Source organism: Mus musculus, chromosome 5 (assembly GCF_000001635.26).
Source record: "Mus musculus strain C57BL/6J chromosome 5, GRCm38.p6 C57BL/6J".
In the NCBI taxonomy this organism is placed as follows: domain Eukaryota; kingdom Metazoa; phylum Chordata; class Mammalia; order Rodentia; family Muridae; genus Mus; species Mus musculus.
Window position 1 is genome coordinate 104191323 of NC_000071.6, and position 72089 is coordinate 104263411.

The window sequence follows — 72089 nt, forward strand, 5'->3', positions numbered from 1 at the left end:
GATTGCCCTGAATTTCATCCAGAATTTTCAGCCCTGCCTTAACCACTTGATAACATGTGAAAAGGAACAAAAAGGCTCCTAACACTGGAGAAAGTTCAAGGCCAAACATACCTTGTAAAGCTATTTCCCACTTTACTTCTGATAGACTGTCTTGAATTTCGTTAGAAAGTTCAAGGCCAGACGTACCTTGTAAAGCTATTTCCCACTTTACTTCTGATAGACTGTCTTGAATTTCGTTAGAAAGTTCAAGGCCAGACGTACCTTGTAAAGCTGTTTCCCACTTTACTTCTGATAGACTGTCTTGAATTTCTTTAGAAAGTTCAAGACCAGACTTACCTTGTAAAGCTGTACTTACGGGTACCCCTGTTCCCCAGCTGAAGAGTTCTGAATCCACGCAGTTGAATCCTTCTCAATAGTCTGTTTTACGGGAACACTTCATTACCACCGTTCCCCAGCTGAAGAGTTCTGAATCCACGCCGGATCCTTCTCAACAGTCTGTTTTACGGGAACACTTCATTACCACCGTTCCCCAGCTGAAGAGTTCTGAATCCACACTGGATCCTTCTCAACAGTCTGTTTTATGGGAACCTTTATGACCGTGACCCGCAGTTCTGGTTCTGGAATGAGGGATCTTCCTTGCGCCGGTGGTGGTAACTCCCGTCCCGGGTTTTCTCGTCCCGGGTTTTCTCGTCCCAGGTCTTCTCGTCCCGGGTCTTGGCACCAACTCTTACACTTACACGCATTCTCGCGACCGGCCAGGAAAGACGCAACAAACCGGAATCTTCTGCGGCAAAAGCTTTATTGCTTACATCTTCAGGAGCAAGAGAGAGAATGACGAAACCCCGTCCCTTTTAAGGAGAATTATCCTCCGCCTAGGATGTGTCACTCCCTGATTGGCTGCAGCCCATCGGCCGAGTTGTCGTCACAGGGAAGGCAGAGCACATGGAGTGGAGAACTACCCTTGGCACATGCGCAGATTATTTGTTTACCACTTAGAACACAGGATGTCAGCGCCATCTTGTAACGGCGAATGTGAGGGCGGCTCCCCACAGTAAAGTAATAATCAACATGATCTGAGACAAACCTATTTGTTCCTTTAAAATTTGCAAGGAACGCGTGACCTTTTCACAAAGAGCCCACAAGGGGTGGGACTGTCCTGGTGACAGACACACAATGAGGGAAGGAAAAGAAGGTGGGGGTGAGGAATAAAATACAGAGACCACAAACATTCAGGGAAAAGGAAATTAAAGTAAGTTATTGGGAAGAGGACTAGGAACTATATAAAATGGGTACATAATTAGGTTACAATTTAAATCTATGTATATAATTTTACATTCTAAGGGAATAAAACTAGTAGATATGCAGAGATTTTATTGTCAAGAAAAAATTTATTTTTTTGGCTTTGAGGAGAATGTGTGAGAGCTTTAAAAAGATAATGTGTGTCTGTGTGTGTGTGTGTGTGTGTGTGTGTGTGTGTGTGTGTGTGTTGTGGTGTGTGTGCCTGTTGTGGTATGTATATATGTATGTATGTATGCATGTATGTATGTATGTATGTATTTAAGAAAGGCAGCTCCAATTTAATTCACACAGACTCTCACACACACAGATCAAGCTAAGGCCTAAGGACACAGTAATATCCATGCAAGTTAATGTGCGTGTGAATGAAGTGGGCACTGTCTGTGTAATAATTACTGTTGTCAGAGAAGCCCTTGATGGCTATGCTTCTCCTCATCGAGTTCAGCTACCTCAAAGTGGCAAGCTACTCACCTGACGTAACAGCCAGGTGAACTAGAAACCCATTTATCTTCCAGGTTCTTATATTCCTCTGGCATGTTGATGGTGCAGCTGATGAATATTTTTTCCATCAACATAAACTAGGCTTATGGGAATATAAATATGTGCCTAATCTGTGTTTTTTCAAATAAATATAATTTGTTCTTTTCACACGCTACAAGGAAAAGTATGAATAATTGAGAAAACACACTCCACCAGATTTGTGTGCAGACAAGCACCTGAGATCCAGTGGGCTCCGAGGTGCTGCGATCAGCTTGTCCCTCTGTCTGTCTGCACTTCTCTGTTATTGCTAGCATACACATTCAAGCTTAGACAGACCTCCACGTGGTTGATCTCATTCTTAAAACCCACTTCTCAGCTCAGGGAAGGTCAGGAGCCTAAAGCAGGAACGTGAACAGCTCTGTCGTAATTTGGTCTAAGCATCATTTAAGGTTGGCAAAGGAAACACATGGCTGGAATGGAAGCAACATCATTTATTTTTATTCTAGTAGCAATTTTCTCGAGATCAGAACATTCTGAGGTCTCCATATTGGAAAAGAATCAATTTTTTTTTCTGCTAGATTTAAGCTCAACTTTTTCAAATAACCAATTTACGGCATTGTAAATTCGAGAATAGACTCTAGGTAGCTGTAATTTTCAGATGTTTAAAAAGAAAATTGGAAAAGTTCTTATATAGCTCCCAAGGGTCAAAGCCACCACCACTGCAACAGCAAAGATCAATTTAAGTGCAGGATGAGAAAAGGAAGGGTTTCAAACTCTGAGATGTATGCTGCTCCCAAACTACTGTGGGCATGCGTTATGGGGCAGCTCAGCAGGCAGGGTCTACAGTTGGGAATGGTTGTTGGTGGCTTTCTCCTGAACAGCCTACTTCCCACCTCCTGACTGAGGACACCAGCCAGCCAGTGCAGAGGACCTTTCCAATCTGATTTCTCAGCGACATAGTACTTTCATAAAGACAGAAGACCCCTTACCTCTAATTTGGTTCAGTTTATACAGGAATGGCAGGTGCCTCAGCTGTCTATGTATCTGAAAACCTTTGAGCGAATTAGCTGGTTACACATCTTCACGCTAAGGTGACCAATAGCTCTCTGTTTTATTTTTCTAAGGGCACTGCAGATTCAAAGGTTCGGTTACGTGCTAGCCTTCAGTGTGTTGTAGTTTTATTGTTTCCTTTGTCGCTGGTGAAGGCCATTGAAGCTGCCTCCCGCAACAATCGCCAGATTATGAACTTTCTTCTTCATCAAATCTGAATTCCCCTGTTCTTCAATCTTAAGATCACGAGTCTCAAAAAACACATTGGTCAAAAGAAGAGGAGCAACTCAAAATAACGAAATCTCTTTATCCCACACTATATACACAACAGTTTTGAGGTAACAATAATATCATGATCACTGGTATAATTAAGAACAGTCTAAATTACTTTTGTGTAAATATTCTTCATTTCCACTTTCTATGCTGTAAAGCAGGAAAAGTTTACATTAGTCTAGTCATTTTACTTACTGAATTTTATTCCTCTAGGGGTGCAACCCCTGAACAACCCCCTGTCTTTACATTTTCAGAGAGCTCTAAGCTGCTGCTGCTGCTGCTGCTAGGCCTTGAATCTGTAACTGATTCTTTTGGCCAGTCAGAGTTTGTCAGTTATCTGTTTGCCCTGCATCAATTACACTGCTTGAACTTGCTCAGGGAGAGATATTCCAAGAAGATTCCTGGAGTAATGGCCTCCTCTAGCTCTGTGCTTATCTGTGCTTAATGTTCTCCAGGGCATAAGGAAGACTTCCAAATAGTGGCCAGATAAAGTTAAATTTCAGATTTCCTAAGAAGACTCAGACTTAATTTTCTCAGGAAAAAAACATAAAATGAATCATAATATAGGAAGTCCCCAAGACTGCAACACACAGAGACCAAAACCCAAAAGTCAGAGAGAGAAAGAGTGACTATAGCCATCGCCAGCTTTGCTGGAACTGTGTCCGGCAGCTGTGCTGGCCTTGTGCCTCTCACTGTTTCCAGTGGGTATGGCTGTGCCAGAGTAAAAGCCAAATTATACTGGTCTATGAAAAGCACATACTAGTCAAATCATCACTAATGACATTCTTTTCCATTTGTGCATCAAGGCCTTGCTTGGCTGTCACTAGAGAAGCTTCCTCCGGCAGCAGATGGGAACCAATACAGAGACTCACAGCCAGACAATGTGCAGACTGACAGACTTGTAACACCCACTCTTACATGGGATGTCTCCATCAAATCTCCACCCTCAGAGCTCAGGAAACCCAGAGAAGGAGACAGAAAGAGTGTGAGAGCCACAGGAGATAAGAACACCAGGTAAGCAGGGCCCTCTACTTCAACAGGATCAAAGCTCATATGAAATTACAGAGGCCAAAGCAGTATGAACAGAGTCTGCACCAGATGGGGCCTTAAAGATCAAAGAAGTGGACACAAGTCCCATTCCTAACCCAGAGGCATCTACAATTGATAACCTCTGCCAATGAAAGATTAATTTTTTCCCAAGGGAGTCTCACCTTAAGTCCACCCTTAAGGGTAGGATATATGATCAGCAGCAGATAGCCAACAGAAAATAAACTCGAGAGAATCTTTGGAGGTTCCTTGTCTATTCATGTCATGTTTGTTTGTTTTATTGCATATATATAGATATAGATAGATATAAATATAGATATACACACATATATATACATATATACATATATAATGTTATATGTATTATATACAATATAAACACAATATATAACATGCAATATCTAACATGTGGTATGTAATATGTAAAACATACATATGTATATATAATATACATACATTTTACACATATAAAATATATAAATATATATGTATTACATATATATATATGTATATGTGTGTGTTTTCTTACCCTACCAGTTTTTTGGGTATGTATATATCATGACTTCCAGTTTAGTGTTTTTATGGCATTCTTGAGTGTGCAAATGAGTGGGTCTTGCATCTATATCCGTTTCTTGTGTTTTTCCCCTGGGCTTTTCTTCTCCTATTTGCTTTTTTTGTCCTATTCCAATGTGTTACTTTTAGCTTAATTTAATTTTCTTATTATGCACTAGAAGCATGTTTGATTTCTAATGAGAGACAGAAAGGGGGTGGATCTGGATGGGAGAGGAGGTGTGGAGTAACTTGGGGTAGTAGAGGGAGGGAAATGGTAACAGAGTACAGTACATAGGGAAAAATCTATTTTCAATAAAAGGAAAAAAAAAGAAGAAGAAAGAAAAAAAATCTCACAAAGCTTGGGATGCAAGCCCAGCCATCTTAGTATCAGGGATGCCGAGGCAGGATACATTTTCCAAGTTCAAGCGAGCCTGGGCTACAGAGTGAGACTATGTATCAGAAAACAAAAGTAACAAGGGGGAAAAAAAAGAGTGTTGTTGTACAGCCCTATGGGGAAGTAAAGGCAGGGGGGCCAGGAAGAGTTATCTCAAGGTAGCTCTGTAAGTATTCAGTGAAGTCTAGCCTCGGGTGGGTACAGGTGACCTCATTGGGAAATAAAAGAACCTGGTCAGTAAGCTGGGAAGGCAATGGGCAGAAGTGGTATAGCAGACAACAATAGGCTCTGGGTGTTTCTGAATCCATAGCCAGGGCCTCCTGTAGAGCCAGCAAGGCCACACCGCACAGGCCCTCTGTCTGCCCTGATCCCTCAGTCAGCTTGAGGGAGTGGTTCCAGAGTTTTCCTTTCCTATCAGAATCCAGTGACTTTATTAGCGTATGTCCTGGTGGACTGTGGAGATAGCTCTGTATTTCTTGTGTAAGTATGAGGACAAGCTTCGTACAGGCATAATCTGTGCAAATAAGGCAGCCATGGAGGCTAATGCTTTTAAACTCTGTGCTAGGGAAGGGGAAGGCAGGCCAGTCCGTCTAGCTTGCTTGGTGGCCCACAGTTAGTGAAAGGTATATGTGTGTGTGTGTGTGTGTGTGTGTGTGTGTACAAGTATGTGCACCCCAGCACTCACATACAGGCCAGAGGCAACTTTGTGAAGTCACTTTCCTCTTTCCACCTTTGTGTGGGTTCCAGGGTTGGGACTCAGTTTAACAGGCTTGTGTGACCGGGTTCTGAAGTGTAAACTTATGGTTTCTTTGCAAAGTTGATTGTGTAGGATGGTTTTTCACTAAGGCAGACACATGAAGGAGTGTTTAGCTGAAGCAGACACAGGTGAAAGGATGTTCTGCTAAAGCAATCACGTGAAAGGATTCTTCCCTAAATGCCAGGATGTTCATTCACCTTGCATTGTGCTACTGAGCTACGTTTGTCATGACTCTATGAAGAGAAACACACCAAAAACTTTCTGGCGGTGTTCTGGTGGCTGCTTGCCACGGACTTAGGCTGATTGGCAGAGTGATGTCAGCTGATACAGACTCACATGGAATTTTGCTAAGACAGACTCACGTGGTGAGGCAAGACCCATTGAACATCAAGTGATGTTTGGAGGGAGTAGTAATAGAGCCCGATGGACAGCCATGGCAGGCTTGCGTAGCTAGCTTTGCGACAGTTTGTGTTGGTCTCGTGTCTTTGCTGAGAGAGGCACAGCCAAGAAGTTCACTTGGCATCCTTGCAGGTCCTTGGTCCCTCCTGCTGACTCATGCCGATTCAGGGGAGACCTGGCTTTCTCTGCTAGGTCTTGCCACTACTGCCGATTTGTGTCTGCTATCCCGATACGACGGAACTGGCCTGCTGGTATATCCTTGAAGGGTTTGCAAATGGACTGAGCTGCTGCCGCTGCTGACTCCTGTGAACTGAACTGCAGATTTCCTGACAACGCAGGTGGGATTTGCTCCAAAGAACAATTTCTAAGCGGGTCCACTTCTCCTTAACAACCTTTCTTTTCTACTACCTCTAGTGGTAACAACCTTTCTTTTCTACTACCTCTGGTGGGTGGTGGGCTAGAAGGGAGGTTAAATTGTTTAAGAAGCCTTATTAAAAGTAAGTCTTTGAAAAATCTAAGCCTACAGGGCTCTACCCACTGAGCCGTCTCTCCAACCTCCTTTGGATATTTTTGGGCAGATATTTTGTCACAGAAGTGAGAAGAGTTACTAATGCAGTGCCAAGCTAGACCTCTGCCTTCGACACACGTGTGCACACACACACACGTACTCACACACATCTGTACGCGCACCCCCTCACGTCCTCACCAGTATAACAGGCACATGCACATTTACCAAGAATGTGTCTTCATGGTGGTCATTTTAGACCAACGCTTATGCTCTTTAAATATTGGTTTTTAAATCTTTGTCACCTGAGGAATATTTTAATTAATTTCTTTAATTATGAAGTTTTTGTTTTTGGTAATATATCTACTGTCACTTATGAAAACCCTCAGGCTCCTGTTGTCTAATCCAGATCCTTTGTGACCATTTCAATACGTCATTATCTCTTTGTGTGTGTGTATGTGTGTGTGTGCATGCACATGTGAACAGGTGTAGTCACTTGTATATGATTGTGTGGAGGTCAGGGGTTGACTTGGGGTACTTTCCTCTCAATCTCTATTAATTAATTAATTAATTAATTAATTTCTCTGTGTGTATAGACATGTGTATGGGTATATAAGTAGTGATGTTGGGTATCTTCTTCTATTTTATTTTACTGTCTTTCTTTCTTTCTTTCTTTCTTTCTTTCTTTCTTTCTTTCTTCCTTCCTTCCTTCCTTCTTTCTTAAAGGCTTATTTATTTATTTATTATAAGTACACTGTATCTATCTTCAGACACAACAGAGGGCGTCAGATATCATTACAGATGGTTGTGAGCCACCATGCGGTTGCTGGGATTTGAACTGAAAGAGCAGTCAGTGCTCTTAACCTCTGAGCCATCTTTCCAGCCCCTCTTTCTTTCCCCTCTTTCTTCTTCCTTCCTTTCTCTCTCTTTCTCTCCCTCTGTCTCTCTGTCTCTCCCTCTCTGGCTTGGCTTTTATTTGGATTCTAAATATCCAAATAAAAGAGCCAAATTCCAGTCTTGGTGCCTGCACAGCAAGCACTTTGCCCCCTAAGCCATCTCTCCACTGTGGCCACATTAAGTTTTGAAAGAGAGTTTCTTAAGTGAACCCAGAACTCATGTTTCAGCGAAACTGATTGAACGATGAGACCTCAGGACCCTCCTGTCTCTGCCTTCCAACACCAAGGTTACAGCTGTGTACCACATCTGCCCATATATCGGTGTTGAGGATCCAAACATAGGTCTGATGTTTGCATATGAAGCACTTTATACATGTAGCCATTTACCTGACCCTGTCCCATTATCTTTTTTTTCCATTTTTTTATTAGATATTTTCTTCATTTACATTTCAAATGTTATCCCCAAAGCCCCCTATACCCATCACCACCCTGCTCCCCAACTCACCCACTCCTGGTTCCTGGCCCTGGCATTCCCCTCTACTGGGGCATATAAAGTTTGCAAGACCAAGGGGCCTCTCTTCCCATTGATGTTTTTTTTTTCTTTTAATTAAAAAAATTTTTTTAAATTTTTTATATTTTTTCCCATTATCTTTTAAACCATTTCCTGCTATTTATTTCTTTTATGTGTAAAGCATTTTCTTATTTTTTTTTCTATTTCTTTAAGGGATTTTTATAATTCTTCCCTTCTTGCTTTCATTAGAGATGTCTTTATTTCCAAAATAATTTTTCTTCTTATTTTAGATCTTTTCTTGATTCTTGTCACTTCATTTCTAGGTAATTCGAATTTTAACTTGCTTTCATAGCTAATTGTGTATTGAGGTTTGGTCTGTTGCTATGTATTGTAATGTTAAATATTGGCCCTGGCTGCCCCTAGGGATGAGGGATTCTCATGTAGACCAACTGATGCTATGTAACCTTGCTCCCCAAGTTATCCCTGATTGGTGAATAAAGGTGCCTACATCCTATGGCAGAAGAGATGTAGGCAGAGTTTTGGTTCCTGGGCTTTGGGGCTGAGGTGGAGATCAAAAGGAGAGAAGAGAAGAAGGTGGAGAGAGGAGAAGACAACATGGGGTAGGTGAATCATGACAACATGGCCATGAGAGCTGGCCAGTTGGAGCTAAGAGCAGCCCAGACAATACATGGCTAGTCATATCTCGAGGTTATTGTTAGGGAAGTAGACATAATAGTATAGAGGGTAGATATCTGTTCAGCACCAGTACTTGGAAGGGTTATTATAAATATACAGGTTTTGTGTCTTTTATCTGGGAGCTAAGTGATTCAGGGCACAGTAGAAACCCCTAATTGAAATAAAATATTTACGACAACAGTTGTGTTAGTTTATTTTTTACTTTTAAAATAGAAACTTATAGGACCCCCCTCCCCCCCAAAAAAGACCAGGTCATTTTAGCATACTTTTATTGTGTATCAGTTACATATTGAATCTATGGGGTTTATTAGCCATCACCATTTGTTTCTATTTTTCATGCTTTGACAGTTTCGTGGAAGTCCATAATGAATTTTAGTCATTTTCTTTCTGTTGTTTGTCTCTTGTGCTCGTGGCCATCAGATGGTGCAGTGTTGCACACTGCTCACTGATAGGCAAGCCTTCAGGCAGTTTGTCCTTGTTCAGTTTGTATCTTGTGAGAATAACGTGCCACGCCACAGTGCATCATCTCAAACCCTGCCTCCTCTTTTCCTGTTCTCTGCATTCTGTTCTGACCTTCAGACCCTGAGGTAGGGCCCGAGTTCGCTACTGAATCTGAGGTAGCTCTCTGACGGATGTGACCAATGGAACGTGGAGAAAATGATATCCTGGGTGGCTGTCAGGGCCCTGGCATCATGTGATGAGGATACCAAGCTATTCAGCCAGGTCGCAGCCAGAGCGCAGTGACAGTTTCAGCTGAGCTCCCAGGCAATGATCCTGCCTGAGCTCCCAGGCAACCGTCCTATGAAGGAGGACCCTGAACGTCTATCCAGTCAAACCTCCTGAGGACTTCAGGCTGCTCTGTAAGAGGTGGTGAACAATAGTTGTTTTAAAGTTACAAAGTACAAACTACAAATTATCGGTTGAGGTTTTGAGGAAGCAATAGATAATCAACTACGAGATTCGTTTCAGCTGTTGTCTCCTTTTGACTTTGCTATCGAGTTGGTCCTTGCCTTGGGTGTGGGAATTTGTAGAGTCTACAGCAATGCCCTCCTCCCAACCCTTTCCCAGAATCCACTCTCACATGAGATTATAAGGTTCATTTAGGATAGACCTCAGGCAGGGCCGTGGAGCCACCAGAGAGTCTAATTCAGAACCAGAACAGAACACGTGTCCTTTAGAGCTCCTCCCCATGGACGGTGGCCTTCTGACCAACTCTGCATGAAAATAGCCTCCTCCTCTTCATATCCTGCCCCGCCGCCGCCCAAGTTTACGCTTACATTGTATAAATCTAATAATTTACATATTTGAAAATGTTTTCCAGGCTGTTATATCTAAAAAGGCAAGTGAGTCATGCAAGTGTTTCAGTCAAGGTAATTGTATACCCCAATCCATCCATTCATACAAAAATATATTTACTGAGGACTTATGGTGACCCAAGAATTGTCCCTGCCATTAGGGGCATTGTGGTATTGTGTGTACTTCACTTAACAAAACAAGCATCCTTACCCTTGGGGAAATTAAAGCCTGGTGCTGTATATTATATCATTGAAGCGTTTATTTAGTGGTATGCGATTGTTACTTGAGTATGCTCCTGAACAAGTGCCAAACCCACTTCCAGAACCCTCAGCCAACTTCAGCACACTCCTCAGAAAGACTCTAGCAAACAGTGTTTTCATTTCGGTTCTGGTGATGGAGTAGACGCTCTTGGCAATACTTCTCTGGATGTGATCCACCTAGTTAGCATTCCTCTAATTCAGTTCTGATTTCAAAAATTACTAAAATGTGCTAAGTAGTTTCAGGGGATAATGGAGCATTATTTTGTTGTTGTTGTTGTTAAAAATAAAAGTTACCGAAGGAGGCACTTTAACATTTCCTGTTCACATGGGATCGTGAGAATGGCACTTCCTTAGATCAGTAAGAATTTGGAGTCTTTGTGTATAGATGGGGTAAGGGGTGTTTAGTAGAGACTGTTACAAGAGGAAGAGAAGAAATACAAGGTCATATTCTCAACACTAACAACTTAGGAAAATGTAAACTTTTAGTAGCTTCCCTCACACACCACCTGGAAATAAGCACCAGCAGGAAGGTCTCTACCCGCCTCTGACTCGCCTTTCCCATCCCTGGGTCTTCTGGGATCTGTTAGTGGGCGGGAGACATGGTCATTGTTTATAATGCTCACAAGCCTGCATGGATGCAAAAGATATATATTTAGAAAGCAAAATAAAGCTTTAGGAAGATCTTCAATTTAATGGAAACTCGTCTAGTCATTTGAGAACCACAAGAGCTTTTTAGAGAAGGCCCACTTCTGCCAGCTGGAGGAAGTGTGGGTGTATGGGGTCCCGGTGACACCTGTGATGTCAGTCACCCCGAGCCTGAGGCTCATTGGCTCTGAGGAGCTGCAGCAGAGTTTAAATTCTGCACTGTCAGACAAGCCTTCTGAGCAGCAGCTGGAGAGTGGCTTCTCTGAGATCCCTCTTCGAGAACTTCGCTGAGGTTTTGACCTTGTGGGAAAAAGACCTTGGGAGCCAGAGAGGGTAAGGCCATTCCATCATTTAATTCTTAAAATGACTTTAGCTTTGGAGTTTAAAAATATGAAATACGAACATGTTACAAGGCATTGATTTCCAGAGGAAGATGGGGAAGAGCTAAGTTTGAGTAAAACCTATTCTTATTTTTGTTTTTTGGGGTCACTGTCACAATAGCCAATGACACTGATATTAAAAATGACATGGTAAGTCAAAAGAGCCAGGTGTTTGCCTGGTGATGCCTTAATTAGATCTCTGTCTAATTATTTTGAAAGAGAACATTTACTAAATAGGAGGCTGATGGGAAAGTCCTGTTAGAGTTTAGCTTTCATTAATAAAACACAACTTTTATCTGTAGGCTTCTTAGAGGTGGTGATGCGAAAGTATCTAAATCAGTGTAGCAAGTGTTTCAAAATGCAGACAGGTAACTGAATGCCTCTCAGCCTGGCTTATTCAGAGAATACGGTGGCCATTATGAATTGTGTATACAACTGAAAGGTGATCATGACAGTGTGGCTTTGGGTAGCTGGATCCTCATGGTAGTATAATGCTTTGCATGCAGATGGACTCCAATAAATGCTGAGTGGGATTACCTGTTAGGTAGGACACACACATACTACACACACATATACATACATACATACATACATACATACATACATACATACAAACAAACATACACACACATACATTAGGTAGGACACACATACACATATCACACACACCACACATACATACACACACATAGATGCACATGCACATACATTAGGTAGGAGACACACATACATACACATACCACACACACACACACACACACACCTCGTACCATATACACATATACATTAGGTAGGACATACACACACACCTATACACAGATATATTAGGTAGGACACACACACACACATACACACCTACATTACATAGGACACACATATACATTAGGTAGGAGATACATAAATACTACACACACATACACTCCCACCAGACATGATTTTACTCTGCATTACTTCACTTCATCAGTAGCTGGAATATCTATCCTTCTGACAGAGAGTAGCCAGGCCATGTGTCCTACGAAGTTCTGAAGACACCGAATGGAGAAAGTGAATTGTCCTCTGTGAGAGCAAAGACTCCTGGTTTCCTCAGGTTTCCGTTTGATTGACACTCTTGTGGCCTGCCTCTATTTAACCCTGTTGATTAAACACATGAGAACAAAGAATTTTCTGCAGATTCTTTAGTCTGTTTACTGTTCACCAAATGGTGATGTGGACCAGGGTGTCTCAGAAGTTTAGAGGTTTCTACAACCTGTATTTGGGGCACTTTGTGATTATCCTGCTGTGGAGGAAGGAGTATAATACTTGGGTTGGTAGCAATTGTCCTAGAGACACTCACAATTACTGGAAAGATGGGAAAGCTTTCTTTGTTCATTTAGTTCTCTGAATTTTAATAGAGTTTGTATTCTGAGCAAGTTGCACTTTATTTTCAAAGAGTAATGGTGAAGAAATTAAAACAATTGCTGATTAGCTGATTATAGTAATAACACTATCATTTATTATTTTTATAGGGTAAGTATTATATCTCAGCACTTAGAACAGTCCCTAACATATTGGATGTTCTCAATAAATAATTATTAGTGACTCATAAATGAATATGTTATTCATTAATATTTTCAAGGTTGACAATTAGAAGAAAAATCGAAGTTATTTTCCAAGGATTTAAAAAAAGAGCCTATGACTTTTTTCTCCCTTTATTTCAGATTACATCAAGAAGATATATATATATATATATATATATATATATATATATATATATATATATATATATATATATACCTTACGAGTGAAACTTAGCTTTGAGGAGATGCTAAAACAAGTTTCTTACTTAACATAGAGTTTTGAACAAATTTGGAAACACAGCCCTTTCCAGATTCTGACAATTTAGATCTTTTTCAATTCCAGGTTAACCACCCAGAAGGGCTGGATGTCTCTAGGGTAGTGACTTCTGAGCAGTCATGATTCAAGTCATGGCTGTTGAGTTCCATCACTTGGATGCTCTTATAAAACAACCACATATCAAAGGTAGAAATTCTATAATCAGTTATGGAAGGAGAGCTTGTGGCTCTGGCTTCATGGTATGTAGGCCTGGAGCTACCTTGTTAGCCTGATAATCAGAATTCTGAGTTGATTTCTGCTTCTAATCTTTCTTGAAGAGTAGCTCAAAAGTTTGGTGATTTCATTTGGAAATATTCTTCACAAAAACATCAATATCACAACAAAAATAATAATTGAAAACCCAACATAGGCTTTAGGGTGTGACCTTGTTCGGTGGGGCTATATTCTCTGAGAGCCGACATCAGCTCTCTTGTGACGCTAGGTTGTCTTGGTTTTGGCCTCCTTGTCTTCTATTTGGGAAATTACTGTTTTAGGTTGGGATGTAAATGGTATTTCTAGAAGCCTGAGCATGTTAGGTCATCTTCCTTACTCTGCTCCCTATTCTACTCCTGAGAAACTTGAGCAATGACATCATACACCTCCTGGTGAGAAACCCATAACCTTTATTGGTTTACAGTAGCTGCATATTTTACCTCCACACTTTTCAGTTATTAGGTAGTAGAGAAATTAAAGAAGATGCAAGAGAACTGAGGAATCACTGGTGTTTTCTGGGGGATGTTTCATAGAGTTATGAAGTTACACCTCTACTTAAACTGTAAAAATCAGAAAATTGTAAAATGCAGGAAATCTGCACAACGTTCCTTTTGCCCGTGAAACCAAAGCAACTGACATGTAGTTATTCTGAGAAAATTGCATCTGAGAATTTTTTCAACCTTTTAAAAAGAATGAATCTAAGAACTTAAAAACTGTTTGGTTGTAAGAAGCGACATCTGTTGAATTAGACTTATTTTAGCTACAGTTGCATGTCTTCTAATATGGTCTTCCCAGTTGATATTATGGAAAGAACTTAAAAATAAATCAACATAATATGAAAACTACTTATTGTAGCATGTTAAATTATAGTAAAGAAAATATTTTGAAAGATTCCCAAGTGGTCCTAATAGATATCCCATGTTGCAAACCTGTGGCTTAAATGTATTTTCACTATCTGTCGTGCATTTCCATAGAAACAAAGAAACTGATGAGTACAGAATGGGAACTGAACTTGCAGAATTTCTTAAAACATGTGGAGTTCAATCAAGTGCGCCTGTTAGAGCAGCTGTGAGGGTTTACCAGAGTCGGGAAATTATTTCCCTTCAGACCATTTTGATAGCACATCAGCATTGAGTGGGTCCACATTGAGATAAAGAACTGATTATTTTTAAAAGCTGCTGGCTCACAAAGTTTGGAACAAAGCAACCTCCCAGAGGAGTACAGCTTGAGGTGGCCTGTTCATCTCAGTGTGACTCACAAGTGTTTCCCTAACCTCTAATCTTCTCTGGGTCCTCCGGTGCCGTGAATGACACTTGAGAGAATTTAGCACAATCACGTATAATGTATGGCTGAATGCATCACGGTAGGCATTAAGAGCTTTCTGAGGCTGTAATATGAAGCCTGCCACAGCACGTGGCTTGAAGATCAAAACGAAAAAAGTGCAAAATCAAGTTATTTTTGTCTAGACTTTATTATATAGCTATAAAAATGACTGAAGACACACACACAGACACACACACACACATGTGCACACACAGGGGTTAGTTTTAGGAGAATAAAATGTTAGGTTGCTGTGTAATACTGGCAATGTGTCTGTTCCCTTTTCTTTAACCCCTTTCTATTTTCAGCTTCTGAGTTGGTGGAGAGATACCTGTAGGCCTCCTCTTTAAGATTTCGTTTCTCAGGAGTGATGTTTCTGTTGACTTTTTGAACGGCTTTAGGAAGTGTAATTTACATGGCACTTTCCTATGCGAAGCATCTAGTGGAGTGGTTTTTGCACACTCACTGGTGTGAACAACATTTACCACAATCCCTTCAAGACATCTTCATCACCTACAAAAGACATCTGCACCTCCACCCTCACTTCTCAGCCCCTGCCCCCTGTAACTCCAAGCCCTGAAAATCACAGATCTGCTTCCTGTCTCTAAAGATTTGCACATTCTGACCAACTTATAGAAATTAAGCCATACAACTGAGGTCTTTTATACCTGGCTTCTTTTTAACCTGTATGATGCTGACAAGGCTCCTCTCCTTTGTGGCATCTCTTGGCGTTTTGTTCTAGTTTTATGGCTGGATGCTATTCCATCCTACAAATGCAGTCTGTATTCTTCGCTCTTTCACCCACATGTTCAGGTGAACATATTTATGGTTTTTTTTTAATTAAAAATGTAAAAATGAAAGCATCCTGATTACTGTATCATGAAGTGAAACATCTACGACTTTCATTACAGGTAGAGGAATCGCATCCCAATATGAAGACTGTCATTCTCCTTGTGTTCCTTTGGGGGCTGTCCTGTGCTCTCCCAGTAAGTATAATGATAGAGATAATATCCCTCTTATACCTAAAATACTACCCACCTTTAACGACTATGGACCAGGTGGCTCTGTATGTTTCAGTAAGATGAGAATAATAGCCTCTTGTTTAGGAAGTTGTTTCTTTAAACACAGCCAAGTTATTTCTTATTCTGTCCAACTTTGTTCACCCAACTATGATTCTTTGCTTCCCTGAGTTGCAAAATCAGCATTAATCAGGACTGTTAGAAATTCATATTCTTGACTCCTACCTCAGCTCCGCTGCCCGGATTCTCTAGGAGCAGATACAGAAAGCTGAGTTGCTGCAAGGCCTCTGGGTGAGCTTATTATAGGGTAAAGGTCGGCTATTACTGCTCCCCAGTATGTGGGGGCTTGAGACGTGCTGCCTTCAGAATTTCCCTGTGGGTTGATTGCGTGTGTTCTGTTTTCTAGGTTGCCAGATACCACAATACTGAATCTGAAAGCTCTGAAGAGAGGACGGTGGGTAGAGATAAGACATTCTGGAATACTTTAATTTTAATATGTGATTAGTATAACCTAGTTGGCGTGATGGCAAATCACGGCTGTGATAAGTAAGTTAAGAGCATATAAATGCCGAAGCTGTAAGTAGTATGAACTACGATCCTTAGTTCATAGAAGAAAATAATTTTCCAATTCCTATGTGGTGTAACTGGATGAGGAAACATTTTCTGGTTTTGTTCTTATAGTGCTGTGTACCATGGTGCAGGGAGATGACGAACAATGGCCCAGCTGTTCTTGAGAGATCAGAACTTGAACTCTGTGTACACAGGAGGTGTCTATTAGGCAAGGATACCTAATAGGGTGCCAGGTAGTCCTTGTCATGATGGTGATGTTTACTGAGTGCTGAGCTCTTTTTTGTTTTTTTTTTTTAATGTTTCGAAACAGGGTTTTTCTGTGTAGCCCTGGAACTCACTCTGTAGACCAGGCTGGCCTTGGACTCAGAAATCTTCCTGCCTCTGCCTCCCAAGTGCTATGATTAAAGGTGTGCGCCACCATTGCCTGGCTATGAACTCTTAATTACTCTATAGCTACCAACTGCCAGTCATCCAAGGATCACTGCCAGATAGAGTTCTGAGTATTTTGTATGTGTCCCATTTCTCATTTTCCTATCAACACAATAGAGTATACATATTTTATTCCTTTACTCAACAGAAATGGAGGCACAGAGATTAATGTAGTCTGTCCAGGTTATATGTTTAATACATATTAGGGACTGACTTCAAACTTAAGACGCTGTGGCAGAATGGTCTACATTTTTACTCAGTGTAATAGATCCCTCCCAGAAGGGAGCCAGGGCCAGGCAGTCTTCAATTCTTAAGACTGGAGCGAGAGGTCAAGGTTAAGCCAGAACGCTATGTTCACTGTCTTGTTTCCTGTTGCCTTATCCATATGGTGCAGAACACGGACCCATTTCTCTTGGTACTTAGCAAACTAAGTCAGAAGCCCAGAATTGAGTCCTGTCCTGCCTTAGGTGACAATAGACCTCACAGGATGTATTGGGATCTTTCGTCCTTTGTCTGGCTAATTTAAAAGCATTCACTGTAGATCTCTCTCATTTAAGAGAGATCTTACGTTTCTCGTAAGAAAAACACCAATGTTTCCTCTCTTCTGACTGTTAATTCCAAATGATGGTTAGCTGGAGTAGGTTTCCATTGTGTCTGCTTCCTGTATCTTGGAGCACAGACAAATGCATGATTACATCTCCTTTCTCTGACCTTTCATATATACCCTAGGCTAGCACCATTGAGAGGCAGGTGGAAGTAACAACTGTTCCCTTTTCTATTGAGTGCACTGAGCATGTCACATGGGGCTTTTCCATGTTTAAGGAGAAGAGTGGAGATGGTGGGGTAGGAGGACAGAGCAGAATCTGTTCAGCGATTATGAACAAATGCTCATAAATATGTTTATCATGGGACTAGGAAAGTGAAGGAAATCACAACTACAATTGTAGCGGCTACATTTAACATCTGCCTTCGATGTTGCTGTCCTCTGCCAACCCCACAGGGCTTAATTCCTTTCTCGATTCAACTTTGTCTATTCTTGAGTTTTGTAAAGTGGAAATACTCAAAAGTGAATCAGTTCTTTGATGTATATCACACTGAACGATACTAACGATAGTCACATGACATTGGCTAAATCTACTCTCACAGCCGTCTCGTATCATCACACAGTTCGTGGTACTTTTCTTAGTGTGTGAATAAGAATCTGGAGGTCAGGAGAGGCGAGCTGCCCACCCTTTGCTATGTATACAAGCAGCCATTCCAGAGGACCTGAGCCTTCAGGGTTTCATGAACATAGGACTGTCTTGCTAACACCAAAACAGCTGTTTTTAAGGTCAAAACTGTAAAGCCATCAGTTAGTTGAGACTTAGCTCTGGATTCTGAGTCCCAGTGTTATCTTGTATTATATATTCTTTTGGTTGTAGGAGCATATGTATGTCTGTCTGTCTGTCTGTCTGTCTGTCTGTCTGTCTATCTATCTATCTATCTATCTATCTATTGATATATGGATGTTAGGTTAAAGTGTCAGAAATATAGTAATCTATGTCTATTTCAACATATTTCAGGTTATTACTTATTTTACCTTAGGTTTTAGATATTTTATCATGAAAGTATGATACCCCTCCCTCAAACTTAAGAATCACCTGAAGTTATTCCACACATTTGCAGCTACCTAACCTACCCCTGAAGACTAACTCTCTCTCTTTCCTTCTACACAGGGTGATTTGGCTGGGTCACCACCACCACCCACGGTAAGTATCACATTTGTTTTTGTCAAAAATGGCTCATAAAGTGACTCTAATATTCTTTTCCCTTTTACCATCCTGAAACTAGTAAATATAAATGTTGAGCGAATGATGAGTATCATATTTTTCCTTGGGAATGGCAAGAAAGAAGACAAACATTTTTCTTTTCCCTTTCAGAACAGTGAGTCATCAGAAGAAAGTCAAGCTAGCCCAGAGGGACAGGTAATTAGACACACTTCCTCAGCTTCTCCGTCTGCTTGGGACCTGGAGGGAAGTGACGGGAGATTAAATTACCTGGCGACAGTTCTAAATATAATATTTTCTAACCATTGGTTATGCAGGATAAACAGTTCCATAAAATAAAAAGGGAAAAGGGGGTAAAGAAAATTCAAATGTGGACGCACTGTTCATTCCATTTTTATCATCTGAGACACTGTGTCCCTAAATGTCCCTCTTAGTTGAAAAAAAGAAAAGACAAAACAAGGGGGGAAAACAACTAACACACACACACACACACACACACACACACACACACACACACACACTCACTGGCCAAGTCAGATAAGTAATGACTTTCTTAAAAAACAGCTATCTCTTTAAGGCAGTTCTATCATAGTCCTAAGGGATAAGAAAGGCAGAAAGCTAATCTTTTTTATTTAAAAGTATCTGTGTGTGATGTGTGTGTATGTGTGTGTGTGTGATTTGTGTGAGTGATGTGTGTGATGTATTTGTGTATGATATATTTGTGTGTGATGTGTATGAGAGAGATGTGTGATGTGATGTGATGTGTGTGCATGTGTGTGTATGTGTGTGTGCTATGTGTGATGTGTGTGTGAGATGTGTTTGTGTGTGTGATATGTGGTGCATGTGTGTGTGTGTGTGCTCGTGTGTGTTGTGTACTGGGGACCAAAGCCAGGGTCTCATACTTGCTACATGAGGGCTCTATTACTGGGTGGCCTCCTTACTTCTGTCCTATCATTATGCCCAGACAGTCCTGTAGAGACCCCAGAAAATGCAGGCTTTGGTTCTTTTTGAAGTGCAGACTCACTTTCTTCCCAAACAGGGCCAGACCTGGGAGATGAGTCATTAGCCTGCTTATTCTTACTAAATAGTCACCAAAGAATGTTATGGAAATTTAAAACCAGAGCATTTGGGAAGATAACCGCTTAGGGGAGACTGTGATGTAGTGTAGTGACTCCACGTCCTCTCACTTCTCACGAGAGGATCGGAACTGCTGCTTGAGGATGGTTTGATGATGCGTAACAACGCTAAACAAGGCAGGGCAGGTTGTAGCACTGAGGAATATGCTTACAAAATAGGCAGTAGCTGGGTCTGATGGCTCATGTGTATAATTCCAGCACTCAAGTGATTGAGGCCAGCCTGGGCTACATAATAAGTTCAAGGTCAGCCTGGGCTATTGGATAAGACACTGTCAAAGAAAGGAAAGAAAGAAAGGAAGGAAGGAAGGAAGGAAGGAAGGAAGGAAGGAAGAAAGAAAGAAAGAAAGAAAGAAAGAAAGAAAGAAAGAAAGAAAGAAAGAAAGAAAGAAAGAGAATTCACTTGAGTTTCAATATGTTGTTTTTTCTTCTTGTTTAAGTTCTGGGAGGGATTTTGGAGCCTAGGGAAGAAAGGCAGACAGAACCAGTATCAACTCTAGATATCTCCCTCTGCTTCAGCCCCTGGACACTGACCATAGCTGTTTACCTTGACTTCAGGCAAATAGTGACCACACGGACAGCAGTGAATCTGGAGAGGAGCTGGGCTACGACAGAGGCCAGTACAGACCGGCTGGTGGACTCTCTAAGAGTACGGGGACCGGCGCCGATAAGGAGGATGATGAAGACGACAGTGGAGATGATACCTTTGGCGATGAGGACAATGATCTAGGGCCCGAAGAAGGACAGTGGGGAGGACCCTCCAAACTGGACAGTGATGAGGACTCCACAGACACCACACAGTCCAGTGAAGACAGCACCTCTCAAGAAAACAGTGCCCAAGATACCCCCAGCGACAGCAAAGACCACGACAGTGAGGATGAGGCAGACAGCCGGCCTGAGGCAGGCGACTCCACTCAGGACAGTGAGAGTGAGGAACAGCGGGTGGGAGGTGGCAGCGAGGGGGAGAGTAGCCACGGGGACGGTTCTGAGTTCGATGATGAAGGGATGCAGAGCGACGACCCCGAGAGTACCAGGAGCGATCGAGGCCACGCCAGAATGAGCAGCGCTGGTATCAGGTCGGAAGAATCTAAAGGGGACCACGAGCCCACGAGCACTCAGGATTCAGATGACAGCCAGTCTGTGGAATTTTCAAGCAGGAAGTCCTTCAGAAGGTCCCACGTCTCTGAGGAAGACTACAGAGGTGAGCTTACTGACAGCAACAGCAGGGAAACCCAGAGCGACTCCACGGAGGATACGGCCTCCAAGGAGGAAAGCAGGAGCGAGTCTCAGGAGGACACAGCCGAGAGCCAGTCCCAGGAAGATAGCCCAGAGGGGCAAGACCCCAGCAGTGAGTCCAGCGAAGAGGCTGGTGAGCCATCCCAGGAAAGCAGCAGCGAATCTCAGGAAGGGGTGACCAGCGAGTCCAGGGGTGACAACCCAGATAACACAAGTCAGGCAGGAGACCAAGAAGACAGTGAGTCCAGTGAGGAGGACAGCCTGAACACATTCTCCAGCTCAGAAAGCCAGTCCACCGAGGAGCAAGCTGACAGCGAGTCCAACGAGAGCCTCAGCCTCTCCGAGGAGAGTCAGGAGTCGGCCCAGGATGGTGACAGCTCCAGCCAGGAAGGCCTGCAGTCCCAGAGCGCATCCACTGAGAGCAGGAGCCAGGAGAGCCAGTCTGAGCAGGACAGCCGTTCTGAGGAAGACAGTGACTCTCAGGACAGTAGCCGATCCAAAGAAGAGAGCAACTCCACAGGGAGCGCTTCCAGCAGCGAGGAGGACATCCGTCCCAAGAACATGGAAGCTGACAGTAGGAAACTAATAGTTGATGCTTACCACAACAAACCCATCGGGGACCAAGATGACAATGACTGTCAGGACGGCTACTAGCATTAGCTTGTCTAAGAAATGGCTCTCACAGGACGGAGTCTTGGGGGCTCCAGAGTAGAGAGTTCACTATAACTATAATTTATTAATGTTTTGGTCAGAAGGAGAACCAGGGGCAGGTTTTTTTGTTTTGTTTTGTTTTTGTTTGTTTGTTTGTTTTCCCCCTGTGAGGAACTGTTGGACACGACACTGTTTTCCAGGGTGTCTCCCACTCCTTAGAGGCTTAAGTACGTGGGATGATGTCAGAGCACACATGGTGAGAGAAGAACACAGGGATCACGTGCACAGCCGCTTCACAGATGCTCTGGTTCACCAACCTGACAGTGACTGAGGTTCTGGTACACACCAGGCACAGCCCTGGGCGGGGGAGGGGGTGGTGGTGCTTCAGGCTCAGTTTTGCTCCGGAGGAGCTTGTTCCAAGGAGACTCTCAAAAGTAACACATTAAAGGATACAAAGAAGGAGCCCCTGGAGCTGGGCTACATTGCTTTGGCTCCTGGAGGGTGAGAACTTACTGCAGCAAGCCCCTGCCGCAGCTGAGGCGAGTACCACAGGGAATGGGAGCAGGACAGGAAGTGACCAGTTTTGCTTTGGAGAATCAGAGGTTCCACAGTAGCAAAGCCTGGAGCTGGAGGGTTACATAGGATTTCTCCATTGAAGACAATATAACTCTATTTATTCTTGAGATAAGCAGTATCAAATCGTATGCAATTAAATATTTAGTACGTAAAGGCATTCTCAAATGATAACCCAATGGGATATCTTGGATAACATATTTTTCCCAACGAATTTACCTTATTGAGTGCTTTTGTGGGCCTTCTGTAAACATGGCCTCAATGATGAGGAGGAGGAAGAAAATTTGGTGTGGAGATGGGAGAAAAACATAATTAAAAGAAGATTTATAGCTTAATTTTTTTCCAGATTATTTATGTGCAGTGTAAATACTATCCCTGAGTCCTTTCTATGTGTTGCACATAGAAAAAATTCTGCACATAGGGCTCAAGTATTTTGTTGTTGTTTCTTTATCTTTTCTTGTTTTTTTGTTTTTTGTTTTTTTGGGGTTTTTTTTGGGTCAAGTGCCATTGAAGCATTACCTCATGAAAAATATTTGTTTTGTAATAAAGATAATAATTCCCAGAGGAATTGTGTGCTTATTTATTACGGCACCTTTGACTATTAAGAGATATTCACGGTAGACAATTCTTTCTTTAAAACTTTCCAACTACTTAGTTTTTTTTTTCTTACTAAGATAAAAGTACTTTTCTTAAATTACCTCATGAAATGTTCCTTTGTAATTTAGGTAGTGGCGTTCTAAAACTGTATGTTGAAGAGGGTTGGAGAAATGGCTTACTGGTTAAGAGCTTATCCTGCCCATGTAAGAACCTGAGTTTGGTTCCCAGCACCTACATCTGGTGACTCGCAGCTGGCTGTGACTCCATGTCCAGGGTGCTACTGTGTCTCTCCCCCAAGTGCATTTGCGAGAATGTGCATACACCCCCACCCACATAACTAAAAATATATGTGTTTGTGATAGCTCAGTAAACACACCTATTATAGACAAGAGGAGAGACTAGAGTAAAATCTTAGCTTTGATGAGACCTCATGAAAACCTTGTAATGTTTGAGATTACTATTCATTCTTAATATTCTGTCAGAGGCTCATCTGCATATTCTGGGAGGTATGGGAAAACAAAACCCTTCAGCTTTTGTTTCTGAGGGAAACGATTCCACCTCAGCTCTTCTGTCTTACCAGAGTGTTTACCTTCAGGTGCACACTAGAGCACATGTGAGTTTTCCTAGCAGGTCTCCCTACCTATCCCTACCTATCCCTACCTATCCCTACCTATCCCTACCTATCCCTACCTATCCCTACCTATCCCTACCTATCCCTACCTATCCCTACCTATCCCTACCTATCCCTACCATCTATCCCTATCTATCCCTACCTATCCCTACCTATCCCTACCTATCCCTACCTATCCCTACCTATCCCTACCTATCCCTACCTATCCCTACCTATCCCTACAGTTAGAGAATCCAGACTTTGGTCTGATCCTCTTTATCCTTCCTTCACAAGGACAAAGCTGTGTTTCCTTGAGGATATATACGTGTGTGTGTGTGTGTGTGTGTGTGTGTGTGTGTGTGTGTGTGCATTTAAATATGCATACATATTCTCTAATCCTTTCCTATGAGATGCTAATTTAGGGGGTCTAGAGCAGGACCTGGAATTACTCTACTATAGCCCAGTGTCGGTCTGGGTTCTGGGCTCTTTATAGTAAACTGCAGGGTTCCTGCAAACTCATAGCTCCTTCAAAGATAACTGTCCCACCGGGGTCTCTCAGGAGTCCCAGGCATAGGTAACTTGTTCTCACTACTCAAATATCCCATCTGATCCTGAGTGGCTGGACCGGATGAGTGTCTGACACGGGGGAGCCTGTCTCTAGTGGCTTGTAGCCTCTAGGAAGCCAGCGGCAAGGCTTTCCTTGAATGTGACGATGGTATCAGGTCTAACTTGGCCTTTCCTTCCTGGAAACCTGGATATACAAAACGAAAGAACCCTGAAAGTGGTCAGAACAAAACCAGGAAGGGATACACAGAGAAGCAGAAATGGAGAGGCGGTGTGGGTTGGCCTGGTGCTGTTTGTCTTCAGATGTTTACTCTGCTTCCTCAAGAGGGGTTGCCCCCAATAAGCAGTCCATTTCATACTCAGCTGATCTCATGTGAACATTTTCTCCATTTTAACCTGCCAGTAAAGGCCAGAGCCTGTGATTGGGCAGTAGAGGGGAATGGGGGGGCTGGAGGTTTGAGAGTGGGGACACATAGGAGAGAGAAGTGGAGGAGAGGGGAAGGAGAGAGGACAGAAGACTTGATGGACCTGATCTATGTGGCCAGGAGAAACCACAAGTAGTAAAAGGTCTTAAGTTAGTGTAGTGTTAGATCTGCCCGATCTAGGCATACAGCTTACAGTTACAATAATTGGATTGTATGCTTTTTATATGGGCTTATTGGGGCTAGAAATTATAGCAACAGAGAGGGGTACATACACCACATTAATATAAAGCATAAAGAAAAACGTTGTATTCCCAATGCTGAGTAAAATGGCCTTCTTCTGATTGCACACCGGACTGCCCGTCTCCTGTTGGTCACCAGGCTTTCCCAGACTCTTCTCAAGTCCCACTTCCCTCCTCACCACACACCCACCATCTTAACAACTATAGTGAGTCTTTGTTTCTTTCAACTAAGACGCCTAACGAGCCCAGGTTCATAGGTCGGTGTATTAAGTTAGCCAGTTGCCTTTAGCCTCGGACTCCTCAAGGAAGTTAACAAGGAAGTTAATACACACACACACACACACACACACACACACACACACATTAGACATTCTTGCATCTTGCATCTGGAAGTGGCATAAAGTGTTGACTGGAAGTGGCATCAGAGAAAAGTTGACTGGATGGTTTTAGCTTTGAAGGTACAGAAGTTTCTTCCAGAAATTCCTCACTGGAGTATGTGGCATATAGTCTATTTGGTTAGACAAACCATATTAGTGTGTTAGGTTATTTCAAAAATGAAACTTGATTGAAAAGGAACACCCATCTCTAGAAGTGTGCGTGAATGCGTTTCCAGGGACAATTAGATCATGAGATTTCTGACCTGAAGAATGGACCAATCATTGCATCATTACTTGATGACGTCATCTGGAGACATTAAAAAGTAGGCGGCAAGGCCTTTGGAGGAAGGAGTGACAGCAGGTATCGGCCTGCATGCTGCCTCTTGCCCTTTCTGAGAAATTCTTTCTCTGCTTCATGTCTGCTGTGTTGTGAGCTGCTTTGCCCTACCCTCCCACCACACAGAATAAACCCTTTAAAGCTACGTACCCACATATATCCTTCCTTCTTGGGTTATGTCTAGTGGGTAGGCTTTCGAAGCAATGGAAAAAAAGTACCAGGTAATTGTAAGGTGCAGCCAGTACAGAGAGCTTGTACTATCATATAATGCTCAATTCTAGACCTTTTGACTGTTCTTAGGCCTCTGTCGGGTGAAGAGGAAACTGTAAGGGAGAACTCTAATCCCAGTTCATTGGATGGATTGGACTCTGCCCCTCCGCCCCAGGCTAGCTGGATTCTGCTGACAGGGAGTTACAGGTGCATCATTTGGCTATCTGGTGAATGCACCTCATTGGCTTTCAGATGATAACAATTAAGACACAGCTAGTCATCAGAATAAAATGCAAGGATGTTTTGTGTCTTGAAAAACCGCTCATCTGAGCGTTAATTACAGTAGGTACTGCCTGAGTTCTCTCACTGTTTTTCTATCTGCATCGGCTTCATGTCAAGACAAACCACGATTTAAATCATAAAAGGTCTCCCTCTGCCTTTGTACCACGACACACCAGACAGAAGACATCCCTGCCGGAGAATCATCTTCTGACTGGAGCAGACATGATCAGGAAGCCCGGGTCCCCCTTCCAACACAGATCAGCAAGTGAATTATTTTAAGCAGCTGAATATACATGATGTGATTGCTCAGAGATCTCCTTGTGCAGCTGACAGGAAAGGCAAGACATAGTCGGGCCTGGAGACCTGCTGGAGTTTAGTTCCGGTGGGGAAGAAGGCCAGGCGAGCACAGGGGAAGCTGAACAACTCCCGCTATCATTTTATCTTTGCACCCTGGTGCCCTTCCTGCGCTCTATCCCCATTCCAGCCCGCCGTGCTAAGTAGGCTTCTACTTTCTGTGCTTCCAAAAGGCATTCGTACAAGTAAGGGCAATACGATTTTTCTTCAGATGGTCACGCTGGTCCTCAAAGGACTACTTTCCTATCTCTTTCCATTTAAGGCAGAAGGGATGTGAATCTCTGCCCGGCCTTATCAAGGGGAAGGCTTGATGGAAGCAAAAGACCTGGAGGGATGAGAAAGTTCTAGAACTACAGAGAAAGAAAAGAGACAGGCAGACAGAGGAAGGAAAACAAACAAACAAAAAAAGAGACGTGTTCCCTTGAGAATGGGATTTCATTTAGGTTGTCTTTTGAGGGGAAAAAATGAAGAACTATTTCCACCATTTTCTAGAAACTGTGTGTGTGTGTGTGTGTGTGTGTGTGTGTGTGTGCACAGGTAGGGGGCGCTGTTGAGAGTTTCCCTTTGGGAATAGAGCGTGCTTACTTTGCTTTTCAAATAGGAAATAATCACGTGAGCCATGCAGGAAATGGCGGCCCACTCACCGGGATGCAGAAGGTTCCTGATGTCATTTACCCAGCAGCAGACACAGTTTGGCCTCTTGGCTATGCTCTGAAAACATGGACAGTTTTCATAGTCGCAGTCAGAGTCATTTTTACGTGTTTATCAATATACATGTCTTCTCCTGTTTTATAGTTTTCACATCCCCACAAATTACCCAAATGATCTTTTCATCTTTCTTCTTTTCCCTTAACAATATTAGTGGTGAAGCTGCAAACATTTTTGTGCTAATATCATTTTGCTGATTGCCAACCTTAGATGCTCTGTTCTGAATTAACTAAGCAAGAAGAGCACCCCTAATCCAAAATCCATCAAGATCCCTTACAGTTATTCTTCTCGCCAGTCTGGGTGGAGAAACAATCACACAGGATCTGGAGTATCTTCTACGCAAAGTACGTTTAACTAAGCTAGGTTTTTTGGCTTGATGCTGATAATTTGGTGCTACCATGTGAGAGCAAAAAACGCAGCTCACTCAAAGACGACACAACAATTCCTAAATTGCAGCCTTTCCAGAGTTCAGTGTAGAGTTACAAGTTAACAATATCATTATGATTTTAAAAGATGAACATTATCATTATATGTAATTGGAACCAACCTCCCTCCCTCCATCCCTCCTTCCATCCCTCCCTTTTCCCCTCCCTTCTTTCTTTCCTTCCTCCCTCTCCCAGGTTTGCTTCAAGTTCACTGTGCAGCTCAGGATGACCTCTAACTGTAGACCATTCTCAGACTGCCAAGTAGTGGGATTACCTATGTACACCACCATACCCAAATCTTTATTTCTTTTTTTAAAAAGTATGATTCTTCATAAATCTTCCATTCCTGAAGCTAACGTTTGAATGAAAATGACCCAATGGTGTAATTTCTACAATCTCCAGAAGATGGCAGCATTGCCTGCTGTTGTAGCCTCTGAACATCCGGACCCCTTCACCCCCATCCCTGAGGATCACGGGATCCAGAGCACAGGAGGTTCTTATATTGGAAGGTCCTGGTCCTTTATCTGTCACCAATAACTTTATATATTCCCGTGCATGCTGTCACAATCTCTGTGAGTTCATATGTGTGTCAGGCTGATATGTGAGGAAGACACCATTTCCATCGCCTCTGCCTCTCAGTCCTTCTGCCTCCTCTACTGTACGTAGCAAAAATCAATAATTAAAAAAAAAAAGTTAAATAAACGAACACCCCGCATCAACTCTCCTTTGCAAGTGTCCACTTTATTATCGAAAAAGCTCCCACTGTTTAAACTAAAGTCTGGTGTTTTCATCCTCTGAGTCGTTTTACCTGCCTGTGAGTAGATGAGGGCTTAGGATACACCAGCCCTAAATTTGCCGTTCAGATGACGCCGCTGCATCAACTGTGTGGGGATAATGCTCACTCTGCTCTCACCTGTCTCTTGAGAGCAGAAGAAAAAGTTCATATGTAAAAGATGCCCTTGCCAAAAGGAAAGGGTAGTGCTTATCGAGGGAAGCAGGAGGAAATGCCTTTGACATTAACCTCATTTTCATTGTTACTTCTCTACCTGGATAGCTGCCCTCCTCGAGCCCCCTTGCCTTGTTCTGTCCCCTCGACTTTCTACTCTGTGCAATTCAGTGTTTGTGTTCAACTCCATACCTCCGGATCTTCACTCCCCTGCTAGGTTCTCAGGTCTGGCTGAAAAACCCAAGTATAGAGATAAAGTTTTGCTTTCCTCACAGAGGCACACAACATAGAGACAGGAAGCAAGAAGCACGATTAGGAGGTTGCCATGGTGTGTTAGTTAGGACTCTTTAAGCGATGGAAAGAATTTAAAAAGTAAATTATCGCGGGGCGTGGTGGCGCACGCCTTTAATCCCAGCACTTGGGAGGCAGAGGCAGGCAGGTTTCTGAGTTCGAGGCCAGCCTGGTCTACAGAGTGAGTTCCAGGACAGCCAGGGCTACACAGAGAAACCCTGTCTCGAAAAACCAAAAAATAAAAAAATTTTAAAAAGTAACTTATCATAAGGAAACTAGAATGAAATACAAGAAGCCCAAGGAGGGAGACATCACTGGAGCTCTGCTTCCTGCTCCCAGAGCTCCGCCTCCTGCTCCCAGAGCTCCGCCTCCTGCTCCCAGAGCTCCACCTCCTGCTCCCGGAGCTCTGCCTCCTGCTCTGGGTCTGTCCTCTACCTTTTGTATGCTTCTCTCCTCTTCCTCAGCCACAGGCATTTCCTACTTTTGTTGACATGTATGGAGAGAAGCATGGCTACCAACATCCAGACACAACATATCCACCAACACAGATGATTTCGGTTTTCGTCAGGTCTAGGGAAAGATTTTGCCTTGCCTAACTCGGACCGACCCAATGTTATCAGTGGGACAAGATCCAGTAACTTAAAATGGGTCTATTGAGCACACACTTAGAAAAAGGCAGTTTCCAGATGTGAGTTGGGGTGCATAGATCCAAGAACGTGTCTAATCCACATCAGGACCTAGACAGAAGCCATAGCGTGTGATTCCATTGTGACATGGTGACTTGGTGTGGCAGTGATAAGGTGATTGGTGTAATGGTGACACAGTATCAAGCTGGTGTGGTGTCAAGGTTCCATGGTGTGTCAGTGTTAAGGTGTACGGTGACATGGTAACATGGTGTCATGGTAACATGGTGACATGCTGTCATGGTGACATGTTGTCATGGTGTCATAGCAACATGGTGTTATGCTATCATGGTGATCTGCTGTCATGTGACATGGTGTCATGGTGAGATGGTGTCATGATGACTGGTGTCATGGCGTGACAATGATAATGTGATTGGAGATGTGGTACCATGGTGTATGCTGTCATGGTGATGTGTTTTGATGGAGATATGGTGCCATTGCCATATGGTGCCATGGCATGTGGTGTCATGGTTCCATAGTGATAGGCTTCTGTGGGGATATGGTACCTTTACTGGTTGGTATTGTGTGTCAACTTGACACAGCTGGAGTTATCACAGAGAAAGGAGCCTCTCTTGAGGAAATACCTCCATGAGATTCAGCTGTAAGGCATCTTCTCAATTAGTGATCAAAGGGGCAGAGCCTCTTGTGGTTGGTGCCACCCCTGGGCTGGAAGACCTGGGTTCTATAAGAAAGTAAGCTAAGCAAGCCAGGGGAAGCAAACCAGTAAGTAACCTCCCTCCATGGCCTCTGCATCAGCTCCTGCTTCTTGACCTGCTTGAGTTCCAGTCTAGACTTCCTTTGGTGATGAATAGCAGTGTGGAAGTGTAAGCTGAATAAACCCTTTCCTCCCCAACTTGCTTCTTGGTCATATTTGTGCAGGAATAGAAACACTGACTAAGACAGTGCCATGATTCTTGAATTGTGTCCTAGTGATTAGATGGCAAGGAGACATGGAAGAAATAAATAAAAGGACACATAGATAAGATATATTTGGAAGACATAATTGTGGGAATGGAAATGATTAGATAAAAGATGAAAGACTAAATATGTCACACCTTGCAGATACCACAAACCAAAACAAGGAAAGCTTACACTTGGGAATATGGGCAGAAAATTTTGTGACTTGGTGATGTTGATAATTTTAAGCTGGCCTAAAATGTCTACCTAGATTTTTGTGGTAGATCATAACATATTTTGAGAAGATTTAAATTTAGTTTTTACAACCTCTAATTGAAAACATAGTAAGTTGCCTTACGTAATTGGATCTTTTGATGCAGCAGAACAAAGACACCAAGCTGGAATGTTTTCTTTGCTATTGCTTGCACATACAGTATTTTAGGGCACACTACTTGGAGTTGGATAAGCAGTTAGGGTGCTCATCTTTGGGGAAGACTAATTCTCACCCTCTCTGGAAGGTTTTAATGATTTGTAGCTCTTCATCTAGGGGTTTAAAAAAAAATCTTAACTCCATGTTCTATTCCATTGGAAAGATACTGAACTACCTCAGACCCAATTCTGAAGTATAATTTGCTATTTTGTAATCTAAAAACAAACAAGCAAACAAACAAACAAATAAATAAATGTCTTTAAAGAGGGGCCTTGTCTGATCTGGGGCAATGGGGACTCATGGCTGAATCCTTCAATAAGCACCAATCTCCCCTCTGCCCCCAGTGGGAATCCGAGCAAAGCTTGCTTCCCCTACATGTCCACTCTCTTTGTTCAAAGCTCTTCTTATTGCCCTTGGCTGAGTCAGTGGGGTTAGGATACTTCTTCGGCTACCCCAACACAGTAGTTGACACTATAGTCGGCTCCAGGCCACCTTCAGCTTCCTCACAGGTGGCTTCTGCACGGGCTACCAAGAAAGGATGAGCAGGGTGGAACAAGAGTTTCTAGTCTAACCTCAGGAGCGACATCTCGTCTCCTTTGCTCTCTAAATGTGTACCACATGAGTACTTAGTGCCCTCAGAGGTGAGGAGAGACTGCCAGACTGCCGACACTGGAGTTAAGAATACTTTTCAGCTGATATATGGGTGCTGGAAGCCAAATCCCAGACCTCTGCAAGAGCAACAAGTGCTCTGGACCACAAGGCCCCACAGAACGGTGATTTTTACTGTGTATATCTGGGGATAGTTCTATGACATGGTAGTCACCACTGTCTACTATGGACAATGTTGTGGAGGACACAGCTTCTTCCAGTCTCTTTTATGTTGGTCCATAACAAGTTGTTTGGAGCTCTCATTACCAGGAAGGGCTGTGTCTCACAAGCAACCGATTTATTCTAAACTCACATACCCTCTGAATTACAGATAGTGTTTCTCTCTTTGCTCACCTAACACTGGGTTTAACACATGCCTGTGGCCAGCTGTGAGTGAATAGTAACTTGGATGTGCTACGCCTCGGGTGTATTGATACCCTAGCTGCCCCCTTGGCATAACTTTATTTTCTTGCCCTTATTTCCCCTTAACTCAGATTTGCTCATCCGTTTGGCTTCCCCTAGTCTGTGTGGCTTTGCAAGCTGCCTTGGATCCTTTATAGCAAAGAGCCATGTTTCTCAGAAGTTCTCACAACACACGCAGCTCCAGTCAGACTGCTGTCACTCTGCGAGCATCCTGGTGGTGAATCCCATGACACTGAGGGGACACTCTGGGTCTCAACCTTGAACAGTCTTTTATATCTGACAGAAGTTCTCCACTACCATGTGAGACGCTTCACAGCTGCCTGCTCTTAAGCGTTTGGACGGCTATAATTTTACAAAATAATCCGAACAAAGATTCCATACTCTGGATGCATTCTTAGCAGACTGCTAGCTCCCACCAACCCCAAAGCTAAGAATGTCAGCAGAGACCTTCTGAAACCTACAGCAGTATCCCCTGCTTTGCTAAACAACACCTGCCTATGTCCTGACCAAATTCATTTAGTAAATGCCTTGATGATCCCCTTTGTTCTGTAAGTATAGTAAGTTCATGAAATCATTCCCACATTAGAGAATGTTATTCATGTCATTAAAACGGGACATTATAACAGGACACTATAACATTAGAGAACGTTATTCAGAACAACCTAAACCCTTGTTCACAGGCCAAGATCAATTGAATTTGGCACAGGAAAAAAATAAAAAATAAAACAAAACAAAATCTTCTTATTTCCTTTGAGATAAAAGCTGTGAATTATCCCAATAGTTCTAGATCTCCCTTAGGGTCCCACTTTTACCACAGAAGCCATTCAAGTGAGCACTGGGATCCCCGGGACTTCTGTGGCCAGCTTAAATGAATTCTTTCTGGAGCTCAGATTGTTCCTTTGGCGTGGGAAGGGTCTGTTGGTTTTCTCTGAGCTGGTTGTGGGATATCCTTTTGTTTGTGGGAGTGGTGGATCAGAGCACTTTCCTGGTTTTGTTTTTCAAACATTTATCTTTTGGCATCTAGCCTTTCCCCGTCATTCCTCCAGTGACCTAACTCTGCATCTTTTCCATGGTCTCTCCCACTTCCTGTGAGCTTGTCCCTCTTTCTTGGGAGATTCCATGAGTGGTTGATCATAAAGACACAGAAGGACAGAAGCACATGTTCCTTCCAAGCACATCAGGGTGGGGATTTAAACAATGCAGATTCTTTTCCTGTTTGATAGATGGCTGTGCTGAGGAAGATTGCTAGGGACCTATCTGCCAGGTCACTAGGGACCTATCTGCCTGGAGCCTCCTGACCTGGAGTGGGTTGAAACGAGACATAGAATAGGACTCTGGCATGGCTTTAAAGACTGATGGTCTCCGGATGTTCTAGCTCTCTAACTATACTGAATGCTGATGATAACTTCTAAGAAGTCCTACGGACTTTCTTGTTCATTCTGAGGGTTAAAACCTTCTGGCTTAGGTGATTAGCACCTGTAGCCTATCAGCAGGGGATTAAGTAATGTAGCCTTATCTCTGAAGGAACTGTGTGGCTCTAACATTCAGCCTGCTGGCTGAAGTCTCAGGAAGAAAGAGGGACACATTGGAAAGTGAATTTATTGTTTATTTCTCAACTGTAAAAATGTCCTATGAAAGCTCTCTAAGAAAAGGGAAAACACAGAATGGTGATCTCTTTGTCTTTCAGAATACATGGTCATATTGTAAAAAGCGCATCAGAAGTTTACACATAAATCAAATCAGAAATCAAATAAGAAGTTTACAACATCTGGGTAAGTGTACATCACCTGTCACAGCTCCACAGGTTCATGGAGAGTTAAAAACCATAACTAAGTTATTAGTGAAGTTTTATATAGATAAACCCAGTCAATATTTTATCTTCTGCCCTAGCACCTATAATAAATCATCAGTTCCCTGTTTATGGCCTTTGGTTAATGGTTTTACAACCTCTTGGAAGGTGCTCTGAGTAGGAAAAAGTCTGGTCACTATCTAGAAGCAGTCAACTGGTGACACATGGAGACTGGCAGAGTTCTCACTGAAGTTTTGACTATCAGAAAATGTCCTAATAACAGTCCCACTATAGAAGAACTTAGTAAATACTGACATAACTTTAGGAATTCTTATAAGATCATTACTAAGAATTAAGAAGTCATCTTTTTGTCTATATGACATCACTACAGGACAGTACATCTTCGTAAATCTGCAGAGACCTGCTTAAAAGGGTGGGCTAATACCTAGTGATTGTCATCCATGTTAAATAATAACAGGAAAAGCATATTAATAGCAAGAGTCTTTCCAAAAATGATTTTCTCTTGAGCCTTGTCTATTGGAGCAAATCTGTCATGGATTATTTATTAATACAAGGCAGACTCATCTCAGGAAGATCACCTGCTAGTTATTAGCTTGTTGGTTCCTGACACCTATCCTTTAGTAGTGCCTGTCACACACAGCAGAAGAGGCTGAGATAGAAGGTTGCACAGCAACCCACAGAACAAAGGAAGTTCCTACTTCAGAGGTCTCTGTGTATCACAGCTTAGTGTAGGCACCGGGCAGAATGTAGAGCTATAGAAAGGAAATAAACAGAATAACTTCTTAAATGGAAAGGTAATAAGTTATTATAAACACTCCAAGCATTAATAAAATATTTCACGGGATAAAAGTAACTATAGACACGAGAAAAAAAGTGGGGCATTGTGATTAAGGAGAGTGACCCAGAGTGTGCTTGCTTGGTGAGATCAGCTGCTTCCCTCAGCTGCTACCTTGCTACTTCATTATCTTAATTTTAGATGTCATATTCCCATTGTGTGTCACACGTAATGTGTTATGTCATGCTCAAAGGATGAAAGCAAATCAGAACTGGATCATAATAGTTAACACTATAACACATAAAAACTAACACTGACAAGTTTTGGAGATTTTCTGCTTGGCTCTACCAACAGTTTTGCTTTCTTTACAGATTGCTGTCTTGCCTATGTTTTGTTTGCCAGTTTTCTGTTGAGGTTTTTTTTTTGTTTCCTCCTAACTTCATTGTGCTGTTCATATTATTGAGTTAGAGGAGGTTACATATACGATACATTTAGTATATAGTGTATATATGTCTTTTTAACATTGTCACAATGTTTTTGCTGTCCTCAGTCTTAAAAGGAAGTGAAGAGAGATCACTGACTCTCCTGTGACAAGTCTAGATAGTTTGTACTTCTGCATGTACTTTATTATCAGCTGCACATCTCATCAGGGTGGTGTTGCCTAGAAATTCGGGAAGGTTTGACTCCAGAAGCTCACATCCATGTGACACCTGCCTCTTTCAAACTATGAACCCATAATTTTAAATTCCTTGTTTAATATCTCTGAGTAGTGTCTTCACAGTTTTTAGATAAAACATCTTCATATTTTTGTTTAAGTTTACTCCTAAGTATTTTATGTTTTTAATGTGGGTTTTCTAGACTCATCTTTGTAATTTGTAGATATTTTTCCTTTACCAGTCTAACATGAGACCTGTCAAGTAGATGAACAAGACTAACTGTTGTTTCCATCTATTTTTCCTGTGTTCCATTTTTCTTTGTTTTTCTAAGTTGATCACCAATATCTATTATTTTAATCTTCACCTCAGTTTAATTTGCTTCTGCTTTCTTTTTCAATGCAGAGTACAAGCCACTAATTAATTTAATTTTTATCCCACAGTCTCTTATTCTCTGAAAAAAAAAGTGCAGAGAATTCGGCCAGTTGTGTGTCCGTATTAACAGTCATTTGCTGAAGAAGCTTCTCTGGTGAGGAGAAGCTCAAAGCTTGGGTAGAAGGATAAGTCAGCAGAAGTCGGTTTAATACTGTGTCAATTTGCAGAGTAACAGCAGTGTATTCTCTAGGCCCCATGACCTGCCTAGCACCAGGTTCTTGGCCCTAGTAATGGTGACTGGGATGGGTTTTAACTGTACAGTGGTCCTTAGATCCAGCCAGGAAGTGGTTGGTTACTTCCGTGACATTCACACCACTGTCATACCAGTGGGCATGTCTTGGCAGGCTAGTCCCTGATGGCTTCCAGGGTTCTTAGCTGGGCAAGGCTACCCTTTCCCTTTCTTCTGTCACTATGAACAATGACAGTAGCTATGACACTTCCAGGTGACAGCACCTGCTTGATTGCTCCACGTCCCAAGACTCAAGTGTGTTGTGTCCTTAGCAAAAGTGTCTTATTGTCATGTTCTGGAGAATAATCAAGAGCCATGTAAGCCACTGATTTTAAACCTTTACATGTAAGCATTCACTGTAATTACTACATTGGCTGCTTCTTAAAATACTTTCTAAAATTCCTGCCTAGATTCTTGTCTGATATAGGATATATCATAAATGGTTGATAATTTACAGATGTGAAGATTATCTACAGATGTAAAATTTTCTTTTTGATATATTTTGTTTATTTCTAATTTATTTCCCTGTTTTCTCGACAACATTCTTTATAGTGTTTCAATCCTTAAATCTGATCTAAGTTATTTTAAAAACTCCACCTGTGGTTTGTATTCCATAAACGCTAATTAGATTAGGCTGGCTGGTAGTGTGCCCACTTCCATACCCCGGCTTTTGTTTTTCCTGTATAGTTTTAATAGTACAGGGGAAGACTGGTCTGCTACCCAGCTGCAGTGATAGATTTGCCCATTTCCCCAGGTTTTTGCTGCATCTATTTTGAACTTCTTTTAGACTGTGAATACTTTTAAACATGGCAATACTCTAGAAGTTCCTCTGGTAACATTTCTTTCCCTGGAGTGAATACTTAGACATTAACAGCACTCCCTTCCCCCTCCCCCTCCTTCTCCTCCTCTTCTTCTTCCCTTCTTTTTAAAAAAAAGTTTTAAAAAAGATTTATTTATTTTTATTTATATGAGTACACTGTAGTTGTCTTCAGACACACACCAGAGGAGTGCATCAGATTCCATTACAGATGGTTGTGAGCCACCATGTGGTTGCTGGGAATTGAACTCAGGAGTTCTGGAAGAGCAGTCAGTGCTCTTAATCTCTGAGCCAGCAAAACAACTCTCTTCTTACAGCTTCTGTATGGTTACTGGTTTTGCATATCACCCCCTGCCCTGTCCGCTTGGCTACAGCCTGCCTGTGCCTTTATATTTAGAGTCAATTTCTTGAAAATAACCTGTCTGTCTTTTGGTTGGCTATTTAGAGCTTTTATATTTTATGTACTTATTTATATGGTTAGGTAGTTTGTCTCTGAATTGGCCCATCTAGCTCATTCCATCTTCTATAGTTTTCCACACTTTAAGTGTTCTTCTTTTCTTTTGACTTACATCACTCTTTTGCCTATTAACAATTTCTGTAGAGGATACAATATGCATTCTTAAGACATCCTCACATTCTACTTCATACATGATGTGGAATGTTTGTATATTCCCTCTCCTATCCTTTCTGTGTATGCTACCATACAGTTCAAATTCCACAACATACTTTATTATTTGTGGCTCAAATACTTGATTTTTTTATTTTTAAAACACACACACACACACACACTCACACACACACATACACACACACACACACACACACACACACACACACACACACACATTTACTCTTTGAGTTTTGAACATTCACATAATGACTCTGGCCACTTTCAGCACCCCCTCCCAGTTACCTTCTTTTATCCCGTCCTGCTCCTGCTGAAGCCCTTCCTGCACATAAGCCCCCTCCTACTTTTAAGTCTTTTGAGTGTGTGCTGCCCACTGAGTTTAATTAGAGTTACCACTGTGAGCATGTGCAGGAGGCTCTTACTGGAGCATGGCTGCCTATCAGTGGCTACACCCTGGAATAAAAGCAGTCTACTGAGTTTGAAGGAATTATGTAAGTAGCAGAATGAATCACACTCTATTTCATGCCTATTGGAGTGTCCACTTGCTATAATTTATTTTTAACTTGAATTTTATTTAACACTTCTTGGTGTGCTGGTCATCATATTAGTCGTGTGGAAATACCTTTACTTATTAGGGAAAAAAAACCTCATTTCTTGTAGTTCTGATTTAATGGTGCGGCGAAGCCTAGTGGCATAGGCCTATAATTCCAGCTACTTGGGAGGTTGAGACACCAGGACCAAGTCGAAGGTAAGGAAATGAGTCCCTGTCTGAAATTGTGAAGAGTCTGGGGATGAGCTTTTGTTTGGAAGCTTGCTCCAGTGTACAAAAACCCTGGGTTCCATTTTCAATATTTATTTCCCCACACACAAAAAAAACTTTTATTCTGGGCATTTAAAAAACAACTATGTTATAGTTTTCTGGCTTGTATTGTTTCTGATGAGAATTCCGTGGTTTTTCTGTTGCTACTTGGCTATATGCAATGCACCCTTTTCTTCTGGGTCCTTTGAAGTTTCTATTTTTAACCTGGGGTAGAGCGGCTGTGCTGGGACCCACCCAGATGTGGTTCTCGCCGTGTTGTTTGGGGCCAATTTCTCCATTGTGGTCCAGATCAGATGTTGGGATTTTCAAAGCCAAGTTTTTAAATGTCTTTTTCCCCCATCATGAGGAAACGAGTGAACATGCTTAGGGGTATTAGTTTATCTGATGTTGGACAATGCACTCTCTGTGTTGTTATTTTCTATTATGCTTGGGGATTCTTTTCTAGAATATGAATTATTTAAGCTCATTATTTATTTAAATGCCAGGATATCTCTTCTCCATCTGGGACTTCTGATCTACAGATGTTGGGAGATTTCCCCACTCCTCACAGGCTGCTGAAGCTCTGCGCTGTTGTTTCCTTGGTCTTTGTCACTGGACTTTGTTCTGTTTGGACAGTTTCTATTTAGTCTCTCTCTCTCTCTCTCTCTCTCTCTCTCTCTCTCTCTCTCTCTCCCTCCCTCCCTCACTCCCTCTCTCCCACCCTCCCTCCCTCTCCCCCTCTTTCTTTCTTTCTCTCTCTATCTCTCTCAAGGCTCACCACCCAGAGCTGTGAGTTCACCATGGCCTGGAAACAGTTGCTTTGCCTATTTTGTTCAACTTCAAAAGTAATCAGTTAGGGAAGAAAAGTCCAATGCTCATCATGGTTAGACCCTGAAGCCAGGATTTCTTAGTGGTGAATGCTTTGGAAGACATTAGGTATTTGGTGATTAACCCATGTCCTCTAACCACAAAACATGCTTGTTGGGTGGCTTATTTTGTCAAGCTTTTTACTAAACACTTGACTTATATTTTACATTTTAATCTTGCAAATAAACTGCTAAAGTTTGGCCTTTTTTTTTTTTTGGCTCCATTATCTAAATGAGGAAAACAAAAATTTTAAAGTATCAAATTCTTGTCCAGGAACTCATATCAGATAAATTTGGTAGGCACAAGAACTGGACTCAGCTCCAGAGTCACAGGCTTAAGAAACCATGCTATGGGCTGGGGAGATGGCTCAGAGGGTCAAAGCCCATACTGCTCTTGCAGAAGACCTGACTCGGTTCTTGGCAACCACATGGCATAGCACACAGGCACCTGTGACGCCAGCTCCAGAGGAGCTGACACTTCTGGCTTCTGTGGGAACTTGCACTCATGTGCACATACCCACACACAGGCATACACATGCACACATAATTAAATATAAAGATAAAAATAAAGAAGCTTTGATAGGCTGATTCTTCTGTACCTAAGAGAACTGCCTATTTAATGAATGCGACCCTTCAATGATATTCTCCACAATGAAAAATACAGCCACAATCATGGGTTTTGAAAGCCTGCTAGACATAATGGCTCTAGAATAGTCTTATTGTACCCAAGAATAGGGAAGCAACATGTGTCTTTTGGTTGCTTTTAGAAATAAGATACTTGATTCCTTAAGCTGGGGTAGGAAAGAAGGACGAGCGTATGTCTGTTTGTCCAGAAGAACACGTCTGCCTCTTCACATCATCAGGGTCATCCGCTGGAGCAGTTTCAGTTTCATAGTACAGCTGAGTAGAAGATCAGAAATTTTTATATATACTTTTCACCTAATTCATGTGGCCTCCTCTGCCGTCAGCATGACAGTTCCAAGGTGTTGCGTGTATTGTGGTTGGTGAACCTTGAACAGTCAAATCCTGCCCTGTGAATTTGGAGAAACATAAACCACATTCATCACTATAGTATATCGTATGTTCTAAGTAAGGAAAGGATACAAAACCAAGTACCACTATGTCTAAGTTTGTCTTGGACTCATTTGGTTTTTTCTTTACAGCAAGAGAATTATAGGAAACTGATTATTGTATAAAATAATCACATTACAGTGGATTTTTAATTAAAGCTATTTGAAGAAGACAAGGAATTTTTGTGGGTGCAAGCTAAATATTGAACAGGGTCTAAGTGAGGGAGGCTATTGTTAGTAGCATGTGCTCTGACTTCCAGTAACGTTCCCACTTGAGAAAGGCTGGAGGCTAACAGAGAGTGGTCTTTCCTTTTCTTCACTGCCCATCCCGGTGCTTTCTCATTTTGTGATGCTGTTTTACGCATCTTCCCCGAGATTCACTCTCTTATGATTATTCCTTCGTGATAATATCCTGACTCAAATTTACATATTGAAATGTTAGCATTAATTATGTTTCCTTTACTTCCTCTCCTCTCCTCTCTTCCTCCCCCTCCTCCTTGTCATCTTCTTTCCCTTGTATTTCTCCCCCACCCTCTTTGAGATAAAGTCTCATTTTAAGCTGGCCTTGAACACACAGCCAGCTTGCTGACTCAGCCTCTCAAGTGCTAAGAGATTGGAAGCATGATCTACCATTTCTAGCTTTCTTCCTTCACAGTTAACAAGGCCCGTAGGATTGGTCTCCCGTCAGCCTCTTATTTTCCTCTAGTTTGCAAGGGCCTCAGTTCAAGCCATCAGATACTGTCACTGCCAGACGGTCAGCCATGTTCTCCACCAGCAATCTCTCTCTTTACAGTTCATCTTTCAAACTAGTGTTAGTAGAAAGCAGTAAGAACATAATGAACGCTGATACTGAATTCCACATAAATTCCTTACATATATCGACTGCCTAGTACAAGTTTTCCAGAAGTCTCAAGCCATTGTTTTTGAATCTAGTTTTCTTTTTGAATTATCATCATGTGCACCATCTGAAGAGCTCTGCATCCTTGCTTTTTGAGTACTTTACTGGATTCTTATATCTACCTCTCTACTCACCCTATCCCTTCCAATACCCCAACACTAGCTAGGTAAGAAAGAACGTTAGAGAGGAAAGGGGTGTGGATCTCTTTAGAATCAGTCCTGCTAATTAGGGGCATCAAGTTCCTTGGGGGCAAGTCCACTCTTCATTGTCAGGATAGCTCCAGTTTCTTTCTTCTCATCTCTTTGTTCACGGCCACTTGACAAACTGCAGCAACAGGAACCACCACAAGTAGAGGGAACAACTGCTTCCACAGCCTCTCAGGACTCTGGCATTTTTATACCTTCTCAAGAGACCCTAGAATTCCACGTGTAAAAATCTACCTTCAGCTGGAAGAATCACGCCTTTGCCAGAGCATGAGACAAATCATAGTTAGCTGCTGTGTACGATCTGAAGCAGCCCCACATCCCACACCTAGTATTAAAATAAGCATATTCACAGAACATAACTGGGTTTTTAAAGAAATCAGCATTCCTACTATACTAACTTTCCTTGATTCCACTCTAACCTGCGGAGAGGAAAAAAAATCTTTGAAGGGAAGGAAACACCCTTTCCCTCTATAGGATAAGGTTTAAGTAGTACACATGGACTCTCAGATCCCACCTCTGAGTCTACAGAGGGCTCAGGGAGGCAAAATCTACAGAACTACAGTACTACAGAATAATCTTTCTAAGACTAAAAGAATAATGATGAGAAAAATTACAAATACAAATATTTTTCTACCATAACAGCCCTGCTGTTAATGGATACATGCATTTATAGACTCTTTTTTTTAAAAAAAAATCTAAATTTGATGTCGATCATTCATCTGGTTGGGCCGGTAGAAAATTCAATTGTACTCACTCTTAGCAGCCACTTTTCTGACAGGACTGTGAGAAGTTTTTAGGGCTTACACAGGACCAATGTCTGGTGAGCTTGCTTGATGAACCACTGTGTCTTGCTTCTCTTAACATGGACTGTGGTGGTCAGGAAAGCTGGAGCTCCCACTGTGGGGTCTCAGGACTTAGGGCAGAAGTCTTATTTATCTGTCTGATGTGTTTCCTTCCAAGCTTCCGGCCTCACGTCAGTTCTCAATCTTGAAGGGAGATTCTTTTGTTCTGGGATATATAATTCTCCTTTTCTCTGCAATTTTCTACAAAACATGGGCACAAGATCTGTCTTTTTAGGGGATTCTTTTGAAAACAAGAGCCATTAAGGTTGAAGCAGTGCTTCACAGCGTCTGTGAATGAATGGTGTGAATCATTTACCTTCACAAATGAGCAAGGGACCAAGAGAGTAGTGACTGAGAACACGAGGAGAGAATGTAACTTCTTAAAAGCAACCTGAGCCACATAGTTGCACTGACTGTAATTTGCCACTGTTTCCCACCTATTGTCCTAATGATTTGACATCCCAACACACAACCTGAACCTTCTTGTCCAACATCATGGCTTGTCAGAGGGAGAACATGTCCATTGGAATCTTGGTTCCATGAATGCATTTACAACCCCTTCTTACATTACATGGGGACTTCATTATACCTCAAAGCATGGTTTTGTGGCTTTCAGACTTTTAATTCTTTCTGGTTGATATCTTTTACTTTGCCTATTTTTAGTCTTTTATCATAGAAACCCAATTTTCATACTCCAAAGTATGTTTACGATGCTATTTCATCTTGCAAGTGTTCCCAACTACCACCAAGCACCTTGGAGCACCTCTTTGAACCTGCACCTTCTTCATGTATAGCGGAAGATCTCAGAAATAGATCCCACTTTAGGCCTTCATTTTACTTTGGTCTAAACTTCACTGAGAAAGTCTCTTCCAGTCCTGGATCATCATCTGGCAAGAGCAAAATGATGTCTTTTTCTCAGATACAGTCTTGTCTAACAAGACACATGACATGTGAGAACTGCTCAAAGATGATATTTCCCCCCTAGATCAAAGCACTCCCATGGCTCTGAGTAGTAGCTTGTGGGTGCACACCTCTAGTTTCTGTCTGTGTTTTCTCAAGACCTCCTCTTCTCAATTTGGTCTCTAATGATGGAGATTCCCATTGAACCAAGAACCCACCAAGGGGTCATAGGATGATTTTATCTTAAGAAGGGAGAGAACCTTTACCAGTTTATACATTTGACAAAGGATTCATATCTAGACAATAGAAAGAACTAAAAACAAAACAAAACAAAACAAACAAACAAAGCCCAGCAAAACCATAAAGCAAAACAAAATGGAAGAAGTCAAAGAAACAAATGACCTAATTAACAAATAGGGTCTAAATGGAGTTCTCAATAGAAGAAATAAAAATGGCCATGAAATACCTCAAAAAAGTCTTCATCATCATTAGCAATCAGGAAAGGCAAATTAAAGGAAATTTTATCTCACCGCCATCAGAATGGCAAAGGTCAACACAATGATTGACAACAGATGCTGGTAAGAAAGGGGATTCACCATGCACTGAGGGTGGGCATGGAAATTGGTGCAGCCACTATGGAAATCAGTATGGAAATGTCCCTAAAAATCTATGGCTCCGTATGGCTCCATGGCACAGGACCCAGGGCCTGGACACCCTACTGCTCAGACCCCTGTTCAGCCATGCTCACTGCTGCTCCAGTTATAGTCGATAGGAAAAAGAAACAGCTCAAGTGTTTTATAACTGGAAAGGTAGACGAATAAAAAGTGAATACTGTATATACATGCTTGCTCATGCAAAGCCAGAAAGAATAGAATGTTGAAACCTCTTTATTGCATTCTTCTTTTTGAAAACTTACCTGCAGGTAACACTTCATGCCTGTGGCTCTGTGCATAGTAGCAGGGCTCTGTTTTCCTAGACAATTGTGGCTCAAAAATAAAAGCTGTTAAATCAGGAGACACAATCAAGATCTATATGGCTTTCTTCTCAGACATGACTGTATCTTTAAAAGATTATTATTATTATTATTATTATTATTATTATTATTATTATTATTATTATTTACACAACACACACATGGGTGTTTTGTCTGCATGCATGTATAGGCACCATACGCATGCCTGGTATCTGAGAAGGTCAGAAGAGGTCATCAAATACCCTGGAACTAAAGGCACAGCTAATTGTGAGCTGCCATAGAGGTGTTAGGAACTGAACCCAGGTCCTCTACAAGAGCAGCAGATGCTCTTAACTACTGAGCCATCTCTCTCCAGCCCATGTCTATTATTTTTTTGCAGTTAAACAAATCCATTCACACCTGGCTTCCTTTCTTTCTCCTGGGATGGAGCATACATGGAGAGGCAACACACAGAAGAATATTCGCACGGCTTCTGTCTGTGAAGATCCTCACACGGGGTCCCTTAAATGAAGTCCCCCTTAAGAGCCGGAGATGGTCCAGAGCAGTGGCCTCCTCTTGCATAGAGTTATATTTGTATATTTGCACAAGCAGGACAGGTTGGGAAGTCACAGACAGGGAAAATATAATAAAAAGGGCCAGATTCATTTTCTCTTTGGTTTCAATATAGTAATTTTCTTCTTTCCCCTTTCAATATGACCAAAAGATTTAATTTGAGCCATGCCACAGGAATGTGGTTTCCAGGAGGAAAAATTTTCAAATATCCACCTCCCTGCCCCTCACTTTAAGAAGAATAATGTCATATAGTGTGTACAGAAATACTTTTGAGACGTACTTTTTTCCCTGACATTTGCCTCCTTTGTTATGTAATAAAACAAATAAAGATATATTTAAATTGGAATATGTCTTCCAAAAGAGAACTGTAAGCAAGCTACAATTATTCTTTTGATTTTCTTTGAAAAACAGAGCCACTAAATTTTGTTATTAAAAGAGTAAATTTAATGGTGAGTATATCTTTTTGCCAAATTCAATATTTTATTTTTCAAAATAATTTCTCTTGAAATATTTTTTGAACTTTTTCTGAGAAACTCACAGTCTTTACAAATAGCAAATTTCAAACAGGAGCTCATAACTCCAAGTGTTTCTTGGTAGAGTTGGGACCAGTTGGGCTGATGAACTCTTGGTTGCCCCTAGCGAGGTCACAGGCTGGAGAAAGGAGCTATCCAAGATAGCCATAGGCATATATATATATATATATATATATATATATATATATATATATATCCCTCTATCATGTCCTGAGCTTTGTTGAAATGCTCTATCTGTATTACTCCTCTCTTTCCTTTTATGCCTCTGGATTTGCACAGACTTTTACAATAGCCCTTACTATTGTAGTGTTTCTTGCTTATTTCTAAGCCTGGCACGTTTCCTATATAAATCCAAGATTCACAACCTGATTGCTCTCACTTCTTTCCCCACTGCCCTGGAAGAGTGCACTTATGGGGCACCGTTTCTTGTTCTTTTGTTTTGTACCTCTCTCCACCCCACCCCCGGCCTGCTAAGCTTAGATTTGCTGTCAAATACAAGGACTTAGAAATTGTATAAGAGACAAAACTCAATGCATCCTTTTGCTTTTCTCGTCTTAATTCGTGAGATCATACTCATAACTCATGAGCCACCAGTGGCTCACCTCCCTCCCCTGGGAGGTTGCTCCTTGTTTGTTTTTACCTTCCTATAAGTTGGGGGTCCAGCTAAGTGTCACAGTGTGGCATGTGCTGTGTCTGGTTGATATCTGTCACCTGTGCTGCTCTGTACCCTCAGCTGTGTGTAGAGGCAGGGGTGTGTGTGTGTGTGGTGGGGCTGGAGGATGGAAGTGGAGTCCCTGGCTGCGGACGGCTGTCTGAATTAGGCCTGGGGCCATTGTATTGCCTTTTGATGCTCCTGGGAGGGAGGCTTGCTCATCTGTTCTTTCCCCTGGCCCTCGATGGCCAGTTTCTACTGTATTCCCAGGGGAAGGCATTCTTGCTACATAGAACATTGTGTTCTACTCCAGGAGGATCCCGCTGAAACCGGAAGATAAATCTCAGTTGTTTCACTGGCCATATACAGCTGTGTTAGCATGAGTTGCAGTGATTCTTAGGAGCCACTTGGTTCACAAACATGCAATAATTATTGGCTGCCGTCAGTCCTGTTATCCTCGTGGGCATTACTACCAAGATTTTGTCTCCTTCCTTTTCTAAGCCTGGGCCCTGCGCATGCCCTGTAAGCTCCCCATCTTAATTCAAGAAAGACTTCTGCAGCAATCGGAAACAAGCTTCAGCAGGCTGAGAGTATCTCAATCTGGTGGACTTGGGTCATAAACCTACCAGGAGTTCAAGTTATAGCCATAGCAGGTAACAGTGGCAGTATTTACCCCCTTCCACCCCCTTCCACCCCCTTCCACCTTTCAAGAACTTTCTGCATGTTATTTACTCAACCTGCCGCATCGACTGGTTGGGAAGGCATTGTGTGGTCCCCGGTTCCATTATCGTCCTTACCATCTAAACTTCCCATTTAATCTTCCAGCTCACAACCATATACTTCAGTCACTCCGCCTTTCAAAGCCTCACTTCTCCATTTTTGTGCTGTGCAGCAGCCATTACAATTGTTCTTTTCAGTTATTACTATGACACTTAGTGCCGGCTCATTTGTTCGTTCGTTCATTCATTCATTCATTCAACTACTATTTGAACCGGAACTGAAAATCAGATGCAGAGTTAAGCAACACATATGGAAATACAGATAAACTCTTAGAATACCGTCAAGCCATTTAGTAGGGCAAATAAGTGTAGTCCTCTGTTGAATGAGAAAAGCTTGCATGAGAAACGATTGAACCTACACAAAGGAAGAATTCCGTCTCCCTTGAAGGGTAGGTGAAAGAGGAAACGATTTCATTTCACCAGGGCAGAGGTTTAGAGGGACTGAGAGGAAGCGAGTTCTGACCATCAGTCAGTGCCTAGACAGCCTGGGGAGGACACCATCAAGACGCAACAATCTGCTGTCTTGACTATACTGTGGGGTACATACTTTGAAGAGGATCATGGGATTGGAACATAATGGTGAGGGTCCTCACATAGCTGTGCAATTCTACCACTGGGTGGAAGGAAAGATCACTGGGAGGTCTTAAATTGATAGAAACCGAGCCAGCTTCGGCCTGTCTCCTCTTAATTAAGATCAAGCCTATTGAAGTTTTAAATTAGGTTTCTAATTCCTTCATCATTTCCATCAAAACTCAGAGTGAGTGAGGACACCAAGGGTGAATGACCACACGACTGATAATAAGCAAAGTGTACACACAAAAGCCTGTTACTGTCACACTAGCTCCGCAGCTTTCGTGTTCATTAGTGTTGGAACCTTTTTGAATGGAAATTTCCAGTATTCTAATTCGGCTGACTTGTAATTTAGTAAAATAGGCATTTGTCTTAGCACAAGTCCACTGGTGCGAGTGATATTATAGGAGGTAATGTAATCAATCAGCTTGTTTGGTTTTTTTTTTCCTCCCGCTTATTTTTTTTTCTTTCCTTTTTTTCTACATGTAAAAGGAAAGGCAAGGAAAATCTACTCCAGGCCTGGCAATTCTAGGACCTTGAATGCCCACTTGTATAGGGGTCAGACTGGTGGCCCAGACACTCAGTTTAAAGCCCTGAGTGCTAGAGGCCTATCTTAGTCAGTGTTCTGTTACTGTGAAGAGATGCTAGAACCGCAGCAACTCTTATAAAAGAAAGCATGTAATTGGGGTCTTGCTTACAGTTTCACAGTTCATCATACGGCAGGAGCATGGCAGCAAGCAGTCAGATAAGGAACTGGAGAAGCTGAAAGTTCTTCATCTGGATCCACAGACAGCAGGAAGAGAGAGCTACTGGACCTGGCTTAAGCTTTTGAAACCCCAAAGCCTACCCTCAGTGACACACTTCCTCCAACATGGCTACACCTACTTTAGCAAGGCCACACCTCCTAATCCCTCTCAAATTGCACCACTCCCTAATGACTACACAATTACAAATGAGGGATATATGTCACACACACCCTCCACTAGTCTCAAAGACCATCACCGAAAATGTGGCAGGAGGATCACAAGGACGAGAAGTTGGAAAGACCCAAACTGAAACAGTAACATCAGGACATCACACACACACACACACACACACACACACACACATGCACACACACACACACATGCACACACACACACATGCACACACACACACACACACACACACACACACACACACTCACACACCTGTGCACTCACAAGGTCATAGAGGCATGGGTGCCTACAGAAGGCAACATACAAGTTCAGGCCAGTCAACATTCCAGCATGCAGAGTAGTGTGGGGGACAGCAGACCCCACTCTTAGCTGAAAAACTATTAGTCACGGAGAGTTTCTAGGGGAAGGACTTTTCTTTAATGGTGAGATCTCTGGTAGGTTGGCCTTACCCCAGTGAGAGGCCCAGGCTTGTGAGGGTATGGGCAACACAGACTGGACCAGGTGAGGTACACAAAAAGAAAATAAGAGGAGACAGTGTTTGGATGGGGATGGGGATGGGGACAGGGACAGGGATGGGGGTGGATCTAGGAGGGCACATGAAGAGGAGTGGAGGCAAATATGATCAGAGTATATTGTATGCTCAGCAGTGAATATCTTCACTCTCTAAGCCATTCTTTTTTTTAAAAAGTCTTCTCACTTCTTTAAAGGTACAGTGCGGTCATCTTATGCACACATTTTTTTATCTTGTCTTTTTTTTATTATGCACACATTTTTAATGTTGTGAAAAGAGTTATTGGTTATGAAGCCAAACCCATAAAACTGGTGGTTTGGAGAAGGACGAAAAGGCTCAGAAAACCAACAGTTCCTATTCTGAACTCGGGCCAGGAATGGCTGAACACTCATGTAGGCTCTTCAAAGGCAAGAAAACAAACAAATGTTGAAAAACCACTACTGCTTCCTCTGAGGATTCCCTTGCGGGGGCTGCGTACACCTCCCAAGGCCAGACTGACGATCTGAAAGAGAGAGATTTGGCTATTAGTCTCCACAAACTGGTCTGTTCCTAGATGGCGCTGATGTTAAAGTGCAAAGATCCTTTAAGTGTAGATTCTTTTGAGAAGGGGATGGTATTAAGGACATTTCATTGGTCTGTGGTCCTTGGTCACTGTGTCCAGTCAGCAAAATGGTCCCAGTTGCTGATCTCTGGCTGGCAGGCCAAATTCTGGCCAAAATGCTCACCGCACTGTGGACAGAGCTGGCATGCTTACAACTTGGATGTCCCTTCCGGGACTAAATTCCCAATATTGGTCAGATGTGAAAAGTACTGGGACTTCTGCCCAGAAAATACTTCAGGAGTGACAAGTAATTAGAGGCAGGCTTGGGACAATTATTTATAACTTGGGACACTTCCACATTAAAGACTCCACCATCTTCTCAAGAGAGACTGGCCAGAGCACTCGGCTCTGCTTTATTTGCCAGCAAGATTCACCAGGCTATGTCCTCTGCCATTATAGTCTTTTGAAAAGAGGGGATAATATATTTGTCTTTAAAACGTCATTAGTTATTTCTTCTTTGCTTTGACTTGTCCAACTACTCCTCTTGCTTGTACAGGCCAGTTCTGTGTGTACAGTTTTCTATACTTAACAACTTGTTTGGTCTGTTCTTTTGGAAAAATAGTTACACAGTGTCCAGTGCAGATATTAGCATTGGCCTTAGCTAGTTACATAGTAGCGCATGGCCGGGAGAGGTTTGTTTGAGCTTGTTTGAGCCGTCCCCATTGCATGAAAGGCTGTTTAGTCTTCCCTGAGCTCAGGAAGGACCATAGTTAGGAAGTGAGTCAACATCCCGCAGCATCCCACATGGACCAGGCTGAGACGCTCTGTTTTCTTTCTTGTATGTGGTACCGTCTATAGTGTCTCCCCTCTTTCTAAATCTGCTCTTCCCAGACAGAGTTGGTCTAGAAGTTGTTTGTGCTCAGTGGTTTTGGGGGGACTTAAGAATAGCAAGGCCCAGAACATTATTATTATTTTCAGCTTGCTTTCAAAAATGCCATGCATGGTATGCATTTGCCTGTATGAAGTAAAAATGGTAGTGCCTGGTAGGACAACACTGTGGAGGATGGGAAACAGATGCCCTGCTCAGACATGGGGACTGACTGGAGCACACCATGGTGACTGGAAGGAGTAAGAAAGCATCCATACAGTAGGAGAGCTGTCATGAGCTCCTGATCTAGATGGCACAAGCGCATCATGTTCACTGTTTCACTAACAGGGTCCTGATTTCCTATCACTGTAAGGAGCTGAGGAATGTTCTAGTGCAGTTAGATTATCCTATGTCGCAGGATTTTGCCTGTCCAATTACATTAGGGCACTGGGAGGCCTTTGATTGGACAGGGAAAAGGGAGGCAGAGCTAAGAGTTGCAGAGACAGAGAGCAAAGAGAAAGATGGTGGCGGTCTTGAATCAGTGTGGCTATATAGGTTGTTATGATATTATAAAGGTTAGAATATTGGGATAATTTGTCTAATCTAGGTGGGCAGCTTTTATCATTATCAATTGGTTCTGAAATTATTGTATTGGCATCTTGTATATTGAGAATTTATTGATATATAAATATGATTGGTTAACGATAAGCATTAAGTCTTGTTTTTACCAGGTCACTGGGCATTGTGTTATCAAACTACGAGGATGGCAGATCTATTTGGTTACTGGAACATGGGACATAACTGGAAAGACCCCCCAGAACATAGTGTTGTGGCCCACTGGTGCAGGTACCAGAGTGGGAATGTGGCCGGGTGGGGTCAGAGAGTTGGTGGGTTGAGAGAGCAGGAGAGCAGAGAGTTAGCAGGTCCATTTTTTAAAATAATATTTCTCACAACAATCCTGTTCCCTGATTTTGATTCTATACCACTTCTCTTAGATGAAGAAAAGCAAAGACGTGGATTGCATTGCCAGATCAAGAATTTATCACAGCCACAAAGAAATTTCCTCAAAGTTTTCATAGTATGGTATGATTTTTTTTTATTTTAAGATATATTTATTTATTTTTATGTATAGGGGTAGTGCATGGTGTGTGTGTGTGTGTGTGTGTGTGTGTGTGTGTGTGTGCCTGCAGAGGTCAGAAGAGGGAAACATCCCCTGGAAGTGGAGTTATAGATGATTGCAATCTGCCCTGTGGGTACTGGGAGCTGAATTAGGGTTCTTTGCAAGAGCAGTGAGAGCTCTTAACTGCTGAGCCATCTCTCTTACCTCTGTGTCGAGAGTTCAAGGGTAAGGTCCACAGAACAGATCTTGAGAAAAGCAAGTGTCTTACTGAGAGGTGATCCTGCACATTGGGGCAGGAGGGTTCTAGAAGAGGTGGGTAATAAGAAGACTGCTGCTGTTAAACAAGGTGGTAGTCAGAGTGCTGGAGCTCACTCCTCTTTAGAAAGTCTGGGAACTGTAGAACAGACTGAAGACATCCACCGGGGCAGCAAGACAGCAGAGCATCATCTTCATGGGCTCAAAACTGCCAATGGGGACATTAACACTCCAGGGCTTCCAGCCTGTATTGAGCAAGGACAAAGTATGTGCGTCCAACACTACAGAGAGAGCTGCATTGCCCTCAGGTTGTGAGACTCAGAATATTGCTGGTGGAGCAGACAGTGTCTTCAGAGAATGCTGACTTGTTCACCTGAATTTTTTTTAAAAGTCGAATGGTGCATTGAATTAAATGGCCAATAAATCAATTGAAATTTTGTTGAAACATTTGCATAGTTTCAGCTTGCCTTCTCACTAATTGAATACTTATTAATTAAACATGGGAATAAAGTAATTCAGCATTGTAAAGACATCGACACCCCCCCCTCAAGTAAGTGTCAAAGCCAGAATAATCATTTGTGAGATAAATCAAAATCATATACCACTTAAGAACCACTAGGGGACCAGAGTGACTTATACTGTCACTATCAGAGAAGCGTGACATGAGGAATGCGGCTCTAAGCAGTGCCTTGCCAGGTACACCAAAGACCCTGGGTTTGATTCCCAGCCATGCAAAAACAATGATCTGAGCAAAACTAAGCCCCAATATGTGCTAATGTGTTAAGAACCAAAGCCAGTTTAATCCATGCTTTAAAGATGGCATCCTAAAGGCTGTGCTTCAGCATTATCTCAGAGGTAAGGGTGAAGGGCTGGGACAATGGCTTTGTGTAGGGACACTTGCTGCACATGCTGAGGAACCAGGTTTAGTTCCCAGTACTCACATCAAGTGGCTCGCAATCACCTGCCAACTCAGCTCCAGGGGTCAGGGATCTCTTTTGAACCCCAAGAGCACTGAATACACACAGTAGACGTATATCGAAGCAGGCAAAACATTCACATATGTTTTTAAAAAGGTAAAGTTGGAAATATATCACCTTCTTATAGATTCAAGTCTCTAATTCCAATAGGATGTTTTACCTTCTCTGGGATTTGACGCTTCACAGTCAACACCTGAGTTCAGCAGTGCTGTCGCTGCGAAGGACCGCTTTTCTCCGTGCGACTTGACTTGCTTCTTGTTGGTTCTCTGTGCACTGAACAGATTTTCATGAACGTGTTCAGAAAGAAAGGAAGCTGCACAGAAGCATGTGATGGATGTAAAGCTGATGGGACATCATTCAAGTTACCTGCGGTAACTTGAGCTTATAAAGTTTGACTTCTTTTCTTTTCTCTTATTCTCACATTTGTGAAACCAAATGGGTAGAGATTTTCTGAACAGCGGTCAATTCCTCCACTACCAATCCTGGATATAACAAGACATCCTATAATTTAACCACAGTTTTTTCAGAGTGCAAGCTAAACCCATATGTTAAAGGCAAGTCTTACAGGAACCCTTGCCCCATCTCAGATACCAACCATAACAGAGTGGGCCCCCAAGCCTCGTAAATTCTGCTTGGTTGGAGTACAAATTGTGGCACCCACAATCCTGTCCTTAGACTATGGTGCTCTACTAGAAAGCCTCTTAGAACATGAAAAACATGTCTTAGTTACTTTTCCATTTCTGTGAAACAAAACAAAACAAAACACCATGACCAAGGCAACGTACAGGACGAAGGTTCTAGAAGAAATAAAGTCTGTCATTGCCTGGAGCCATCTAGGAGAGGCTAAAAGCTAGCAGGTGATCTTTCTGAGATGGTTTCAGTATGGACTGGGAACCACAATAGATGAACTCTTCAAGGCAAGGCTAAAAGACAACATTTTAGGAAAGATTCTTGCTATTAATATGCCTTTTCTATTATTAAATATATATAACAATCACTAGGTATTAGCCTTCCCTTTTGGGCAGATTTCTGCAGATCACTGAAGATGTACTGTCTTGTAGTGATGCTATATAGACAAATAGATGATTTCTTAATTCTTAATGATGATCCTTTAAAAATTCCTAAATTTTACTAATAATTATTAAGCCTATTACAGCAAAACTGCTAAAGCCTTCTCTGATATGAAAACTGCAATTAGAACTCTGCCGGTCTTCATGTGTCATGAGCTAATGGCTTCTAAGGTAGAAAGCAGGCATTTACAACTTAGAACAAATTCCTTAGGGCTATAAAACAATCAAAGGTCACAAAAGGAAACTAGTGATTTACTGTGGGTGCAAGGACAGAAGATAAAATATGGACTAGGTTTATCTACACAAAACTTCAATGATAAGTTAATTACAAAAATTATGGTTTTTAGCTTTCCACGAACCTGTGAAGCTAGTGACAGATAATGAATGTCTAGTTTGATAACTACTCTTAATAAAACACATGTAAACATCTCTGTTACAGATTTCTTACTCAGTTTATGGTTTGAATTCATGTTTGAACTTTTAGTGACTTTTGTAACAAATGGACGTTTGGATAAACCATGTGATATATTCATTACATCTATTACATTAGAGCTGAAGGAGAGAGCAAGATCAGGAGGAGGAAGGAGAAGGGCAGCAGAGTAGAGCAACTTAGAAATTAAGAGAACATATAGTCTGATAGGTTTTCCTCCTTTTACTTTCCCTTAGAAATAAAGATTACAATCCTTTTTAAAAGTGTCTCCCTTTTTTCTCCCTGGGAGACATTCCTTAGTTGACAGGGAGTTAAACTCTCAGCCTTATAGCCCATCTCAGAGAACCTGTGAGAAAAGAACAAAGGACCTCTTTACTTTAACCCTTTCTCCCAGTGTTAAGCAAAAAGTGCCAATAGATTCAGAGGCCTGCAATTTTTGGTCTCAGAGTAGTATAATAGCAACCCTAAACTCTAGCAAGACCAAGTCTTATCCCCACCCATGCTCTTCCCCTAGCTACCTTCAAGAGAGAACCAGCACTCTGGAGCTGGCCTCCAGCATGTCAGCATCGTAGAGGAGAAACTTAGCTGGGAACTCACATCTCAAACGACAAACAGGAAACAAAGAGAGTGAACCAAGACTGGACCAAGTCTTCCAGCTCTCAAAACTCACTCTTTCCACCACCAAGGCCACACTTCCTAAACCTCCCCAAACAGGCCCGGCAAATGGGAGGCAAGTATCCAAATGCCTGAGAATGTGACGGACATCTCATCCAAACCACCACAGTCACTGTGTCTAGTTTATTCCTAAGGACTTCTTGAAGGTTGTAAATACACAGCCAGATACACTCGTGAGGCTCAGAAGTCTCCTCAGCCCATGAGTGCCTGGGGTGTGCCACTGTGTCCACTGTCTTTCATGTTGCTGTGATAAAAACACCTGACAAAAACTCTTAAAAGAAAGCGTTTATTTTGGCTCACAGTTTGGGAATTAAATTTTTTTATTTATTTTATTTATTTTTACTTTTTTGGTGTGTGCACATATATATAATTTTAATGAAATCACACTGGCTTTAGACATTTGTTTTAAAAATTTTTTTTAAAAGATTCTTTAATCTTGTTTTATAGTCTAGTCTTTATCCCCCTCTCAGTCTGCCCTCTGACTGTTCCATATCCCATATTCCCCCTACCCCAGTCTCCAAGAGGATGTCCCCACCCTAACACTCCACACCCCACCAGATCTCCCCACTCCCTGGGGTCTCAAGTCTCTTGAGGGTTCTGTGCATCATCTCTCACTAAGTCAAGACCTGGCAGTCCTCTGCTGTATATGTGTTGGGAACTCAAAGGGATGGACCTTAAATGAAGCCTTATAGTAGGGAGAGCGAGCTTGTGAAGTCTGTCTCCAGTGGAAGGACAGGTCATCAAGTGGAGGGATAGGGTTGCCATCCCATGGTGAGGAACTCTGATCCAGAATTGTTACTGTCTAGGGGAACTGCAGGGACAAAGATGGAGAAGTGCCTGAGGCAGAGGAGGTCCAGTGACAGGCCCAGCTTGGGATCCAGCTCAAGGGGAGGCCCCAAGGCCTGACACTATTACTGATGCTATGGTGTGCTTACAAATAGGAACTTAGCATGACTGCCCTCTGAAATGCCCAACAAGCAGCTGAAAGAGTCAGATGCAGATATTTACACCAAACCAATGGACAGAAACTGGTGACCCCTGTGGCTGAATTAGGGAAAAGCTGGAAGTAGCTGAGGAGAGGGTGACCCTACAGGAAAACCAGCAGTCTCAACTAACCTGGACCTCTGAGATTGCTCAGACACTGAGCCACCAACCAGGCAGCATACACCAGCTGATAACATTTTTATTTTGCTTTACTAATTTATTTGATTACTTGGGCAAGGGGTAGACACATACCATGGCAGGCTCCTGGAGGTCAGAGGACAACTTGTAGATGGCTATCTTCTTCCACCACGTGGGTCTTGGGGAGCAAACTCAGGTATCAGGCACCCCTGCCTAATGAGTGTTCTCATTGGCCCTACAGTTTTGCGATACAATCCATGTAGGGGGGAACTGACAGCAGCAGGAACTTGAGCAGCTGGTCATAATGTCATAGCCAGAGAGCAGAGAGCAATGAACCCAATAGAGACAATCTCTGTGGCACATGACTACTTCTGCCAACAACCAACCACTGGTTCCCAAGTGTCAGCTAAGTGTTAAAAGCTCAGGTATGTTTAAAAGGGAATTATTATGACTAACAAAGAATTCTTGTATCATCATCATCATCATCATCATCATCATCATCATCATCATCATCATTATCATTATCATAGAAATTCCAAGAATTTTGGAAGCTCTGGGAAAAGAATGGGGGTGGGGTACCATAGCTACAGTTCATGTTATGGCATAGTCATGAAGGTCAAGGAAAGACTGGGCATGGCTCCAAATCAAAGATATCTAAGAGACATGAAAGCAGAATGTTATCACCTACTTTTCCTCACAAAGAGATTATTGTGACAGCTTAGAGGCTGGAGACCAGTTGCAATGATGTGTCACTAATGTAGCTCACTAATTTGGATGCCATGTGTGGACACAGGACAGTGTTCTTATGAGGGATTCAGTACAAACTGAAGTACAAACTGAAGTGATGGGGCCTGTGATGTGCCATAGTTACTACAGAAGTCTAAAAATAGAGTAATTAACAGCTTTGACAATGGCTTCATACGTACTTACTGAAAGGACCACATGGCAGCATAGTGCATAGCTGAATGGTGGCAGTGGATTTTTGTGACAGAAATCCTCCATGTGTCTTATGGGACAATAGTTAATTTTATTATAGCTTAGGCTTCTCCTCTAAGCCACTATTTTCCAATAAAATAAAGATAGCCTAAGGTGCCCATTATAATAGCTACCTCTTTTATTTACAGATGTGCCTGTCTTGGCAATCATATATTCCTCTTCGTCACCAGGTTTATGACTACTTGGGAGTTGGAAGGTACTCTTTGTCTTCAGACATTCAAATCCAAGTCCAAGGACTAAGCAGAGCCCTGTTTTGTGCTATAAGAACAGTGGTGTGTGCAGCTGTGAGAAATGAATGTTATGAAGTTTTCATGGTTGGAATGTTAGATTTGAAAGCTTCAAGAACTCTGGAGCCCTGGCCCCCACAGTCAGTCTGTAGGACAGGCTGGAATGCCTGCCTCCATTGACCTTCCTGGTAAATGATGGTTGGCAGGGTTGGCAGACCAGCCCCTTGTGTTGCTGAGGACAGATATGAAGGCTTGTCATCTTTGTTGCATAACCTCCTAGAGATGTAGGCTATATGACAGCTAAATTGGATTTCAGCATGTTAAATGGTTCCCCCTTGAAAATAATAGAATGATATTTAGAAGTATCTCTAATTATTTCTCTCTTCTGCCTCTGGCTCTCATTAACTGACCATGGCAGTTTTCACCTCTGTCTTTAGGAAGTCTTCTCTAGTTCTATTGTTTCAATGGCTGCCACTAATAAGACCCCAGCTGTCTGAAAGTCAGGATTTTTCATTCAACTCCAGTTGGGTTTCTACACCTCTATGTTCCATGGACACAACCTGCCACCCCTTCTCCCAGTGCCTACCTTGTTGTTTGTTTTTTCTCTCAGCCAATAGTGTTGGAACATACTTAACTATGCAATCCTGACATAGAAGTCATTAGCTTATCCTTCCACAGAGGCCATCTCTATAGACTAATCAAAGCCAAGATCCCTTTCAGATTTCAAACTGATCATATCTTAACTTTGATTCTGCACTGCTTAGCGTCTCATTGCCTGAACTGACAGAAAGACAACTAGTATACATTAGAATCCTCTTTAGAATATTATGCAGTATTTAATATATATTTCTGCAAGCATTCTGTTTCTGAAAAATAGCCATTGAGATGGAGAAACATAACTTACAGCTGAACTTTTTTAAAAAATAAGAATAGGAATAACAACATTATTGAGCACACTTTTGGAGATCAGTGGTCTAGACAGGAACCAGAGTGTTGCCTGCATCTCCACAACTGAGGCTGGAACCACAACTCACATGTACATGGAAGACCAGAGACCCAAATACCTAATAATGATGAACCTGTGCTTTTATCTTATGAGAAATCTAGCTACTCAACAATATGGTCATAACTACAAACATAGTGCAGAGCAAAGGAGGCTTCTCTGTGTGTATAGTGAAGGAACCCTTGGGCTTTCACAGAAGTCTTAGAGGTTGATGTATCTCCAAAGGTATCATTTTATGAGAACATCTGTTTTCCTTAGCTTCATGTTGTTCTTTTCCTCGTGAATTTTGTGGCTAGTTGATTATTGACTTGTTTCTTTGTCATTGTGGTAGCTGGGCTGAGTTCAGCTCACTGCGTGATACAGCTCACTGTGTCCCCATTAGGCAACTAAAATTTTCCCTGTCAAGAGTCACTAGCTGTTGTATGCCAATGGACAGGGAGGGAGACGAGGCTGTAAGAGGGCCAATGGAGGAATTTTGTAATCTACACTGTGGCAGTGATTTCCAATGTATATATAATAATTTGTGTGTATATATATGTATATATACATATACATATGTATATATATATATATATATACACACACACACAAATTAAAATAAACTATACTCACTTCCTAATGAACTTGAGTTTCCAAAGCTGCTGTGGGATAAATTGGTCCTGGTGGGTTGGCCACTTACTTAGGCCAGTGACCAGGAGAGGAAGAAACTGGACTGGACAGATCAGATGTAAAACTGAAGGAGGTGCAGTGCTCCAGGGGATGGATAGGGTCAATGGACAGCCAATGGGATTCAGTCACAAGATCAGAGGTTGAGGCATGACTTTTAACTAATCAATTGATGAGAATGGGAAAAGAGAAGATCATCTATTTGCGAATTTCAATCTAGTGACAGTGGACAGTGCTTCTCTGTGACCCAGGAATCCAAGGACGGCAGGAGACACACTCTTGGTGTTCTGCTTGATTTCCCCTGATGATACACTCGCTCAATCATCTACAGATTCTATAGTAATCACCTCAACTAGCCATGTGCTGTCATGCTCAGCATATACCCTAATCTAGAACCTAAACCAGAACAATCACAATAAGCCATGGATTAATCAACAAATGAATGAATGAATGAATGAATGAATGAGCTTATGGAAGAAAATTTTAGATGTTGAAAGGAGCTACTATGTGTTGACTCTGTTCTTCCCAAATTCATATGTTACAAGTCCAAACTCCAGGACCTCAGAATACTGTTTGAAATGAGGACATTTTGATTTAATTACCAAGATGAGCTCATTCAAATGGCCTAAATCCAATATGATCTGTATTCTTATGAGAAGGAGAAACTTGAACTCAGAGGTAGAACTACCCATAGACAGAACACTAAGAGAGCAAGGAAAAGGTCAGAATGATGTGTCTACAAACCAAAAAACAGGAGAGGCTGCTGCAATCGCCAGAAGCTAAGAAGGGGGCTTGGGAGAGATTCCCTGTTCTTCACTGAGAGAACCAGCCCTGTTCATCTACACATATAACATGATTCGTTTCTGTTGCTGAAACCACTTTATCCTATTTTTCTGCAGTAGCCTAAGAAAACAAATTCCAGGCTTTAAAAAACAAATAACAGAGAGCAGGGCGGTCAGTGCAGTTTACAAGGAGCCTGGCTCATCTCAGTCACTTCACAGGGAGAAGGAGAAGTGTAACCGTTCCTGCCACCCATGGGGAAAATGGACTTTGGATTCTTCTTCTTTTATATCAGTCTTTCACAGGCATGTTTAAGGTATCTCATGTGAGTTTTATTGAGTGATTTAATTCTATTGTCACCTACCCACCAGATCAGGGTCGTTTCAAAAAGACCATCCCATCTCTATTCCTAGGTCTTCATTTCTACCACAAAGCCTCAAATCATGCTTGTTACATAGATGAATAGATATTCCACACAAATCTATTAAGAATTTGACATATACACTTTGTCTATAATGAATATGTAATTTTATGTAGATTAAAAATATAATCCACTGTGATACTGTGCCCTTCTAAGCAGCTCACTGGAAAGCAAGATTTTCTGAGTCTATGGGCGACAGCAGGAAGAGCTCACTTTGTGTGAACACTGTGTCTGACAACATAGCCCCCACATATCTCATCTTTTACAAGTTTAAATGGGCGAACATGTGTAATCAATAGTGTCTGGCACTGGGCAAACCCTTGAAGGTGTTAACCACTTCATTGCTGTTCATTAATTGCACTTCTAAAGTCCTTCAGTGATTTCCTGGCTATCTACTATGTATCTTGGTCACTGGGTAAAACAGGGCATGCGATTTTTCTCAGTACTAATTGAGTTAACGTTCTCATGGGAAAGAAGAGAAATCAACTGCAAAATAAATAAAAGCAGCAGTTATGATTATTGCTTTCAGGGGAAGATTCTGGCATTTTCAGATGACAGGTGGAGAATTTCACTAGTTAAGGCCAGGGACGAGGACTTGAAATTTTAGATGTGAGAAACGATTGGATCCTGGGGACAAGAGTAAGAGCGTGGGAGATAAGAATATTGGTCACCTCAACATCAAGAAATGATAGAGTCTTGGGTGCCTTGGGTGAAGCTGATGATAGGAGCGAGCATGGCTCAAGGTGAATGTGAGATCACAAGCCCGCTAGCACAGTTCACACCAGGGGCTCAGTAACACAGAGTTATCTCTCTGACAATCAATTGGCACAACGGACCTTGTATGAGCTGTTGTAGGTGGGTGGTGTTTAACATCAAACTCAGTTTTAATATGAACATCTCTTAGATTGCAGAATGGAAATGATGCAGGTGGACCTAGAGAGGGAGAGGGAGAGGGAGAGGGAGAGGGAGAGGGAGAGGGAGAGGGAGAGGGAGAGGGAGAGGGAGAGGGAGAGGGAGAGGGAGGAGAGGGAGAGGGAGAGGGAGAGAGAGAGAGAGAGAGAGAGAGAGAGAGAGAGAGAGAGGGAGAGAGAGAGAGAGAGAGAGAGTAAGAGAGAGAGAGATGATAGAACTTATGCTCAAGTAGTCATGGTAGAAATGGAGAGAATTGATGAGCTAAAGCTCTATCAAGGACCAGGACCAGCCTGCTTGCTTATGTCACAGCTAAGAAGAGTCTTGTTTTCTCGATAAGCAGATGCTCTAAAATGACAGTTCAGGATATACTGTAAGCTTTGAGACATCCAAGTCTCTAAAGTACTTTGAGACATCCAAGTAAAGTGTGCATTGGTCAGTTGGGAATGTGGGCTCATGGTGCAGGAATGAGTCATAGAAACACACATCATCAAGGCTTCCATTGTCTGAGGGAAAGATGTGAGGGCAAGGGCATTGTGGCCTGATAGTCTCTCCACCCCTGTTACGGAATGCACAGCCAGCCCTTGGGAGAGAGACGGATCGACTGGCTTGATGTGTCATTATTTCTTCCTTTTCAGCAATTTCTATTTTGAGTCTCCATCCACTGCATGGCTCAAACCTAACCACAGTCAGAGACTTAGAAATTTCCTCAACGCTTGTCTTAGTTGGGGAAGTGATTGGGACTGGGTCCTTGGTACAGAGACATTGGGGTTTTCTCTGGTGTTTGTCTATACAGTCATCTGCTCTTATAGAGTTACAGTGAGATGTCCGTATCCTGCTTGTGAGACTCCTGAGACCCCCCTTTTCCAAATTCCTCACACTCTGGAGAGATTTGTCTGCTTCTCTGGCTTTGTGAGCTCAGCTCCCCCACCAGGACTCTACGGCAGGACATAGGTGGTTCATAACCTCTGCCCCCAGAACTTGAGATCTCTAAAGTCCCCTTACCTCAAGACTTCTCCTTTGGTCTGTCCAAAGCCTCAGCAGGATTCTGTCAACTCCCAGGGGCTCTACCAATGCAAAGTGCGGGACAAGGTTCAGCTGCGATTCTCTGGTACAATTCCCAGTGACACACAACTGGAGGGTTAGTCTAATTTGCCTCTGTCTCTACCAGGGTCAGTACTGTTTTCCCCAGGGCTTTGGCTTTTGAAAACTTTGGAAGCAGGAAGCACTACCTTCCATCTTCTATTTCATGTGATCTTTCATCCCAAGAAACAATTTCTAAAGAGCCTACCAAACTCCTTAAACTTAATAAGTAGCATGAAAGAGAAGACTGATATTTGAAAAGACAGTTGTCCCCCCCCCCGCCCCCCCTGGAGGACACAGCCAGGAGAGGAGTGGTGTTCTCAGGGACAACTCTTCCAGATAAAAGATTTTTTACTCATGACCCCTTGTCCCTAAAGCTTTTTATGTAGCTGTGGATAATATGGTAATGTGAACTAGGTATACAAGTCAAACATCAACTAATAAATCATAAAGACATGCATTGTAAAGGGATCCTTTGATATGCACATAATTTTAACATGTGCTAAAGACAAAAGTGCATGTTCATACTACTAAAGTGCATGTACCTGCTAATTTTGGTAACAGAATTAAATCTTGGCCAAATATTTTGTAGTGCATGATTCTCCAAACTGATTGATATTTTTATTCTAAAATCATCGAAGGTGAGAATGCTGGCCTGCAGAAATTTGTAGAACAAAATGGCACAAGTATGTTCAGGATCATTTCAGAAACTTTTGTAAATTCTGTATTCATCCCGAGCTAAAATTCACTTAAAAATTAATTCATCTCTCTGTGAAGTCCTGACTGTCCTGGAACTCCATATGCAGATCAAGTTGGGCTCAAACTTACAGAGATCCTTCTGCCTCTGCCCGGGGTCAAAGTTGTATGCCTCCAAACCTTTCCCATTTAATAATTTTAAAATGAATTTTAAAGCAAAAACAGGGATTTTTGGAATAAAAAAATTTGTAATCCAAAAATACATCAATTTGATATTTGCAGGCTGAAGAATGGCAGTTAGAAATGCTGAGGCTCTGTTTCAGTAATCAAGTTGTGTTTTTCTGAGGGCAGAAAACTCAGCCACAGAAGCACTGAGGTTCATATAATGCAGTCTAGAAGCAGAGCCGATGTTCCATTCACTGTCAATTGGTGTTGCACAGACCTTGTGAAGTGTTCGAACTGTATTCAGAACTAAGGCTTTACATGCAGTGACAGAGCATGACACAGGCTGCTCTGCTACAAACACTTGGGGTTTGTCAAATACCTGATTTTAAACTAATTTCTTCAGAACACCTTTACTCTTACCAAATTCTGGGGAAATCCCTACATTACGGTACATAAACCCACATTCAGTTGCACAAGTGTGCAATTAATTGTGTGGCAAGAGGAGCTATTGTATATACCCAGCAATCTATTAGTCTACATTTTTTAAAATTTATTTTATGTATATGAGTACACTGTCACTGTCTTCAGACATACCAGAAAAGGGCATCAGATCCCATTACAGATGGTTGTGAGCCACCATGTCATTGCTGGGAATTGAATTCAGGTCCTCTGGAAGAACAGTCAGTGCTCTTAACCACCTAGTCATCTCTCCAGTCCCTCAGTCTATAAAGTTTAATTGAGATGAAGTCCATCCAGTTTATTGTAAGTACTATATTCCTTCTAGGTCCTTCCTAACTGAATTTAGTTGGCACCAAAGTTACAAAATTGCATGAAATTAGTGACGCTGAAGTAATTATTCCTTTCTCTGTAAGGTTGATAAAAATACAACAGTTGCAGCCATACTTTATAATACATGGTGTTTCAGCTCCAAAACCCACAAGAGTTGTGAGTGCTTTTCAATATTAACTTGGAAAGTGAGGTTTGAATGTAACACAACAGAATTAAATTAAATACACTGATGCCTAGTTACTACATTACTGAACAAATAACTGTCTCCAGGGGATGGGAGGAGAAAGGGCCACACCAGATTTTCTTTTATTAATGATAAAATACTTTTATCCCTGCTCTATTCTAATGAAAAGATATGATAAAGTTTCCCATTAAAGATATAGTCTACATTTACACAGGCCCATAAGAGAAAAATACACCAACATTTTTCAGGCCATGGGAGCACACACAGCCATAGCTTCCGTTTAAGACGGTATCCTTTGTGGTTTGAGCTTCAGAAATCTCATGTGAGAGGTTGCTAGCAAGGTGCAGCCAGAGGGCAAAATGTCTCAGCTGAAGTTGTTGGTACAATATAAACATAAGGGTCTTTAGAAAAGAGGTCAAGAGAACAATAAGAGCCTAATGTGCATGCTGATGTACGTGTTAGGAGCCAGCTTGATTTCTTGGTAATGTGGAGAGTTGACCACGCTACCCACTACTCTGCATGTGACTAGCCTAGCTTTCCGATATTACCAAATGCTAGTACAATGAAAATGAACTTACTTTGATAAAACAGGGCACTTAAGGCATGAGGTAACATTTTTATTATTGTATGAATTGTCTTTTTCTTCCAAGATAAATGAAATCTAACAGAAGCAGATGGGAACATATGCTTCATTAATTCTTTCATAGAGCTGATAAGAGGCTCCGAGTGAGCAGCCTTAATTCTATAACTTTGTGTAAAAACTTAATATAGGACATATAAATTTCCAAAGTTCTCTGACAGACAATTGAATAAAAGAAAAACTCCTGGTTCTTATTCATTTGAATTTATATAAATGCATTGTTTAGTACATTTACATTTTTAAAAATGCCTTTGGCTGATTTTCCTAAAAGTTCTTCCTAATAGGAAATACCTGCAATGTGGCTCCTGTTTTAACTTGTAGATCAATGTAGGCATTGCTCTATTCTTTATTAGTGAGGATCACAGTTACTTTAGAACAGTTAATTCCAGCTACAAAACCCAGCATACAACCTCAAAATAAAACTTGCATGTTGACTAAGGTCAGACACATGTCCAGCTCTTCATTTCAAATCTTGTATTATTTATTCTGATACAAAACACAGTGTCTTAATTTCATTTAAGTCAGAAGGAAGTTTACCACGAAGGAAAAGATAACATTAACTTTGTGGTGTTCCGTGGAAAAGAAACTGTGGGTTACTCAAACCTTCTTTTAAATTTCTGGCCAGCCACAAAGCCAGCCACAGTAAATGAATAGAATGCATGTGTCTTAGTTTGCCAAGTAAAGACAGATGTTGCCTGAATATTCAAAGGCACTTGTAGCTGCATTTCTTTTTTTTTTTCCCTGAGGCAGGGTTTCTCTGCAGCTCTGGCTGTCCTGGAACTCACTCTGTAGACCAGGCTGGCCTAGAACTCAGAAATCCTCCTGCCTCTGCCTCCCGAGTGCTGGGATTAAAGGCATGTGCCACCAACGCCCGGCTGTAGCTGCATTTCTAACGTGAATGCAAAGGCTGGCAGATTCAAAGCTATAATTGACATGTTCTTTTGTTCTGTGTGTTTAGCAGACCATCCAACTATTTTGACTCTTCTGATTATTAATTATTCTGATTATTATTGTGTCTTTATAGCTAGTAAGTAAGATCCACAAGACACTGTGCCTTTTAAAATCTCTAGTAATGTCAGCACATGGAAGCCTACCAACCAGTCGGCTTTCATTCTCTTTTGACTGGGCTGCCATTTATGCAGAGTGCCTCAAGGGGGATATGGCCTGAAGAATTCAATTTTGTTTATATTAGCATCAAAATAAGCAGCTCCATCTTTTGTATCCCACACACAAAAAACCCAACAAAACAAAACAAAACCAAGGTAAATGGAAAACAGAATTATAATGAATAATGAGGGACAAAACCAGTGAGAAATCCAATTGGCAATAAGACCCAATTATTCCAGATAAGAAGAAAATATGACACTTTCAAAAACTGATATGCATTCACGCAGAGACAGAAATAATACTGTCTTAGTGTGCTAGGATACCGGAAGCAGGAGTGGGCTATAGTTGTCAGCTTGACTGGAGAATCAGAATTAGTATCGGTGAGTGACGTGTCCTTGGTACAGAGCAGCCATGTCTCCTGGAAGTACTAGAGATGAGAAGAATGCTTGTACTGTTGTGGGGAGATGAAACGGGAGGCACAGTTTGGGTCATAAACATCTCTCCAGTGCTAATGGCATTGTTACTAGGCTATTGCACTGTTGGAAAGTTGCAGTCATTTGGAAGGGATTTCTCTCTCTCTCTCTGCTTCCTGGTTGTCAGGAGGAAGAGTCAGATGAACAGTCTTCTCTCATGAGCTCTCATGACACATCTTACTGTACTGACACATACCCAAGTGGCAGGGTCTAAAGTCCCTGAAGACTATTAACCAAGGTAAATATTCTTAGGTACTTTGTCAGGATAACTGAATGCTTCCTGGGGAAGAATAAACGTTCTAATCCTTAGAGTATAAGGAAAATCTCAAAGAATCTTGAACCAGGTCTCAGCTTCGAGCTTCTCCATGGGATCATGGAGTCAACATAGCTAGACCCCTTATTTCAAGGAGTTTGTTTAGAACGCTAGTAGACAAATGTCTTTAGTAATGAATAGTTCAAAAGCACTAGGGTACAGTCTATATAGAGTTCTTACCAAAATAAGAAATGCAAAAGCATTACAATGTACAATCCCAAGTGTTGTTATGAGACAGGTAACAATCTTGGTAAATACTTTGTGTCGCAGACTTAAACAAATATAGCAAAGTAATTGTCTTTAAGAAATAAGACACAAAAGCATGTGATTTCTGGTTACTTGTGCCACAGCTACCCTTCCTGATTCTTCCTCAAGAGATCTCAGTGTGTTCTGCAGCCTGATCCACTGGACATCTGGCTTCCATATGTCAGTCTCTCCGCCCTGGCTACTGTCTCTGAGATCCTGCCTCTATACCAACAACTGGCCCCTATAGCATTGGCTCCATTCCCTGAAGAAACTCCCAAGCCACCCACCCAGGCTACTACCCCACCAAGGGATTCTAACCTACTGGGCTTAAAACTCATACCAAAAGATAACCAATATTGTAAAGAAACATACCTAGATTCCATTGCAAAAACACAATGTGATACAACAACAACACCAATTTAAAAAAAAGTGTGTATCCCTCCTTCAATAACCAAAGCTTGGAGGTCTAGGTTAATGAGAATAATAGGGCCTAAAAGGACAGTGGCACTTGGCTCTGGTCTTCAAAGGTCAGCCATGACTTCCCTCTGGTAAGTCTCTTGTCCTCTTGCCATGGAGTCTGGAGACCAGGTTTTATGTTCTTCACATCCTGCAGGCAGGAAAGCTGATGAAAAGGAACATGTTCTCTTTGTTCTAAAGGAAGTGCATGGTCAGTAGGATCGACCCATCTCTGCTGATGGCACAAGCCATAGAGAAAAACCTTCTCCTAAGATCCCAAGAATAACCACAGAGGAGTATCAACTGATTTTTATTAAAGTTTATCTGTTGCCTAATACATGGTCTTAAACACCCACAAAGGAAAGCATAAAAACAGAGCAAAGGGACTTCTACCCAGGGAACCAGCTTTAGCAAGTTTAAAGAGGGGAATCTGTCAAATTCTGAGTCATTTCTAGCTGGGTTCTCTTGTCTAGAATTAAGCCCTATTTCCCAGAAGAACTCTAAAGTGAGAAAAGAAGAGACTCCTACCAGCAGTAACAAAGCGCTTACATGTTCTCTTCAAAAAGATACAAAGGTCAATGAAGTCCTATTGCCCACCAAGCCAAGCCTCATGCATACACTCTACAGCTCCTTAAGTGGTTCATTGGGTTTGTTTCTTTCAGACTTCAACAAGAACAACAGAAATATCGACACATCTCACCCAGACTGGATCCAAGGAGAGATCACACCTGTCAATGGCTCTGTCACTTCCCGGTCAACAAAATTGGTGGATACTGTCAGCAGGCTGCTGTGGCCAATATTCATATCAGCAGGCTATTGTGACCCTCTATGGCTGTTTTAATTGCTTTGCTCTTTTTTGTCCTACTTGGTTTATAATTGATGTCCTCAAGATACCAACACTCAAATGTCAATAATCCCTACTGAGGAATGCCAACACTTGCTGAAGACTTCCTCCTCCTGAGAACAGCTGGGTCTCCCAACAAGCTGCAGGTATCCTGTACCTTTTTAGATGTGTGTACTGGCTAGTTTTGTGTCAACTTGACACAGCTGGAGTTATCACAGAGAAAGGAGCTTCAGTTGGGGAAATGCCTCCACGAGATCCAGCTGTAAGGCATTTTCTCAATTAGTGATCAAGCGGGGAGGGGCCCTTGTAGGTGGTGCCATCCCTGGGCTGGTAGTAATGGGTTCTATAAGAAAGCAGGCTGAACAAGCTAGGGGAAGCAAGCCAGTAAAGAACATCCCTCCATGGCCTCTGCATCAGCTCCTGCTTTCTGACCTGTTTGAGTTCCAGTCCTGACTTCCCTTGGTGATGAACAGCAACATGGAAGTGTAAGCTGAATAAACCCTTTCCTCCCCAACTTGCTTCTTGGTCATGATGTTTGTGCAGGAATACAAACCCTGACTAAGACAAATTGGTACCAGCATGGTGGGGTATTCCTATGACAACCTGACCATGTTTTGAGGAGGACTGTGGAAGGACTTTGGAACTTTGGGCTAGAAGATCCATTTCGTGTTAAGAGCTCTTTGAGACGTTGTGTAGAAGCTTGGAAGATAATGTTGAGAACAGTGCAGAAGACGGAGGTCTGGCTTGTGAAATTTCAGAGGGAAAATTAAAGACTCTTTTCAGGGCCATTGCTATTTTGGATTGTGAAGATTCTGTGGTTCTGGTTAGCTGGGGCTGAAGAATCAGCTGTGATTAACAAGATACCAAAACTACTAAAGCAAAAACTGCATTACTGGGACTATTGATGCTGGCTAGCTGGAGCTAAGAAATTAGCTGTGATTAAGATAAGACCAGCATCATTGAGGTGACATCTTCTAGGAAGTGTTTTGTTTTGTTTTGTTTTGTTTTGTTTTTTTAGAGCACAGAGGCTGTGTTCCAGAGATAACCAAGGTTGTATCTTGTGCTACAGTGGGACTTGGTAATGTGTAAGAGACACCCAGGTGGTACTGGTTTTGAAGTCATGAAGGGGTCATGCCGAGCAGCTGAGGCTCAGCACTGTGAGAGGCCATGGAAGGCCATTGGTGAAGGTGCAGCCTCAGTTGCAATTGATGGTCCAGGACTGAAGGAGTCATGCAAAGGATTTGAGGCTTAGCACCAAGAAGAGAGCCTATGAGAGGCTATTGTTAAAGCCAAGTTACAGTGGAAGACAGCAGCATTTTGGAGATGCCAGTACCATGATATGACTACCAAGAACAGCAGCAGCAGTGGAGTACAGGCGGCTGGAGCCTAGAAGACAATGTGTGTGCTACAAAGGGCATGGCTGGAGAAGTGACCCAAGCTCTTGGAGGAGTCCAGAAGATCATGAGTTGGATCCCAGACATTGGATGGTTGGAGATTGATTTTTGCTTTTGATTGTCACTGTGCCCTGATATTTTTCCCTCTTGAAGGAATTTTTTTAGTAAGCCCACAGTTAAGAAACTTTGAATTTTAAAGTACTTTGTATTTTAAAAGATACTGGATATTTTAAAGGGATTGAACTTTTCATATGTAAAGACTGTGGGACTTTTAAAGTTATTTAGATCTTGAGGATGAATAAGAACTAAGGGTTGAGGCTTACTAGTGATGTGTTTGTGTGTCAAGTTGACAAGGGGACAATTGTATTGGCTAGTTTTGTGTCAACTTGACACAGCTGGAGTTATCACAGAGAAAGGAGCTTCAGTTGGAGAAATGCCTCCATGAGATCCAGCTGTAAGGCATTTTCTCAATTAGTGATCAAGCGGGGAGGTCCCCTTGTGGGTGGTACCATCTCTGGGCTGGCAGTCTTGGTTCTATAAGAAAGCAGGCTGAGCAAGCCAGGGAAAGCAAGCCAGTAAAGAACATCCCTCCATGGCCTCTGCATCAGCTCCTGCTTTCTGACCTGTTTGAGTTCCAGTCCTGACTTCCCTTGGTGATGAACAGCAACATGGAAGTGTAAGCTGAATAAACCCTTTCCTCCCCAACTTGCTTCTTGGTCATGATGTTTGTGCAGGAATACAAACCCTGACTAAGACAGATATGCCTTGGGGAAAAACCCATTCATAGCTTTCCTCAGTATCCAAAGCAGCCAAGAGATGCTGACACCATGTACTGGCTGGTTTTGTGTGTCAACTTGACACAAGCTGGAGTTCTTACAGAAAAAGGAGCTTCTCTTGAGGAAATGCCTCCATGAGATCCATCTATAAGGCATTAGTGATTGATGGGGAAGGGCTCATTGTGGGTGGTGTCATCCCTGGGCTGGTAGTTCTGAGTTCTACAAGAAGGCAAGCTGAGCAAGCCAGGGGAAGCAAGCCAGTAAGCAGCATTCCTCCATGGCCTCTGCATCAGCTCCTGCCTCCAGGTTCCTGACCCAGGTGAGTTCCAGTCCTGACTCCTTTCGGTGATAATCAGCAATGAAGTATAAATTGAATAAACCCTTTACTCCCCAACTTGCTTCTTGGTCATGATGTTTTGTGCAGGCATAGAAACCTTGATTAAGGCACACCCTGTGTCCTAAATAATTTGTTTACAAATCCTTTAGGAGGAAGTGTTATGGTAAAAGCAAGTGTAGAAATTGGATTTGTAAAAAAATGTAGTTAGACAGTAAATAGAAGGCGCAATTGTTAAGTGTGATGGCCACACTAATGAGATAAAGACAGAGTTCTCAAAATTACATTTAAAAAAACTCAAAGACTTTATAGTTAGTTAATTCTTTTGTTACATTTGGCTCAGAATGTATTAAGCCACAGCAGCACATGAACACAGGAGGGCTGGGTGTAATGTTTGCTATAGTGAGAAATTGCCAGTGTTGCTGGGCCTCACTGAGAGGTGGTGTGCACTCCCCGTCTCAGACCCATGCATGGCTGTCTCAAAGTGGCCTCCCAAGATCTCTGTGTGGGAGCGGGACACTGCCTTCCCCCAACCTTCCTCTGACTCTGTGATGGCAAAAGAGCCCAAAGCATATTCTTTGGCTGCAGCTAGAAAGTGACCCATTGTCAACAGAGGTCACTAGTGTTTATTCCCTGATATGAAAGTACCTGCAGTAGGAATGGGATGCCACAAGTTCAAGCCACGAAAAGAAAGAACAACCATGAACTCTTTCTGACGCCTCAATTTCCCAAGTCAGTTTATCTGTGTGTTTGTAAGCCCCCAGGCAAGTGTTATGTCCTGGTGCTGCTGTCCTTGGAAGCCTTTTGTGCTCTTCTCAGGATTCTCATGACTGGCAACTCTGTCTTACTGGGGCTTTCTGGGTGGATTTCAGCTCCTAGTTTGATGATGTTGATGTAGCATAACTTCCTTCATTCTCTTGAAACAGCCCATATTTTCAGCATCTCATGACTTTAACATTTTTTTAGTTTTTGTTTTTTTAAGATAACCAAGACTACAAAAAGAAAAGAAAAAAAAAAAAAAAAAAGAACATTGGGTGGTCCCTCCAGCCCTGATCTCAGTGGTGGTCTAAGGACCTGGCTGTCTACTCCACGAGAAATAAACACACCCCATCATTGTTGACACTAATTGTGTCCTTCACTTGTATCTTCTCAGAAGGGAAGCCAAGAAAGAAATTACTGTGAGGACAAGGTCCTTTTCATCCCTGGGGGTGGCCCTTGTAGGCAACGCTACAGTCGGTTCCAGGATGGTGTGGGCTGTGCCCACGGCCAGGGCCTATGCTATTCATAGTGTGTGGAGAAGAGAGACAAGATGCTCTCTGGGGTATGCTAATGTGGGGGAAGGGGTCAAAGTTAAGAGGATGTAGACCAGGAAACAACAACACAACAGGTAAGAGGAGACTCAACAGCAATAGTCAAACATTTTTCTTTTTTATTTCACAAAATGATCTGTGCTGTGTTGTTATGACTTGGTATTATGTACAAGAGTGTATATAGACTATTAACTCTTTAGTTACATCACTTTATCAAAGTTTGATAAACAGTGAAATAGAGCTGATGACTCTCAAACAAGGCAAGCCCGAGTTAGACTTACCACACTCACTTGCATTTAAATTCTCTGCAGTCAGCTTCTAAAGCAGCAAGCTGACCTCGATTCCATGTGTACAAGTCCCCCATTCTTGGCTTAGTGCTTTGCTGTCAGAGCTTTGAAGTCTTTGATAGGGGTAAGACAAAAGCTTACAAGCCTGTTCTACACTGGGCCTTGTCAGTTCTGAAAGCAGTTTCACAGGTAGTGCACACATCATACGCACAGGTCTCTTATTTTCCAGCTTTTTGTACACAAGAAAGAGATGTTATTTATTAAAAAGCTCTTGGAAAATATCAATAAACTGAATCACAAGGAAAAATCACATTTTATTTAATGATAAAAGTAGAGTTATGAAATCTGCAAAATAAAAATGTCACAAATTAGCTGTTTCCACGCAGGTAGGTAATTGTTCTGGAGTAGCTAGTTGGCCTGACACAGTCACAGGGTCTTACAGGCAGTGGTACTGAAGCAGAAGTGTTCCGACAAGGACGATGTGGTCTGGAAGGCCTTAAAACAATCAGGATTGCGTGAAAACAACAGATGATGTCAATCAAGTCTGGCGACTGTCATGGGTGCCATCACCCTAGAGTGTCCACAGGTGACGCGTGGCTCACCCCTGGATGGCGACTTAAGAGGCCAAAGATGCATGAAGCTGGATGTGGGACTACAAGTGAGGGAGAGCTTGTGCAGCAAGGCTCGCTCTAAGCAAATGAGCCCCAAACCCTTCCCTCTAAGCAAATGAGCCCCAAACCCTTTCTTTTGTCACCCAAGCCTTTTGTACTCCTCTGCTGGTTGGGCTCACCCCTCAGAAGTGGATATTTTGGAAAATCAGTGGCCAAGTCT

The 72089-nt window shown here is 42.1% G+C and overlaps 1 protein-coding gene and 1 long non-coding RNA gene across 4 annotated transcripts; one reads left to right on the top strand and one right to left on the bottom strand.

Moving 5' to 3' along the window:
* Positions 1 to 6252: 6252 nt before the first annotated feature.
* On the top strand, positions 6253 to 22780 carry Dmp1 (dentin matrix protein 1). Of its 2 annotated transcripts, none has more exons than NM_001359013.1 (6): positions 6253 to 6586; positions 15754 to 15828; positions 16268 to 16315; positions 18576 to 18608; positions 18780 to 18824; positions 20318 to 22780. In NM_001359013.1, the coding sequence occupies exons 2-6, from the start codon at positions 15775 to 15777 to the stop codon at positions 21647 to 21649; spliced, it is 1512 nt and encodes a 503-aa protein (NP_001345942.1). In that variant the 5' UTR covers positions 6253 to 6586; positions 15754 to 15774; the 3' UTR covers positions 21650 to 22780. The 2 variants fall into 2 exon arrangements, with proteins under 2 accessions (NP_001345942.1, NP_058059.2); NM_016779.2 differs by lacking the exon at positions 6253 to 6586 and adding an exon at positions 11295 to 11390.
* Positions 22781 to 47990: 25210 nt separating this feature from the next.
* On the bottom strand, positions 47991 to 55586 carry Gm31048. 2 transcript variants are annotated; one of them, XR_389447.2, is made up of 3 exons: positions 55274 to 55586; positions 52023 to 52135; positions 47991 to 48603 (listed from the first exon to the last, which is right to left on the bottom strand). It is a non-coding gene; the product is annotated as a predicted gene, 31048 (long non-coding RNA). The 2 variants fall into 2 exon arrangements; XR_389446.2 differs by having other exon boundaries at positions 52023 to 52175; positions 55274 to 55298.
* Positions 55587 to 72089: the final 16503 nt, after the last annotated feature.

Coding starts and splice junctions, on each gene's coding strand:
- Dmp1 (NM_001359013.1), top strand. CDS start 15,775: ATGAAGACTGTCATTCTCCTTGTGTTCCTTTGGGGGCTGTCCTGTGCT. Junction 15,829..16,267: donor GGCTGTCCTGTGCTCTCCCA/GTAAGTATAATG, acceptor TCTGTTTTCTAG/GTTGCCAGATACCACAATAC. Junction 18,825..20,317: donor AAGCTAGCCCAGAGGGACAG/GTAATTAGACAC, acceptor CCTTGACTTCAG/GCAAATAGTGACCACACGGA.